Source organism: Trichosurus vulpecula, chromosome 2 (genome assembly GCF_011100635.1).
Source record: "Trichosurus vulpecula isolate mTriVul1 chromosome 2, mTriVul1.pri, whole genome shotgun sequence".
In the NCBI taxonomy this organism is placed as follows: domain Eukaryota; kingdom Metazoa; phylum Chordata; class Mammalia; order Diprotodontia; family Phalangeridae; genus Trichosurus; species Trichosurus vulpecula.
Window position 1 is genome coordinate 335,717,106 of NC_050574.1, and position 72,089 is coordinate 335,789,194.

Sequence of the window (72,089 nt, forward strand, 5' to 3'; positions counted from 1 at the left end):
TCCTGTGCATTGTGGTTGAGAGAGCTTTTCTCCAACACCACTACTCCTACATTCCCAAAGACCAGTGGTTACCAATGTTTTTTGTTCATTTGTTTGTTTCATGAAACCATTTCAAGAACAACAAAAATGTGCTGTGAACTCACAGGTTAATTTAATATACTAAGCGTATTCTTTTAGATTTATTCATTAAGTGCTTACAATAGGTACACCGATGACTTTTACTCTCCTGAACTCCAAATCACTGTAGGAACAAACCTACACTATTTCAAACATGCATGTGTTTGTTGTCAAAGAGGAAAAGTATACTTGCAACATAATTGGGCAATTAATTACTGCTTAAAGAGCCGTTAAGAATTTTTTAGCACGAGCCTGTTGGATGATCATTATAAACTCAGAACCACTAAAGAGCAACCACTGCCATAGACCATGCTGCCTTCCTGAGTTTCTCTCCATCTGCATTCCCAACCCCCTAAGAGAAAACCAGACTCTGTGTCTGGGACTTGGCTTCTTTCTCTTACCTGATGCATTCCACTGACTCAGGCCTTGACTTTAGATCCTGATCTTTAGCAGCTACTCCAAAGTGAATTGGAAAGAGTCCCCCAAGAATAATATCTCCCTTCTTCTGTGCTCTCTGGTCAGGGCCATAGGCAGAAGTGTTCCAGGTGAATGCCAAGAGGATCAAGCAACATCTATAACAGGTCATTGTTTCTCTTTTCTCCAGGAGGGAGAAAAAAGGGTACAAGGATGTAAAGGGTGTCCTGAGAGCTTTTCACTCTCTGCTTTGAGGGCACATGTCTACAGTGAAATTAACAACAGAGCAGTGGTCTCCATGTTGGTACTTGGCACACTGTCTTCTCCATTACAGATTGGTTTGGTCAGGAACTCTCAATTCTTCAGAATCAAATTCATGTAGAGAGCATCCGTCATACTTCTGAAAAATAAAAATAAAAAAGTAACAATCTGAAGCAAAAATTTCATTTGTCATATCTATTTTTAGTCTTTTCTCCTTTTCTTTGTCCTTCCTTTCATCCAGCCTTAAAGCTATCTCTTTTTCCCATAGTTCATTGTTTTGTAATGAAAATAGACATCAGGATTCTATTGAGATTAGAAGGTAAAAAAGCTTTTAAAAAACCATATTCACTCATTCATTCAAACATTTTTTTCCAAGCATATACTATGCACAATACATTGTAGTAGGCACTGAGGGAAAATACAAATATCAATAAAATGTGGTCAAGGCTCTCAAGGAGGATACTAGATAGTAGAATATAATTTGTCAGTAAGAATTTATGAGGTGCCTACTATGTTCCAGTCATTATTTTAGATTCTGAGTATTTACAAAGAAAAAAAAAATGGTTCCTGCCTTCAAGAAGTTTACAGTCTGCTGGGGAAAACAGTATGCACACATACAAGAAGATACAGGATACATACAAAATACAAGGTAATTAGTATTTTGTAGGAGGCAAACGCTTGCTAGTGGGGAAATTAAGAAAAGCCTCATGTAGGAAATGGTGCTAGAACTGATCTTTGAAAGAAGCTAGGGATTCTTAGAGGTGAAGGTCAGAAGGAAGAGTATTCTTTGTGTATAAGTAAGTATAATGAAATAGGATAAATGAGTAACAGGAATATGAAGTGCTGTACTAGCTACCAAGTCTCACTTTCATCCCTCATCACAGTACAGAAATGACCCTAGATTTTCAAGGGCTACAGTTGACTACTATCCATGCTGGAAAAAATTTGAATATAGACCTGGCTATAGATTGCCTGTGTAACTCAAGGAAGGCTTGGCAGGGGAAGTGGCATTTGAGCTAGGTCTTAAAATACAGGTAGGATTTTGATAGGCAGCAATGATTTAGGCAGGGCATTCCAGACATGGGAAATGATGTGAACAAAGGGTCAGAAGCAAGAAAGCCTGGAATGTGTTTGGGGGATAGAGACTAGCCAACTTGGCTATAGCATAAGAAAACAGGAGGGGGAAAAGTATGAGAGAAAGCCAGGAAGATATGTTATAACCAGATTGTTTAAGGCTTTGAATGCTGTGTTAAGGAACTCAGTCACCACCTGAGAACCAACCATTGAAGGCTTTTGATTAGTAGAGAGTCACAATCAGAGTTATGCCCCTGTGCCACTTAACTGGCACCAGTGTGTGTGATGTATTAGAGGGAAAAGGAACCAGAAATAAGGAATTTATCGCAAGAATTCAGGTAATTTCCCCTGTTGTCTTCTCCCATTCAGTCAATCTGGATTGCCGAGAAAAATATGCCAGGAAGAGGGTTCCTTACTCTTTGTTAGTTATAAAACAAGTTGAGATAAATGTGCTGCCACAGAATCAGAATCAGACTAGGCATGGGGAGCCAGATTATACTTGGGGTTCTGATATTAACTCACTGTGGAACTTTGAGCAAGTACCTTTACCTCTATCGGTCTCAGTTTCCACATCTGTAAAATAAAGGTGTGTGAGAGATGATTGCTAAGCACTCTTTGAGCTCTCAAATTCAATGACAGTTTCTCTGGGGTCTCAATTTCCTTATCTGAAAATGAAGGGGCTAGAGTAGAGGCTTCCTTGTAGCTTCAACATTACATGATTTTAAATTACCTCCAGTAAAAAGAAGTCTCCACCTAAAAGAAAAATGGATAAATGCTGTTTTGACATAGACATTTCTCAACAAACCTATAAAAAACCCTAACCTAACAAAGTACATTCCCCTCCAATGGTTAATTCATTGATCAACAGGAGAGATGTGCCCTTTACCTTTGATAGTATGGAATACTGATCACTTCATAGTTTTGTTGCCTCTCAATGTTAACTTTATTGACTGTTGTATTTTCATAATTTATATTATTTTTTATTCTGTCTTTTTCACTCTTCAGTCTTCCTATATTTCTCTAAATTTTTCATATTTTGCATTCCCTGTGGCACAGTAGTAATCAATTACATTCATATACCATAAATTGTTCAACCATTGCCCAGTTGCAGAAACATGAAAAATAGCAGAAACATATTATGTTTGCAGTTTTTTGTGATGACTTTTTTAGTTTTGTAAACTTCTCCTTGGGGTATGGTCCTAATAGCCTCCTAAGAAAGGAACAAAAAGAAAGAAAGAAAGAAAGAAAGCAGGAAGGAAGGAAAGAAGGAAAGAAGGAAGAAAGGAAGGAACAAAGAAAGAAAGGAAGGAAGAAAGAAAGGAAGGAAGGAAGGAAGGAAGGAAGGAAGGAAGGAAGGAAGGAAAGAAAGAAAGAAAGAAAGAAAGAAAGAAAGAAAGAAAGAAAGAAAGAAAGAAAGAAAGAAAGAAAGAAAAAAAGAAAAGAAGGAAAGCAGGAAAGAAGGAAGAAAGGAAGGAAGGAAGGAAGGAAAGAAGGAAGGAAGGAAGGAAGGAAGGAAGGAAGGAAGGAAGGAAGGAAGGAAGGAAGGAAGGAAGGAAGGAAGGAAAAAGGAAGGAAGGAACAAAGAAAGGAAGGAAGGAAGAAAGGAAGGAAGGAAGAAATCTCATTCTTTCCTTCTACTTCCAAAAAGGTTTGGGCAATATTTCTGTTCTGGGCTTCTAAAGCTTGGGAACATGATTTGGAACATGATGTTATATCAGCCTGTTAAAACATACTTCACAGATTTAGATCTACCATAGGCCAAATAATGTTATCTCAAACATACCCCCCAAATAGTATAATAACTAGCAATAATACTTGTTTATTTTGTACCTGTATTTATTCATTATTGTTGTATATTTTTATTATTATATTTGGAATTTTATTTATTTTGTACATTCACATTGTACTTTAAGTTTGTGAAGTGCTTTCCAAATATCATTTTGTTTGGCTCTCACAGCACCCTGGGAGGTAGGTACTTATTATTAATCCCATTCTACAGATGAGGCAAATGATAGAGACAGAAGTTAAGTGACTTGCTCAGGGCCCTATAGCTAGTAAGCGTCTGAGGTTAGATTTGAACTTTGGTCTTTCTGACTCCAGGTCCAGTGCTCTAACCACTGTGTCACCTAATCTGCCTGTATACTTAAGAATATCTGCTATGACACCTTCAGCCTATAACATATGTGCCAGTTCCCAAATGCCAGGAATAGAGCAGTTTCATGGCATAGGAAGGAAAATGTTGGCCCTTTTCAAAGGGGAAGTTTCCATGGATGCTTCAGGGCTTGGATGCACTTCCCTTCCTCTCTCTTCCCCACCCCCAGGGGTTAAAGAAGGTTATGGACTAGTTGTGTTTTGGTAGCTAATGACCAAGACACTCAAATATACCTTTGCATCCTACCAGCCATGGTGGGTGTGAATGCTGGACTAGAATGGGGACACTGATTACATCTTTCCATCCTCTTACTATCCTTATTCTTCTTAGATTCCATTTTCACTGTTTGTTCTAACACCTCAAATTCTGAGATTCCTTCCCTTTTCCTTTCCCCAACCCTTTCTCTCTCTCTCTCTCTCTCTCTCTCTCTCTCTCTCTCTCTCTCTCTCTCTCTCTCTCTCTCTCTCTCTCTCCCCTCCATCTTTCTTTCTTATCTCTCTTTTCTATGTCTCCTTCTTCATCCTTTTCACACTCCTTTCTCCCTGTTTCCCTCTCATTCTCTATGTACTGGAAAAAGAAGTCAGGGTACCTGATTTCCATTTCCAGTGAGACCACACACTAGTTATATGCCATTGAGAAAATGACTTCATTTATCTGGCCTTCCATTCTATTTATCAATAAGATGAATGGCTTGTTCATTTTTTGTCTGTATTTTCTTTTGCAACATGGCTAATATGGAAATATGTTTTGCATGACTTCGCATGTATTACTGATATAAAATTGCTTGCCTTCTCAAGGAGGGGGAAGGATGGGAGGAAGAGAGAGGACTTGGAACTAAAAAATTTTTTAAATGATTGGTACAGGGGTAGCTAGGTGGTACAGTGGTTAGAGCACTGGCCCTGAAGTCGGGAGGACATGAGTTCAAATCCAGCCTCAGACATTTACTGGCTTTGTGACCCTGGGTAAGTCACTTAACCCTAACTGCCTCAAAAAAAAGATTGGTTTTTTTACATGTAATTGGGAAATGTTTAATGAAATAAATAAAAAGACATTTTTTAAAAAGATGAATGGGTGGTATTATATCAGGTGGAAGAATATTTTCTGCAATTCCATGGTGCTCTTATGTGCTACTATTTTAAAACAGCTAAACATTAGTGAACACACGAGAACCTTTGAGATGTAGTCCAGAGAGACCTGGGGGAAGGGAATGACCTGCTGAATGGATGGCAGCTCAGATTCCCAAGTCCTAATCCAGTGCTTCCTTTGTGATTGGAGGGGCTTGTGAAAAGAAGTCTGGGGTGGAGGGGAAGAGGGGAGGAGAAGGTGAACTACGAAGATTTTTGGTATTCCTTCAGAGAAATCTAACATAATATCAGATATAAAATATAAAACACTTTCCCCCACCATTTTCCCCCAAACACACAACTTCAGATTTCTCAACATCTTACATCTCTAGACAAAGATAATGATTTCCACAGTTCTTTCATTAATTCCCACTTGTGAAACATTTATTAAAAACAATGTATAATGAATGTACTATCCCAGGTTCTGGTAGAGATACAAATATAAGATACGGTCTCTGATTTGAAAGAACTTACATTCTAAGAAGGAAAGAGCAGATGAGTATACAAATAAGTACAACACAAATTATATAGTAAATATATAAGAAGAGTATAAAGTTCTATGAGATCAGGGAACATTTCAGATGTGGAAACTGAGTCACTGAAGTTTCAGTGATTTCTCCATACTATTCATCAATCCCATTGTTCAAGAACAGAAACTATGCTCTCTCTGTTTCTGAGAAATCTGCCCAACAACTGTGGACTTAATATCAAACAAGAATTTATTTAGAGCATAGATTCTGATGGAGTTTGCTGTTTCATTAATTAATAGACAGAACTCAGAAAAGAGAACAAGCTGTCTATAATGAATAGTAGCTGGAGCAGCAGCTCTGTAGAATGTAGACTTTTTTGCTTTTGTTCTGTGCGTGTATGTGTGTATATACATATACATACATGCATATGCTGATATATATGTATATATTTTTGTATGTGTGTTTGTGAAGTCACTCATAAAATCTGATATGAGTGAAAAATGTCATCCACTACCCTACCCAACCTCCATCACCAGGCCTGTACAACTTGCTCTGGCTAAAATTTCGACTATCCTTTTTACTTGTCTGATGACACATTCATGTTTCCATGAATGTTGGGCATATATACATGTGTTCATATACATATATGTACATATATAGGTATATACATGGTATATACATATGTCACTGGCCAAATGATATGTATGTGTGTGTATTTGTTGTTCAGTTGTTTCAGTTGGGTCCAACTCTTTGTGACCCCATTCAGGGTTTTGTTGGCAAAGCTACTGGAGTGGTTTGCCATTTCTTTCTCCAGTTCATTTTACAGATGAGGAACTGAGGCAGACAGGGATAAGTGACTTGCCCAGGGTCACACAGCTAGTAAGTGTGTAAGGCCGGATTTGAATTCAAGTCTTCCTGTTTCCAAGCCTGGTGCTCTATCCACTGTGCCACCTAGCTGCCCAAATACACACACACACACACACACACACACACACACACACACACACACACAAAATATGTATAGCCAAGTGATTATATCATTAGTTGGGTGATATGTGTGTTTATGTGTGCATGTGTATGTATATATATATATATATATGTACAGATATGCACATACATGGACATACACATGCATATATATATATATTATATATATAAATGTGGGTCATACTACATTACTCTATATATGCACATACATATGTCATTAACCTACATAAATAGATATAGATGTGTATATATATGTGAGTGTATGTATATGTGTATATATGTATGTATGTATGTATATGCCAGGTAGGATCCTCTTTAACTGTCCACGATCCAATCCTGTCTCCAATCTAGATCAAAGGCTTTTATTGAAAGGAAGGAATATCTTGCTTTGGTATGAAGGTGATCTTTCAGCATGAGGGAAACACATAAACAGGGGAGAGTCACACTCCACTGGCTCCCTCCATTCCCACTTGCCTGCCAACAACTCAGCCATGTGTGCTCCATCTCCCTGACAACAGGTGTGACTTTCGGAGGCTCCATGCTTCATTTAGTTCTGGTAATGGCTTAATTGAGTTGGAAAAATGCAGGAACAGGAGCCGTGATAAAAACTAGCTTAGCTGTGTTCCTGTTATTCATTGGAAAAAAGCCATCAAGAAAGAGAGAGGAAGGGATGAACAAGAGAGTAAAGCGCGGAGCTCAACATAAAATGGGGGTAAAAAGGAACGGAAAGAGCAAAAAAGAGAAAGGGTATACAGAGAACAAGTAATAAATCTCAATTCTATAGGGCTTTAAAGTTTACAAAGACAGCCATATGGTATATATGTTAGTCATTGCACATAATAAGTGCTTAATAAGTTCTTTTTCATTCATTCATTCACTCATCCATTCACAGAAAGTGCTTTCCCCACAAAAACTTGTGACATAGATCATTGAAACACCCCATTTTACCGAACAGGAACCTGAACTCAGTGAGGTTAAATTATTGATTCCTGTTCACAGAGCTAGCAAATATTGGACCCAGGACTCAAAACTAGGTCTCCCAACTCCAAATTCAGTGCTCTTTGCAGCCCCATGAAGCCACCTTTCTAGGACAATTTGTTCAGTCTTTGCAGTTGTATCTGACTCTTTATGACCCCATTTGGGGTTTTCTTGGCAAAGATACTGAAGTAGTTTGTCATTTCCTTCTCCAGCTCATTTTACAGGTGAGGAAACTGAGGCAAACAGGGTTACGTGACTTGCCCAGGGTCACACAGCTAGTAAATGTCTGAGGCCAGAGTTGAACTGACAAAGATAAGTCTTCCTGACTCCAGGCCTGGTACTCTATCTACTCTGCCACCTAGCTGCCCCATCTAGGACAAAGAAGAAAGCAAAAAAAATAAGAACTAAGCAGGGAGAAGAAAATCCAGAAAGTCCAAGAAAAGTCAAGAAAGAATACACATTCTCATGTTCACCTCAACAATGGGTGAAAATGTCTTCTCACTTTGGGTTCTGACAATTCAAACAGTCCCCATGTTTCAAAACCTGACTGAGAAGAGAACTGGGAACAGAGCTGGTGTCTAGATTGTTCACCAAAACACCAGAAGGTAATCTCTGCTGCGGTATGGCATGGTGACCATAGAGTTAACAGAAGTGTGGTCAGGTGCAAAGAAAAACTATTTAAAGCTCCTTCTAGGTCTAAATTTGGTTGGAGAGGGGAGTGTAGGGTGGGAGTCAGGGGTTTAATACCAAATATAGAATCCTTGGGCTGGGAAGGAGTTGGGGAGATCATCTGGTCAACTGGGCTGCCTTCAGGCAGGTGAATGTTTAAGCCAAGGGTGGATGACCCTGACCAGGGATGTAAACCTGAATTCATTAGCACCACCGAAAGAGAAAACCAATAAACTTTAGGAAAAATAACTGAGAAAAAAGCTTCACTGTTTAGAAAATCCTAAGAATCAGAGGACCTGGGTTGAAAACCAGTCTTTCTTATTTACTACCTGTCTCTTAGTTTGGTCTTCAGTGAATATGAAGAACAAATGATCCTTACTTCTATGACTAAAACCTCTTACAAGTTTGAAGACATAAGAGATCGCCCTTCAATCTTCCTTTCTCTGGGTTCAACAGCCCCAATTCTCTTAACTTTTCTTCACAGGCAGTGTAAAAGTTGGCAAAGAACATTGAACTGGGGATAAGGAGATCTCAGTTCAAATCTCAGTTCTGATGTTGACTAGGTATGTGGCCACAGGAAATTTATTTAACGTTATTGAGCATCAGTTTTCTCATCTCTAGAATAGAGATAATACTTTTTCTATCTATTCAAAGAGGCAGGAGTGACAGGAAGCATTTTATAAGCCTTAAAGTATGATATAAATGTCAGTTATTATTCCATCTTTATTGTTATCTACATTCCTCTTCTAGGAATTTCCCCCATATTCCTTTTTAACTGTGGTGACAGAACCTAGTTATTCATCTAACTGTTGCAACATAATGCAGAGGACATCCTACTACGGTGAAATGGGTATTGGATTTGGAGACCCAGGTTAAAACCCTAGGTTGGCACTCTCTATTTACGTGAATTTGCAAGTCATTTAATCTCTTTGTGCTACAATTTCCTCATTTGTAAAATAATATGACCATATAATTTGCATATTACTTGGATTATAATAGAATATAGAAATAATGATAGAATTTGAATTCAAATGTAGTTTGAAGGCCCTTCAATCTTTAAATCTGGGCTCTTAGCCACCTAGGACCTCCAAGCCTTTTTACCATCCATTTCCCTCCCCACCTGATAGATTCTGAAAAGGTACCAGCTGCATACTTGAGAGAAGGGGGAAAAAAGTTTTACACCTGCCCATAGCTGTGAATTATTGTCTATCCCACCACAACTCCTAGCCATAAAGGAGCTAGCCAAATATTCTCCTGATTCTGATAGTTGGCAGGGGAGGGGGGGGCATATTAGAAAAGTGGCCTCTAGATTTTTCTGTATGTAGTCTAGAACAGAATTTGTGTGTCCCATTAAATGGGAACCACCGGTATAAGGAACTCCCAGGTGAGGAAATTCCCTCTGCCAATGTAGATCAATACCTGTTCTACAACTTAGAGAGTTGCCCAGGGCACTGAGAGGTATAACACATCCAGGATCACAAGCCAGTAGGTGCTAGAAGAGGGACTAGGACCCAGTTTTTCTTGGTTCTGAGGAATGGTTCTCTATTTACTTTGTCACAGTGCCTCTCCAACAATACTCCTTGAGTATTTCAAGGTTCTATAAGTTTGTCTATATAGTTACTCCCTCTACCAATGTACAGCAGACACTCTCTCCCTACCCTTAGTGATCCTATGCCTTAGAAGATTATCTTTGTGATTGGCTATGGTTTAAAAAAATTATCACCATATTTAGATTAAATATATCATTTTCTGATTTGATTGGACCTTCCAGATCCTTGTGCTCTGATGGCATAATTCACGAGTCAGTTGTATCAGTCTGGGACTGTTAGACTCTTTTTACCCTTATTTTCCTATCAGAACCTTCCCAGAGATTTTCATCATCTCAGCTGACTGTTTTCCTGAGTCTGAAACTACTTCCTAGGTATTACTCCATCCATTAACTAAACTGTTGTACTTAGCTTATCTGGTTAAGTGATGGCTTTCTTTGATAAGCCAGGAGTAAGGCTCTTTTCAATGTTTCCTCTGCACTTAGTTCAAACTAGAGTGAATTTAGAAGCTAATTACCAAACATGGTTGTGCCTCTAACTATGGGGATGTATGGAGTGCCTCCCTTCCACTTCCATGTTTGTCTGTGCTTCTGCTGCCTTTTCAGCTTCCTCTGTCTCACAGACACTCATTTAACACAATGGCTCACTCTCAGTGCTTAATAGGGTTGTTTTGTTTTGTTTTGTTAATTACAATAGGCCATCTCAGTAGTCTGCTTTCCATGGTTTAAGCTTTCTAACCTGAGAACTTTTCTAAAATGACATCTCTATTCTTTAAACATAATATATCCAAAAATAGGCTTATAAACTACACAAAAAAATTAAGATGAAAAATTAAAGCAGGTTTCCCAACAAAATCAAGTCAGTCTCATTTTCCTGCATCTCAGGATTTAGAACTAGAAGGTACCTTAGAAGTTATCTAGTCCAACTCCCTCATTTTATAGCAGAGGAAAGTGAGGCCCAGAAGAATTAAATGAATTGAATTGCTGTGCAAACCAGGTCTAATATTCTTTTCACTTCCACATTCCAGTATTTAGAACAGTGCCTAGAGCATAGTAGGGGCTTAATAAGTGCTAGATGATGTTCTAGAACAGAGATCTCCAAAGTGGGGGGTCGTAGAAATACACACCCCAAGGATACCCTGGCTTGACCACAAGGGCTGACCATGTAAATTGAGCAGAAGGGAAGAGGGATCAATTCTCCAGTCTCCCAGATAATCATGGGTTTGTCTCCAACACAACTACCCCAACTCCTTCAACATCTCCCCAGTCTGCTCTTTCTCCCTTCCATGTGCAGTCCTCCCATGAAGCAGTCTTGGATGTGGGCTGCTCAGGGAATTTATAACCTAGGTATCGGTAGCAGTGGGCAGCTAAGGTGGTACAGTGGATAGAGAGCCAGGCCTGGAGTCAGGAAGACCAATCATGAATTCAAATCCGACCTCAGACACTTAACTAGCTGTGTGACCTTGCGCAAGTCACTTAACCCTGTTTGCCTCAGTTTCCTCATCTATAAAATGAACTGGAGAAGGAAATGGCACACCGCTCCAGTATCTTTGCCAAGAAAACCCCAAAATGTGGTCATGAAGAGTCGGATATGACTGAAAAATGACTAAACAACAACAAATCTGTAGCAACAACAGCAGCAATTCCCTACACCCCTCCCCATGAAGAACCCTCTCCTGGACCCAGAACCACAGCAGCAGATTTTGTGCTCTGAGTCAATGACCAGTGAGTAAGCTCTCCCCTCCCCCCCTTTTCATTTTGGGGTGGGAGTGAGTAATGTAGTGGTTTCCTTTATGTTACCTTTCCCCCAAAACCCACTCCTCTTCTGAACTTCTTTTTTTCCTTTGAGGGCACAACCAACCTTGCTGTCTCCCATGCTCTCAGCCTCCTCTTTATTCTTGCCTCCTCACTTAAATGAAAATGTTCTGTTCTCTTCAATTTCCAGAGATCTCTTTATTGCCATATCTGATGACCTTTTGTGAACGCTCATCCTTGACTTCTCTGTAACATTTGACACTATGAGCCACCCTCTCCTCCTGGATACTTACTCTCTTCTCTTTGGGTTGCCATGATACTTCTCTCTCTTGGATCTTCCCCTATCTGGCTGATCACTGTTTCTCATTCTCCTTTGTCAGATCCTCATCCATATGAAGCCCCCTAACAGTGGGTGTACCCCAAGGCTCTATCCAGGGCTCTCTTCCCTCTCTTCCCTCTGTGACTTCCTCAGCTCCCCTCAGTTTAATTATTATCTCTATGCAGATGACTCCCAGAGCCATAGATCCAGCCCTTATCTTTCTACTAGATTCCAGGCTTGGATCACCAGCTATTATTGGATATTTTGAATTTGATGTTCCAGAGTTATCTTAAAGTCAACCTGTTTATAATAGAATTCATAACTTTTTCCCCAAACCTACTCCTCTTCCACACTTTCCTATTTCTGATGAGGTTACTTCCATGTCATAAGAAGAAATCCGAGCAGAGGACTGGTGGGGAAATTTAAATAGCTCCCACTTGCCTCTCTGTTGACCTGTTGCCAACTACTGCTCTCTCCCGTGTCTCTTTAACTGCCCATGGCGTCTGTCTGGACAACTCCTGAAAAGCTGGTTAGGTTCATTCCACCTCATTAATTCCACAAAATTAGACATGATTACTTTAAGCTGTTAGTGAGACTACTTGCCACTGATTCTTCTCACAAACAGACTTTTTCCTCCCCTACTTTCTCTTTACTCTTTCTCTCTACTCTTTCTTTTTCTCTTGCCAATTGCCTCTAAAAGGGCTCACTTCACCTTCTTTCTCCAGTAAAAAATAAAACTTCTTTTCATATTACACATAAAAGCCTCTCCCTTTTCCCTACCAGTAAGCAGTTCACTAGGTTCTGAGGCTCATTCACATAAGATAATTTAGGTAAAGCAATCTGCAAACCTTAAAGCACTATATAAAATCAATTAATTAATAAATAAAGACAATTATTGCAAAAACTAGAATAGAGAAAAACAAATTCCCTTTTCCCCCCATTGATTTCTCTCTGGAAAGGGAGAGCAAAATTAAACCTTGCCAGTAGTAGTAAAAATAATAATAGTAGTAATAAAATTAAAATAACAACAGATAATATTTATATAGCATTTTAAAACTGCTTTGTATGTCTTATGTCATTTGACCCTTGAAAGAGCCTTGTAAATCGCAAGAGATGCTATTGGTATCTTTTTCGTCAGATGAAGAAATTGAAATCCTCCATCAAATGAATTTGCTCCAGGTCTCGGAATGCCTCGTTGTTACCATGGATGATGATGAAAGGTGGGTCTATAATTGGAAGTGAGGAAAAGTAAGGAGGAAGGAAAGAGATTATTAGCACCTCTAATTCTACTGTCTGCTGTTAAGTGGTTAACAAGCTGTTCTGAGACATCTTTCCTGTCTTTTTCATCACGTATTTTTCTACTCCAATTCTCAAAGCAAACAAGGAGGAAGCTATGATTATGATAGGTGGGACATGGTTAGGGTATAGGTACTGGTTAGGGTTGACAGGAAAAGAAATTCTCCTTCCCTTTAAGTCCCAGAAGCACAAAACCTAAAGGAGGGCCCCTAGAGATTACCTAGTCCAAGTCCTCATTTTACAAATTAAGACCCTGAGACCCAGAGAGATAAAACATTTAGTCAATGGCAGAACTGGGACTGGAAGCCAGGTCTCCTCACTCTTATTTCAGTTCCATTTCTTGTAGTCCTTTGTTAAATCCAGAAAAAAAGCTCCTTTCCATGACATAAATGTGATTGGAGACTGGTTTATTCTCCAATTAATAAAGGAAAAATTTGAATATTTGCTGGATATGAAATGAAATCTCAGGATGTTTTCCTACCATGCATGATTTGTAGCAATCTTTGATATAGTTGAAATTTATCCTACTGGGCCCCAAATCAGAATTTCGGAATTGAAAGGGCAATTGTAATCCAACTCATACTTGAAAAGGAACTCCCAATAAAATATGCCTGATAAGTTGTTATCCAGCCTCTGCTTAAAGACCTCTACTGAAGAACTCACTTCTTCCTGAGGCAGCAATTTGGGGTTGCTCTGATGACTTTTCATGACCTTAAGCCTAAATTTACCTCTCTGAAAATTCTGCCCATTGCTACTGGTTCTGACCTACAGGGTCAAAGAGCACAAACCTAATTTTGCCCGAAATCAAAAGCAAGCTCATTGGCCTAGGCTCTAGAGTCTGCAGACTCTTTTCCCATGTCTCATCCATCCATAAAAAAACCAATGACCACTTAATCATACCATCCCTGCTAGCTAATGTTCTATATCTTTCCTATCCTTCATGGCTAAACACCTAGAGAAAGTCATTGACAATCCATGCCTCCATTTTCTTTTTTCTCATTCTCTTTTAAACTTTTTATAATCTGGCCTCTTACCTCATCATTCAATTGAAACTGCCTACCTCCAAAGTTACCAGTGATCCCCTAATGATCTGATGGTCTTTTCTCAATCCTGATCCTTCTTGACTTTTCTGCCACATTGGACATCACTGATCACCCTCTCCTCCTGGATACTCTATTCTCTCTAGTCTAGGTTTTCCATGACACTGCCCTCACCTAGTTTTCCTCCTATCTGTTCAAAGGACTCTTATTACTTAATCTCCTTTTCTGGTTCCTCTTCCATGTCTGAGCCCTCTTCCCTTTTCTCTCTATGTGCTCACATGGGTTTGATTATCCTCTCTATGCAGTTGAATCATAGTTCTATATATACATCCCTAGTCTCTCTCCTGAGCTCCAGTGCCAGATCTCCAACTGCCTCTTTGACATCTTGAACAGGATGTCCCATAGGTCTCTCAAACTCAACAGGTTCAAAACAGAACTCACCTTTCCTCCAAACCCTCCCCAATCATTCAATGTTAGAAAAAAAAATAAAGGAAATAAGCATTTATTGAATGCCTGCTGTGTACCAGACATTCTGCTAAGCATGATACAAATATTATCTCACTACAACTCTGTGAGGTAGGTGCTAACATGATCCTCATTTTATAGTTGAGGAAAATGAGGCAGACAAAAATTGGGTCTTGCCCAGCATGATACATCCATTAAGTATCTAATGTTGGATTTGAATTCCAATCTTTCTGACTCCAGACCAGTATTTCCATTGTGACAAGATTCCTGGTGGAATTCAAAGAATTGGTTATTTCTGGAGACTGGCCAAGAAGAACATTTTGCTGGATGTACTCAATACTGTCACTCTGATCCTTCTGCTAGCCTTCTCCCTATTACTTCTACTTTACTACTTCCCTATAACTATTGAGGGAACTGCCATCTTCCCAGTCACTCACACACTCAACCTCTGCATCATTCTCACTCTCATTTACTCCACATAACCAATAACATCTCTTGCATTTATCCTTTCTTCCCACTCATGTAGCCACAACTCCAGTTTGAGTTTTCATCACCTTTTGCTTGGAGTACTAGAATAACCTTCAAATTGGTCTGCCTGCTTCAAATCTCTCCCATTTCCAATCTATCTTTCACATAGCCGCCAAGATGATTTTTCTAAAGCATAGTTCTGACCACAACACTCCCTTGCTCAGTGAGCTCCAGTGGTTCACTCTTTCTTCTACGATAAAAAATAAAGTACTCTGACTTTGAAAGCTTTTCATAACTTGGTCCCTTCCTAATTTTCCAGTCTTTTCATGCTGGAACCCTTGCTGATGAACTTTGTGGTCCCTAAACCTACACTGTTTATGGACCACCTTTGTAGTCCATAAACCTACACTGGTTTACTTGCTTCCTTGAACACTATACTCCATCTCTCATCTTTGTACCTCTTCACTGAGTATCCCCCATGCCTGGAATGCTCTTCCTCCTCACCCCAACTCCTTGACTTACCCGGCTTCCTTCAAGATTTAACTTGAATCTTATCTTCTGAAGGAAGTCCTTCTTGATCCCTCTCCTCATCCCTGTTCCACCCCCAGCTTTTAATCAGATTATCTTTCATCTTACCCTTTCAGACTATCTTCCATCTACTCCATATATATGTATATGCATGTATATATCTGTATAGTACCTAATTATTTGCTTTTCTCTTTTTAAAAAAATTTTGTTTATTTAATTTATGGAATAAAACAAGCATTTCCATAACATAATATAATAAAAAGATGATTGCACATAAAACTGCAAATCTATTGTGTACAACTTGCTATTCATTTTAAACATATAATAAAATTATCACGTACATTTCTTTTTTCTTTTTGGCATACTTTCTACCTTGTTAGAATGTAAGCTCCTTCATGACAGAGACTGGTTTTTGCCTTTCTTTGTATCCCAAAAGCTTAGCAAATATGTGCCTGGCCAATAATAAGCACTTAATAAATTCTTGTTAACTGGCTGACTAACTAGCTGGCTCTATTCCCTTACTATTTTTTGAAAACAGGGTAACAGTAGCATTTCTCTATACCTGTTTGTCTTTCCCATTCTCCATGATGTTTTAAATATAACAAGCAGCTACTGCTACAAACAGCTACTCCTTCTTTCTCTCTTTTAAAATTATTTTGATTATTAACCTTTGTTTCTGCATCACCTCCCTTTCCAAATATAGTCCTTTCCTTCCTAGAGAGACAACCCTCATAAGAATTTTTAAAAACTTTTCAATAAATCTAGCCAACAAATCAACCAAATCTCACATTATATAAAGTGTTCCATGCCCGTAATCCCCCACCTCAGAAATGAAAGGAGGGAGATGAATTCTCATATCACCTGTTTGGGGCTAATCTTGGTCATTATAGCATTCCATCCTTTCTATTTATATTGTTGTTACTGTATATGTTGTTTTCCTAGTTCTGCATACTTTATTTTGTATCAGTTCATATATCTTCTCTATATCTTTCATATTCATCATTTTTTACAGAGCAGTAACATACAATTTTATTCATGTGCCACAATGTGTTTAGCCATTCCTCAATCAGGTATTTATTTAGTTTCCAATCCTTTGCTACTACAAAAAAAAATGCTGCTATAAATATTTTGGTATATATGGAAATATTCTTTTTATCATCAATCTTTTTGAGATATGTACATAGCAGTGGAATCTCTGGGTCCAGAAGTATGGAATATTTTATTCATTTCTTTAGTATAGTTCCCATTTGCTTTATTTTTTCCAATTTGCTTTCTAGGCTGGTTGCACCAATTCACAGCTTCACCAACAGTGCATTATTGAGAGCATCCTTTCACAATGTTTTTCAGCATTGATTACTGCTCTTTTGGTTATCTTTGTCAATTTGTTTATCATGAAACTTCAGTGTTTTCACTTGCATTTCTCATATTATTAATGCTTTGGAGCAATCTTTCATATGGTTGTTAATCAGCTTTGATTCTTCTTTTGAGCACTTTATATCTTCTGATCACTTATCTGTTGGAGAATGAACTTTGATCATATGTTTGTGTTAACTTCCTATATATAATCTTGAATATCATATCCCTATCAGAGATATTGGATATAAAGATTTTTTCCCCAACCAACCACTTCCTTTCTTATCCTAGTTCCATTAGTTTTGTTAGTGCAAGAGCTTTTCAATTTTATATAATGAAAATTATCTATTGAATATTTTGTGTTTGTCATTGTCCTTAATTTGGTTAAAAATTCTCTTGTTAACCATACCTGACAAATGTATCTGATGTTGTTCTCTTCTATTTTTTTAAATGGCCTGACCTTTAAATACTCAGGTCACATATTTAGTTTGAGCTTATAACAAATTTATGAACAAGATGCTAGTCTATACCTAATTTCTGCCAAATCGATTTCCACTATTTCCAGCAATTATTGTGAAGTGGGGGTTTTCCACAAGTAATTTATCTTCTTAAGTTCTTCAGATACTGGATTGTTGAGTTCAGTTATTTCTGATTCTTCCTTTTCTAATCTGTTCTACAGAACTACTTTTCTATTTTTTAACCAATGCTAAATATTGCCAGTTCTTTCAGTATCTGAAGTTGCAGTTCATGAGGTCCAGTTTATATGAATTAATCAAGCCCCTTCTCTGTCTCCTTACTTATCTTGGGTATCAGCTCCCTTTTAGTCATTTTTATTCTGTCCTTTCCCATGCAAAGGTCATCCTCCTTTGGCAGAGAAAAAAGGAAGCAAAATAAGAATTGAGCCTCTTTGTCTTTTCCCTCTTATCAGTCATCCTGAGTAGCCATTCTATCCCTTTTGCAATCCACTTCTTCACACACACATACACGGCCCCCATATAGTAAACAAACCCTTTGAATTGTTTTTAGCCCTTCATAAGGACAATTTATAATCTGGTTGCAAGCGATGGCTAAGCAGACCAAAATGCTGAGGTACTTTAAGCAGGTTGAATAAAGATTGAATTAGATGATCATATTTCTCTATCATCTTTCCTGTGATTACTATCTGTATTAAAGATGTGGTTGAAAAGACCCGGGTATGACATACTTTGTAGTTATAGAAACCACCCAGTGGTTTGAAACTTTAATAAACACAGCCCATGTCACTAATGAGACTATGCCAAAAGGAGAGTGTCAGAGGCAGAAGAGTCCTTATAGACCCCACCCACAAGGAAACTGATCTCCAGACAATTGTAATGATCCATCCAAGGTTCCACCCTTGCCTGAATCCCAAAGCCAATGTCAACACATCCTCTATAGTTTACCATCTGTTATATATAGTATACTTATTGAACTCCGGAATCACAACTGTACCCTCCCTAACAGTCTCTGATTCATATTTTCTAGTAATAGAATATAGTTATATATAATACCATTATCTGAACTCAGGAACCCAAAATCTCCTCTCTTCAATAGTTTTTTATTCCCATTTTCTAGGCATCTATTTATCACCGTGATTTCTGTGCCATAATATCTGATTAGTGCTGTGTGTATCTTTATGTCTCTTGAAAAAGGTCAAACTTTTTGTGATAATATCTTACAGATTCTTAATATCTACATTTCAATATATAGTTGGATAGTCAGTTCATTGAGCTGGCATATCAGTACATATATTTGGAAAGGGAACTACAGATGGATAATGAGTTGTACACAGGATTGAATGGGGAGAAGAGAATGAGATGGATACCCAAATGCTTTTGTGTAATTACCATTACGCTCATTTTATACATGAGGAAGCTGAAATTCAAAGATGTGAACTGACTTCTCCAAAATCCAATAGCTAGTTGGGGAAGGGGGAAGGTAACAAGCATTTATTAAGCACCTGATTATGTGCTAGGTACTTTAAAAATATTAACTTACTTGATTCTCACAATAATCCTGCAAGATAAGTACTGCTATTATCCCCATTTTATAGTTAAGGAAGTTGAGGCAGACTTTAAGTGACTTGCACAGGGTCACACAGCTAGTAACCATCCGAGGTTGGATTTGAACTCAGAATAGGCCCAGAACCCTTCTCTCTATACTACCTAGCTGCCTCAAGAGTCAGAAACAAAATTCAGACCCAGGTCTTCCAACTCCCAAGTTCAGAATTCTTTCTTTTCACACTATAGCAGCCAAAACCAAAGAAAATACTCTCAATTAATGCAAATCTCCTTGTAGAAAGGCTTAGTTATCTGGAAGTCATCTACCCTATGGTGTGCTCTAGAGAGAATTTGTAATATGTTTTAGAGAGAGCAACCGACTTGAGCCAAGTAACTAGGATTATATTCTTGGCTATGTCACTTACTAGCTATAAGACTTTGGCCAAGTCATATCATCTTTCCAGAACTCAGTCTCTTCACCTGTAAAATATGTGGATTGACCTAGAATCTAGGCACTACCCAATGGTCCAGCTCTAACATTCTAATATTCTACTCACATTTACCCAATGAGAGCAACTTTTAGTTTCACCCATAAATTCCTTTCCCAAAGCTTAGGGGTAGGAATAGAGACAGTGTGCTCTGGGATCAGGAGCTATTATTCAGTTAGACATGATGTCTTTCTCCCATTAACTAATATCTTTGTCTCACTGTATCCCCTTCTTGCCTCAGAGTTCGTGGTTGGCAATGCTTCCTCTGAATGGGATTTTCTGAACAACTTAGAAATATAGTTACTGTTAATAATGCTTTATAAGGAAGCATCTTCCAAGGGGTTTAAAAATAAAAAGATATGAAGGGCTCTCTCTCCCCTAAACCCTTTTGATGCTTCCTAAAGGATTTAAAAAGAAAAAGATATGAAGGGCTCTCTCTCCCCTAAACCCTTTTCATGTTTCCTAAACATTGAAGTAATATTCTAATTTATAATATAGTATTACTAGATACCTTCAAAAACGGCACTGTCACAGATAAAAGTGAGGCAGCCAAGGAGTGGAGTGGATAGACTACTGGACTTGGCATAAGGAGACCTGAGTTCAAAAGCTGCCTGCAGACACTTACTGGCTGTGTGATTCTGGGCAAGTCACTTAACTTCTCTGTTTCCCTCAGTGTCCTCATGTGTAAAACAGGACTAATAATGGCACCTATGTCACAGAGTTGCGGTAAGGATGAAATGAGATAATTTATAATTTATGGAAAATGGCAAATCTTAAAACACTGTGTGTACTGGGGGTGAGGGAAAGGAGGGGTCACCAATTATTAAAAGCAGTTGCTTAGCTGTCCTCGCCACCAGAGTGAAACAACAGCACCCTCCTTTCCAGGACCACTTCCCCTCTGCCTGTGCACCTTTGGCCTTCAGGTTTGAGCACCTGGATGGGCTGAACTCTAACTAGGAGAAGGCAGGAGTTACTCTGTTCCCACCCTCCTCTTTTCCTTTTCTGATGTGCTTTACTGAACCCAATCCCAGGAGGGCAAAGGATCTAAAATCCTAATCTTAGCCTGGCATTAATCCCTTTCGCTCACCCAATAGGGAAATTAATAAGGAAATGAAACAACAGGAATCTGGGGAAAGGAAAGTGTTATTAAAGGGGAAAAAAGGTTGGGAGAGATAGCATTCATCAAGAGGTATTTCATCCTGCACGTGTATAATCATATCAAATTGCTTGCCTTCTCAAGTTGGGGGTAGGGAAGGGAGGGAGAGAATTTGGGACTCAAAAGTAAGAAAAAAAACAAATGTTGAAAATTTTGATTTACATGTGATTTTAAAAATAAAATAAAAATTAAATGTTTACCCTCCCCAAATATATTTCATCCCCAGAGTCAGTTTGGCTACCCCAAGTCTCTGCTTCTTACAATTAGTTAGCCTGAGTGACGAAAGAAGGGAGAGATGATTCCCCTTGCTTAAGGCTCCTCACTCTTTCTGCAGCAGCAGCAGCAGCAGAGATAACGTCCAGGAGAGGGCCACACAGGAAAGGGTGTCAATCAATGGACAAACCTTTACTAAGCTTTGCCCACTATGTGACAAGCATTGTGCTAAGAGCTAAGAACATAAAAGAGGAAGCGAAACAGACCCTGCCCTCAAGGAACTTTCTAACAGGGAAGAATGGCACTTAATAAACACACAAATTGGTTCCTGCATGATAAATGCAGGCTAGATGGAAGGTAAGCCTATGAGGGAAAGACTCTATTGTGAGAAGAATGGGAAAGGCTTCCTGCTTGAGCTGAGTCTTAAAAGAACCTTGGTGTTCTACAAGTTGGAGGTTAGAGAGAGCACCCCTGACCTGTGGGAGGGCAGTGATACAGGCACAGAGAATGGGGAAAGAGAAAGGGGGCAGAGGGGGATGGTGAGAAGTAGGGAGGGAGGGGGAGAGAGACAGAGAAACAGACAGAGAGAGAGAGAGAGAGAGAGAGAGAGAGAGAAAGCAGAATATCTGGAGGTGGTATCTCTAACAAGGGCTATGAAGTGGAGTCCTGAAGGGGCAGTCTGAAGTAAGAACACAATGGATGCTGAAAGGTAGGGATTCTGGAGAGGCTTCAAGATTATAAACTGGGAGTGGAGAAGATTGAGATTGAAACAGGAGAGTAAAGTCATGTTTGGATAATCATTCGTGGGGAGGGACACTACAAACAGATGGAGAGACTGAGTCAGGTTACAAAAGCATCTGATGTGACTTCCTTCAGGTGCAGAGAAAGGGTGGGTGATGATTTAAGGAAGGTATACTGTATGTGATGACAGATCATATATTTTGAGCTAGAAGTGGGTTTAGAAGTGAGAGATTCCAACCTTCTCCTTTTACAGATAAGGGAATCAAGGTCCAGAGAAGTTGTAAGTTTCCCAGAGTTACAGAGTTAATCAATGTTTGAAGCAGGATTTCAACCCAGGTTTTCCTTACTCTACCATCCAACATGCTGTCTCTCTACTATCCAATGCAGCCATGTTCTTAGGGGGCTTGAACTTCTTGAAAGCAGTTTGGTTCCAAGGGCGGAATACACTAATTCTCAATATTTTCATGTAAGTAGAGGCACAGGGTTGGAAGGGACTTTAGATACTATCTAATCTAATCCCTTCGTTTTACAAATGAGGAAATTGAGCCTTGGGGTGGTTAAGTGACTTACCTAAGATCACACAGGACTGGAATTCAAATCCCAGTCCTTTCAAAACAAAACCAGCACTCCTGCAACTGCATCTCACTGCTTCTCCTGTCCCACTTCCAACTCTCCTTCCCCACCCTCCCGTGTACATGGATGGACACAATAACACTATGATGGCCTATCTCCTAGGAAAACAAATTAAAAAGAAAAATCAAAAACTCCTACAAAATAAGAACTGATTGTAAGTCCCTTCCTTGAGGGTATAGCCCTAGAAGCAAATGCCCACTTCCACCTTGTGCGGGTCAGTGTTTCCATTGTCTGCCTGTTCCTATAGGTGAGTCTGCCCCCCTTGAACTTCCAGAGCCTGCTTCTACTTGGGGGGGAAGGGGAAGGAAAGTGAGGGTGGGCCCCTTACACCACAATAAATTGAAAAAAATAAATGCCTCTCAGGAGGCTCATTGAGCCCGGGGAGCATGGGGCACCCGTGTTCTTTCCACAGAAGCAGGTTTTTCCTTCTCTGTCAGCAGCCTGGAGAGGGTGAGGAGCAGATTGTCCCCTGTTCTGCCTCACCCACTATCAACAAACCCCTATCTGGTCAGGCTCTGGAGGTGCTGCTTTGTGGGCAAGGCTGTACTGAAGCAGAAAGATTTCAGATTGATTTTCTGCACCCGGCAAAGCCTGTGTGTGGTGTCAGCAGGGGTAGAAATCTTGTTTTGACTTCTAAGTGTAGTGAGGCTGACAGGCCAAGAGGAAAGCAATGAAGAGAGGCCACAGGCTGGTCAGATAGGATACTGCATTTTGAAGGGAAGAAGCCTCTAGGATCAAATACAAGCCAAAAATAAACATTTAAAAGTTCTACAGAATAAGGAGAACTAGTTATGAGAAATACCTTTTTTATGGGTGTAATCCATGAACACTCGTGTACCTAGAAGCAATAATGTGCAAAGGTTCAGCTTAGCTCTAAGGAATGGTCAACTCTTTTTTTTAGACAGTATGTGTATATCTGCGTGCTCATTCTTTATTCACTTAATTTTATTTTCAATTAAGCATTTAGTTTCTCTCCTACCTGCCTCTTCCCTAAAAAAAAAATTGAAAAAGAAAAAGAAAAACAAAACCCTTGTAACAAATATGCCTAGTTAAACAAAGTCCCACACTGGACATGTCCCAAAATGTTTGTCTCAGTCCAACCCTCTCATTTTAGAGATGGGGAGACTGAGGCCCAGAGAAGTTAAATGCCTTGCCACGGATGAACAGGTAGTAAGTGGAAGAGTGGTATTTGTTGGTACCACCAATAGAAACAGGGAAGTCAGAAGAATCCAACTTATCCATAATGCTGATGACCTATAATCTTATGTTTCTTGACTTCAGTGACTTCTCAGACCTACATTCTCTAATAGCCACACACTAGTATGGTCACTTTCCAGACTTTCCTATTAACATCTATTATTCCAAATGGAGGTATAGCCAGGGTCTGATTAGAGCAAATAGTAAGCCCCTCTAAAGTAGTCACATAATTCAAATTCATATTTCCATTGGGCTAGAACCAATGACCATATTTTACATAATTACAACTTCAAATAGTTTGAATCAAAATTATGCAGCCACTTCAGGAGACTAATTATTTGCACTAATCGAGATCTCACTATATACAATATGATGACCCTTTAATTCCCTCTTTAACTGAAAACTTCTTACTTGACACCTCTTTCATTTGTTCACCCACACATCAAACTGGCTTCTTCTTGTTGTCCAGTCATGTCTGACTCTTCATGTCCCCATTTGGGGTTTTCTTGGCAAAGATACTGGAGTAGTTTGGCATTTCTCTCCAGGGCTTCTTCATACTCATGAGAATTTCTGCTAACTTTAGCATGTTCAATTCACTTCTTTCTTCCACTCCCTTCTGTCTGTGCCTTACTCCTTACCCAACCTATACTTTATGGTCAGTCACTTTAACTCTGCCCTAAATCTCTGCCGTCTGGCTTGTCCCCCTAGCACTTCACAGAAACTATTGCTCCAAAAGTGGTTGGACTGATGCTTACTACCTGTGTGGCTTTGGACAAGAGTCTTTTGGGGCTTCAGTTTTCTTTTATCTGTAGAATGACAAGATGATCTCAAAGATTCCTTATAGCTCTAGATCCTATGACCTCCCAAGTACTACAACTTATGTACTTTTCTTAGGCCTTATTCTTAGCCTCATTCTTCTTGACATCTCTGCAGCAGCTGACATGACATGCTAACTCCTCTTCATTGAAATCTTTTCTTCTCTTGCTTCTATGATGTTTAACTACATTCATTCTCATTCTACTTTTACCTCTCTGGTTCTCTGTCTCTTTGAATCCTTCTCTTTCTCATTATGAGTACTCCCCAAAGCTCAGTCGTGGACCCAGTGCTCTTCTCTATGACCCAAACCACAGCTAGCATTGATGAGCTATGGGTGACAAATGTTTGCCATAAAAGAATGCTATCTTTGCTAGAGCAGTTATATGAGACAAAACTCTTCACCTGCTCATGCCTACCATTCCCCTTCTTCTCTGAGATGTGGTTGGGTGGCCAACCCTTTGTGTGGGCACATCACCACATATATCTTGGACAGACATTGTAAATGAACAAGGATCAGGTTCCAAAATTGTATGACAGAAGAAGGCTGGATTACTTTTGAGAAATTGTGTATTAAATAACTTTAAGCTTCTCTATGGAACAAAGACCCATCTTTCTAAAATAAATATTCTTCTGATGATGGTTGTAGACCTGCAATTCCTGGAATGCTTCTGTCTCCAAAGAATTAAAGCTGAGGGTCACACAAAGAGTAATAGAGAGGCACATGGTGGGTGTAAGTGGGATGCAACACATTACAAATACAGAACTGTTTAAATGCAAGCTCCTTGAGGGCAAGGAACTATTTAATTTTGTCTTTACATTCCCAACATCTAGCATAGTGCCTGGCACAGAGTAGATTTTTAATAAATATTTGTTGATTGATTGATTGAAAGGATATTATCAGAGAGTTGTAGGATTAGGGGGAAACTGAGTTATGTGGCAAGGGAAAAGAGATCATTAATGAATAGCCCCTGTATTCTGTTGATTTCTAAACAATATTGACAGATTTAGATACTCTAACCCTAACCCTAACTCTAACATCCTAAGGAGATAAAAAATAATTGTAAAACTTAATATGACACACACACACACAAGGTAGTAATACATACAAATAGTGATAGCATAAATAATACAAACATAAGGTAGTAGTAATAATAAAACTATTATTACTATTAGTATTAGTATTACTAATAATGCTATTACTACTAGTAGTAATAGTAATAGTATTAGTATTAGTAAGTGACTTGTCTGCAATAGGTTTTGTATTTCTGGTTTTCTCAATAAGGGGGAGGGAGAGGTAGAAGGGAGAGAATTCAGACTGGAATTTTTTAAACTATAAAAAAGAAAGAAAAAAGAAAAGAATGTTAGATCTGTAGTTAGATGAACTGGACTTGAATCTCATCTCTTGTCATTAACTATTGTGTGATCTTGGGAAGGTTAATTCATTTCTCTGGGCCTCAATTTTCTCAAATATAAAATAAAAAAGATGGACTATATGGTCTCTGAGACACTTTCTAACTTTAAATCTGTGACCTCCTACTTAATTAGACCAATGTTTGGACAAATGGCATGCAGTTCACCTCCAGGTGTGTCTTAAAGCCTGGCCCTCAAGAACATAGTATCACTAAGACAATGTATAATAAACTATGGAATAACAATAATTCGAAAGACAGTATATGTTAAGTTGATTATATAACACGATGATTGCAAAGGAATTTAAGACAGAATATATCCATATGGGCTGGAGGCATCAGTGAATGCTTGTTAATTAAAAAAAAATTTTAAAGAAATATAACTGAAGAGGTAGGTTGGATTCGATTGTGGAAAACCTTAAATAAGAGGTTGAAAACTATTTGTTTTAATAGAGGCCACGGAATGCCACTGATGGTTTCTGGAGAGAGCTGTGTTTTTCTGAAGACTCATTTTGGCAGCTTCATGTCAGACTGATTGGAAAGGAAGTATATTAGAAACAGGGAGACCATAAGGCAATGATTTCCTATGTTCTTTTTGTCCTGTAAACCCCTTTGAATGACAACAGTAACAAAAACAGCAACAAAGTAAGTGGAGAGGTCTAGCAGGCAGCTGGTAATAGAGAACTGAAGTTCGAAAGAAAGCCAATGCATTTTGTTGCTTGAAATTGCTTGAGATTTTCACTGCCAGGTGGTCTTCTTGCTAGTACTCCCTGAGCTTTGTAGTACTCTTGATGCTAATTCTAATCAAAACCTTTCTCATCTCATGCTGTGATTTCAACTAATAACTATGTAGATGACCCCACAATTTATATTTTCAGCTGTGATTTCTCCTTTAAACTCCAGTTTTGTATTTTATACTGCATAATAAACATTACCATATGGCCATCCTATTATGATCTCAAACTCAATATGATTCCCTCTATGATTTGAAAGCCTAACAACTCTATTCAGGATCGTTGATAATTCGTTTAAGGCTAGAAAGAACTATAATGGGCTTAAACTCTATCCCTGGAAGACATCACATTTTATAGCAATTGTTCTTTACATGATGGTGATGACAATCATGAGTATAGCATGTTTTTAAGACAGAAAAATTTTCCATGTGGATATCAAATACTAGCATTCTCACCCTGCTTGGATCTATTTTATATAGTTACAGTACATGACTAATCCATGAGTGCAGAACTGAGTCAAAGGCTTTGAGCTAATCAGTAAAGGCAGTGTAAATGATAGCATCCTTTTGGATAACTTATTCAAAAATCACTGCTCTTTACACTCCTATGACTTTTTGCTCCTCAGTCAATATATTATTTTCTTGTAAATGCTTATAGGCTCTTAAAAATTTATACAGACAATGAATGTTTTGTAGGAAATCCCTAAACATATAATTGGACAGTTTTGGAGGATCTCATTCTTATTTTTGGTCACAAAATCCTTCACAGTTCCAGGGCACACAAAGATCTTGTTGTATCACCCTGGCTAGACTTTATCATTGTCTGCAAAAACTCATCTTCTTGCAAGATCAAATCAACTTTGAAACTCACACCTCCTTAGCACTCCCTGACCCTCAGAAGCTCTGACTGGAGAAGGTGAAAGCTGGACACTGAAAGCACAGTGTCTGGCACATAGTATTTACTAAATAAATGGTTTTTATTAATTTATGTGCACTTCTGATTACCTCACTTGGCTATATTATTTCTGAATCTGAACCAAAATGATTTGAATCATTTCTTCTGCTAAGTTACCCCAAGCAATATGGACTTAAAGTTGATGATACGTAGAAAATTGTCTCCAGAGAGGAGGGAAAATTGGAAAATGAGTGCTAGGGAAGGACACTCAGAAATGGCAGCCATGGCCGAGGAAAATGGGATAGGTAATTCGATTCAGGGACAACAGATCTCTGGGCTCAAGGTGCCAAGTCACCCAAGGGATCAGGAAGGCCTAAAAGACTAAGGCCCTTAAGGTAGTATTCAGAATGCTTGGAAATTCTAGTAAAGAGTTTAAAACGAAGAAGCCCTGGGACCAAAAGCAAAGTTCCCCCAGATTAGTGAAAGGATTGGTACTTCCTCTTTCTCCTCTCTTTGCAATCTCTAATTTCTTCCTGTCTGCCAATTCCTCCCCTACTTCTTCCAGGTCTCCTCCTAAAAATTAAAAAAAAAAAACTTTCGCTAGAAACTCCTGGTTTTCTATGATTCTATGAAGTAAAGTCACAATTGTGTGTGTATGTGTATGTTTGTGTGTGTGAGAGAGACAGACAGCCAGAAAATGTGTGTGCCCATGTACATGCCTATAGCACTACTGGAGTTGAGAGTAACAAATAGAACATGAATCAAGCTTGTAAACATCATAAAGATCATAGTTTCAGAGCTAGGAAGGATTTCAGAGGCTATTTAATCTATACCCTTTCTTTTACAATTAAAGAAACTGAAGCCCTGGAAGGTATAGTGACTTGCTCAAGGAGATGACTTCCCTCTTCGTTCACTTCTCTTCGTTCACTTCTGTCTCACGTGAAGAGGTGACCCTTATCTTTGCCAAGGCTAACCTCTCTACATGCACAAGTGATAGATATTCCATGCTGTCTTCTCCAGTAGATTGCCCCTCTATTATCTCTACTCTCTCACTAATCTTCAATTCCTCTGTGTCTGCTGGCTATTTCCCTGCTACCTACAAACATGCATGTGTCTCCCTAATCCCTGATCTGGCCATTCCCACTAGGTATCATCTTATATTTCTCCTCACTTCCACAGCTAAACTCATTGAGAAAGCTGCTTACAAATGGTGTCTCTACTTCATATTCTCTTACTGTTTTATTAACTCTTTGTCATCTGGCTTCTGACCTCATAATTCAACTGAAACTGGACTTTTCTCAATTCTCAGTTTTCTTGACTTCTTTAGAGTTTTTAATACTGTCAAACTCCCTCTACTCTTTGATACTCTCTTTTGCAACACTGCTTTCTTCTGGTTCTTCCCCTACCTATCTGAGCACCCCTTCTCAATCTCCTTTGCTGGATCTTCACCCAGGTCATGCCCAGTAGTAACCAAAGGTTATCTTGGATCCTCATCTCTTCATATATAATATTTCTTTTGGTGATCTTATCAACTCCCATAGATTTTATTATCATCTCCATAAAATGGTTATAAGATCTATTTATCTAGCCCTGACCTCTCTCTTGATATCCAGTGTCACATCTCCAAGTGCCTATTGGACATCGCGAACTGGAGGTCCAATAGACATCTTAAACTCAAAACATGTCCCACACTGAACTCATTATCTTTTCCCTAAACCCTCACCCTTCCTATCTTTTCTATTACAGTGGAGAGTGCCACCATCCTAGTCACCCAGGCTCAAAACCCAAGTGTCACCCTCTACTCCTCACTCTTTCTCACTACCCCTCAATACCAATATGTTGCCAAGTCTTGTTGATTCTACCTTTGTAATATCTTTTATACATACCCCCTTCTCTCCTCTGACACTGCCTCAGTTCTGGTACAGGCTGTTTCACCACACAACTTCACTACTACAATAGGCTGGTCTTCCTTCCTCAAGTTTCTTCCCATTCCAGTACATGCTCTCCCCATATATCGAAGTCATATTCCTAAAGTACAGGTTTGATCATGTCATCTACCCTCCTCTACCTCCATCTACCCTCTACACCCACACTCAATTAATTGCACTGTCATCCCATTTTCTCCAAAATCAGGTTTAAAATCTTCTGTTTGGCTTTTAAAACCCTTCATAACTTGGCCCCTGCCTACCTCTCCAGGCTTTTTACAGTTTGCTTCCCTCTGCATACTTGGGTATCCAATGATACTGGCCTCAAACACTCCCTCTCCCAGTTCCATACAATTTCACTGGCTGTGCCCATACCTAGAATTCTTCCCATCCTTACTTTTGCCTTCTGGTTTCCCTGGTTTCATTCAAGACTCAGCTAAAATCTCATCTTCTGCAAGAAACCTTTCTTGAACACCCTTAATACTGACATTTTCTCTCTGAGAGTCCTTAATCCTATCTATCTCTCTTTTGCACATAATTGTTTGCATTTTGTTTCCCCCATTAGACTGTGAACTCTTTGAGGGCAGTGACTATTTTTACCTTTATTTGTATCTTTGTGCGCAGTGTTTGGCAGTAGTAAGTACTTAATAAATTCCTGTTGACTTGACACAAGTGAATGTCAGAGGTGGGATTTGAACTCAAGGCCTCTGAGCACAGATCCAGTGCTCTTTCCACTGAGCCAAACTATCTTCATATAAACCTGTCAAATCAAAGATTTATTAAACAGTACATGCAAGGCACTGCCAGGTGCTCTGAATACAGACATAATAAAAAAATAGTCCTTTCTCTTAAGGTTGTTGTAGTTGAGTTGTTTCAGTTGTGTCTGACTCTGTGATACTATTTGGGATTTATCAGTAAAGATACTCAAGTGGTTTGCCATTTCCTTCTCCAGCTCGTTTTGTAGATAGGGAACTGAGGCAAACAGTGTTAAGTGACTTGCCCAGGGTCACACAGCTAGATTTTAACTCAGAAAGATGAGTCTTCTTGATTCCAGATTCAGCATGTTATCCATTGTACCACCTAGCTGCCCATTCTTCCCTTAAGAAGAATGTATTAAATTGTTAATTCAATCGAATTCTCTTTCATTATTACATTCTAATTAAATTCATATGAGAATGTTGCAGAAGAGAGGAAGACTGATGTTGAGCCAATAAAGTTCTCAGATGTTCTCTTTTGTTTGAGATAGTTGACTCACAACCTGCGTAATTGGAAAAATACAGGGGCAAAGTAGCTATGAATCAGCAGTGTCTGCCTTCATTTAGTCAAACATACATACTTGGGAGCCTGATCCTGTCACCTGGACCTTACCATACCTTGATGATAAAAAGCAATTGAGTGCTGACTCAAATCAGATACAAGACAACTTGTATGTTCATCAAAGCAGGTCATGGTCAGACAAATAAATACAAACTTGGCTAAGTGAGTTTGCTATGTGCACACATAAAGTTTGACTCCAATATAGAGAGTCTGGCTCGTTATAGCTTGCTTGTATCAATTATTTTATAGTCAGATCTCATAGATATACACAGACATAAATTGAAAGGCCTGGAAGATGGTAGAGGAGAAAGGCTAGATACTAGGTACGATAGATGCCAGGATGGGAATAATGAGGGAATGGGAGTAGATCAAGTGAATGTGAAAGAAAGTATCTTTGGGAGATAATGGAGTAGTACTTGACAAGAGAAAGAATGAGTGTGTGGTAGAAAAGTTAAATCCCAGCACTTCTTTCTCTGCCTTAACCCAGCTTATGATTACCCACTTGGGGGGTCTGAGACCAAATACTCACAGCATGAAGTATATTAAACAAGCAAATACCAGTGATCCCCTTCCCCCCATCCTGGGACCAATGTTCATGTGTCATGTGTCAGTGTTTTTGCTAGCCATAACAATAGTTTTTTTTTTCAGACCTGTAATTTGATTGGTATAGGGAGCCACTCTTTCTACCAAGGCAGATCTGAAACAGTTCTGAAACTCATTGTCTTAAAGAGCTTCCTGGGGGTACTGAGAGGTTAAGAGACTTGCCTGGGAACACACTGCCAGAATGTTTAGAGGTAACATTCACAGCTTAGGTTATTCTGACTCCAAGTTGTTTAGTGGTTTTCAGTCATTTCCTACTCTTCATGACCCCATTTGGGGTTTTCTTAGCAAAGATGCTGGAGTGGTTTGCCATATCCTTCTCCAGCTCATTTTACAGATGAGGAAACTAAGGCAAATAGGTTTAAGTGACTTGCCCAGGGTCATACAGCTAGGAAGTATACAAGGCCAGATTAGAATGCAGGAAGATGAGTTTTTCAGATTCCAGGCCTGGCATTCTCTGCACTGTGCCACCTAGCTGCTCCAATCCTGGCTTGGCTTTCTGTCCACTGTGCCATGCTAGCCCTCTAAAAATTGATGTTAGCCATAAAAGCCAGTATCTTAAAGTTGTAAGGCAGCTTAAGTTATCTAGTCTAAGCTCTCTCTGAATTCACTTTACAAAATTATGGATAAGTGGTTATTCAGTCTCTATTTGAACATTCCAGTGATGGGGAATCAGCTATTCATTAAGGCAGCTCATTCCTTTGTTTCACAGCACCAGTTTAAAAAAAAGCTCTTCCTCATATTGAACCAACAACTACCTCTCCATAGTAACTTCCCTCCATTGATATGATCTCTTCCCTCAACATGAACTAAATTTTAACTGATCTTCCACGATACAAAACTTTCAAACATTCTAACATAGGTATCATGTCCCCTTCAACCCAAAGATACCACACACAAAAAAACTTCTCTAGACCAGGTCTTCTTAAACTTTTTCCATTCACCATGTTTTTTAAAATAGTTTTCTTTTTAAAAGTATGAATTCAAACAACAACATTCCAATATACAAAGAAAAGATGAGTACATATAAAACTGTGAAATTTTATGTACTTGGTGTAACTGCATATTAAATTTGACATAATATTAACAATATTGCCCTGCTTATCTATCTCCTTCTGTTCCCTTGTGTGAATTTTTAGTGTTTCATTGATGATTTCTTTCTTTCTTGTCTTCTTTCCTCACTATCTCTACTATTATCTACTAATTCCATTTGTCCCTCCTCTGCCCCAGCCAAAGGAAACCCTACCTTGTAACAATTAAGTACAGTCAAGCTAAACCAATCAACATCTTGGCTATGTCTGAATATGTATTTCTCATTCTATACCATTACTTTTCAGCAAAAGGTAGGAACTATAATTAATCATCAGTCTTCTGAAATAATAATTGCTCACTACATTGATCAGAGTTCTGAAATCTTTTAAAGTTTCCTTTCATTATTATGGTCATTGTGTAAGTTATTCTCCTAGCCTTGCACGTTTCACTTTGTATCTGTTCATGCAAGTCCTCATTTCTTATGATGTAATAATATTCCATTGCATTGATATACCATAATTTGTTTAGTCATACCCCTTTTGATGGACACCTACTTTGTTTCCCATTTTTTTGCTATAACAAGAAGTATTACTAGAAGTATTTTTGTGTCTAGGAGGCCTTTTCCTCTGTCCTTGATATCATTGAAAGTATATGCATCGTCATGTTATTTCTGGGTCACAGTTCAGGAACTTTTGATTATAGTTCCAAATTGATTTCCAGAATGGTTGGATGAATTCACAGTTCAACCAACAGTGTGTTAGTGTGCCTCTCTTCCTAAAACCTCTCCAACAATTGCCGTTTTTTCTTTTGTCACCTTAATCAATCTGATCAGTGAGGTAGAAACTCAGAGTTGTTTGCATTTTTCTTATTATTGGAGGCATCAAGAACTTCTTTCAATGGTTGTTGATAGCCTTCATTTCTTCTTTTTAAAAGTGCTTAGTTATATCCATTGATCTTCATCTATTGGGGGAATGACTCTTGTTCATACATATCAATTCCCTACGTGTCTTAGATGTTATATCTTTATTTGACAATTTTGCTGAAATATTTTTCCAGTTATCTATTCCTCTTCTAGTTCTAAGCACACGGATAGTACTTGTACAAAGCTCTTTTGATTGTACATAACTGAATTGTTCATTTTACCTTCTATGATTGTCTCTTTTTTAAGTTGAAAATTCTACCCCATCTTTAGATTGTGAAAGGTAGCTCCTTCTGTTGGCCTCTAATTTGTTCATGAAATGACCTTTCATAATTAGGTTATTTATCCATTTTCAGATTATTATGGTATATAATAAGAGAACTTGGTCTAAGCCTAGTTTCTGCCCAGACTGCTTTCCTCTCTCCCCAGCAGTTTTGGTTGAATAGGGAGTCATTTTCAGTTTCTCCAACCATTCCTAATGACATGGTTCCAGACTCTTCATTATCCTGGTTAACATCTTCTACATATACTACAATGACTCAATGTCTTCATTCACTGATTCATGCAACATATGTCTATTGGGTACCAACTGCAAATAAGCACTGAACTTATACTTCAAGTGTCTGTAATTTTGTCAGTGTGAGTACTCCTTCCAATGAAACAGATTAAAACCCTTCTGTATTTTAGAAGATCATCTTTGAGAGCCGCTGTGGCTGAAAAATTCATTAGTCTATGACCAACTCAGTGATGAGACGCTTGATACTTAACTAGGCTGGTCTTTGGACAACAGAAATAGAGTCTGTCCTCAGACCTATCCTTGATACCTTTCTAGCTTATCAAAACCTGCTATAACTTGCACCCTGTTGGCATAGTCTTTGAGAACCTGGGGTCACCTCTATTACATGCTAAGGCATTAGGTTAAGTCTCTACTAAGCATAATTCTTCACTAAATCCACCTCAGATTTAATGACTTTAAATTTGTCTTCTATAAAATCTTCCCATCAATCCTAGTACTTCTTTCTCTTCCTTCAGTTAGAGTCAAGATGTACCCCTTTCCTATAATTAAATATATTGTACATACATATACATAATCTGGGCCCAAAGTTGCCCTCCTGTAGCAGGAAGTATAAAAGAAAGTTGAGAGAAAGGAGCAGCTGACCTGGGACCAATACCAATGTCAGTATTTTTGCTAACTAGTGTTACTGCCTTGAACTCTCTGATCTGCCAGACTTGGTACCATTGTACTCTCATATATGCATTCATGCACAGCTGCACAAAACTGTAAATAGCTCAGCAAACAGCTTTTATTTGTCTGTTCATTCTTAAGGGTAATGTAGGCAGCCCTAGACAAACTGGAAAGTAGGTAATTCATTGTCCCCAGCTGTTTCTTTCTGTACTTTTTCTCCTATTGGGGGCCATCTCATTTTCCTAGAGATGAAAGTAAGTCTTTATTTTATGATATTCAGGGGGAAATGGCTGGTATTTTAAGCATTGGATCCATTGACTTTGGGTCATACTGACAATGGGCAGGGGAAGGGCTAGGATTATAAGGGAAAAATCCTAGAGAGACTGTGGAACTGGAATGGGTTCATATCAGGCCAAGAGGGCTCCCAGTCCTCTTTCCTGAACAGCAGGAAAATAGAGAGAAGCCCCAAGAAGTAAGTAGAGACATTTACTCAGCACATACCTTGGGCAAAGGATGGTTGGGAGTTAGGGAGGTAGTGGCTAGAAAACTAGATTCCTGACCCAGGAAAGTTGGTGAAGAAACTGTGGCATAGAAGTAATTCCATCTCACTATTCTCATCATTAGGGTGCCTTGGTCCAGAAAGAAAATTTTATCTAGCTATGGGCCTTCTCCAGCCTGGTCTCTGGGCAACCTGGGGAAAATGCCCTACCCTAATTTGTCCTTGTCTTTGTCTTCTTGAAGAGCAAGGGTCTATGGAAACAGCACAAGGGCTCTTCAAGTGACATGTGAACCCCAGAATAGAAATGTTAAGGGTATAGTGATCTGATTATACCAGTAAGCTTTTTCCTCTTTCCCCTTCATGGAAACTAAAGCCTTTGTGCTCCCTCTCTGTTATCACACCAAGACTGACTTGATATAGTTTTCTTAAATTAATGTTAGATTGGTTTAGATTTCTTCTTAGATCCTTTCCAGAACTAAGATTATGTGATTCAATCATTTATAATTTGGTAAGAGAGAGCCTGAGTTGGGTCCAGCCCAGACAGAGTTGCTAAAGACCAATATCAACGAACTGTTGGGGTGGAAGGTGGTGGGTTTAAATATGTCAGTGAAGAAGTTCCAATAACAACAGAGACAAATAGATCCAGTTGTAATGTGAATTGGGTGGGGGGGAAGAGTATACTAGCATTTCTGGGTGTCAAATGGAATAATGGATTTTAGGATAAGTCAAAAGACTAAACATTTTAGGCTTTGGCTAGTCATATGCATATATGAAAAGAAAAGAATATGGCCAGACAGTTAAGGAAGAAAATGACCTTGCTTTGTGGGTTTAACTGAATCTCAATACCCTTTCCCCCACCAACTCATTTAGACAGTGGTAGAGGGGGTTTTGGAACTGAATGACTGGGGGACCCCAACTCCAGAGCTTTTCAGACATTCTTAGGTGATTAGCCCCTACATGGGTGAATGAATGGATGAAAAGCATCTGTGTGATACTTATTACATGTGAGGCACTGTGCTAAGCGGTAGGGATACAAATACGAAAGTGAAGCAATCATTCATTTTCTAATAGGGAGAGATCACACATAAAAGGGAGTGGTGGCCAGAAATGAGAATTTTCATCTGAGAAGTCAGGCTAACGGTATGAGTAGAATCAAAGGGCAGCACATTGTCATATCCTTTCCAGAAGAAATAGCAACATAGATTGTATTACTGTTTTCAGAACAAAAACAGGAAACAGAAAGTGTGTGTTGTGGTATTATACATGTAGTAGCAAAGCACATGGCAAGATGAATAGAGCAGACAGATGTGAATCACGGACTGGGGTTAGCTGATGTCTAGTCATCAGAAGTTCAAATTTGCAGGTATAAGGAATGTTTACCATAAGATAGGGCAAGGTCTCCAATGAGAGATCAAAGTCACAGACTAGGAAGATTAAATCTGAGGGCACTAACTAGCTGGGAAGATCCTTCTCTGTGTCCTACTCTGGTAAGCCTGGAGAAATGAATCTCTTTTTAGAAATGCAAGATCGTCTAATCAAGATTTTGGAAAAGAACAGATACCCCTCATTGGAGTGGCAGCTGTTGGAGAGCAACAGAACAACAGAGATCAATGGGAGAAGGCATTCTAACAACTGGAGCAGCATTCTAACAATAAAAGAAGACCTCAGTAGCCCAGCAAATGTTGCACATGTGAGTTGCTTCTCCAAGTGTGTATTGTGGCCATACATGCTCCCTATGTACATCTACTCTTTCCCCCTTATACTGTATTTGTGAGACAGTATGATTCAGCTTTAGGGAAAATGATTTGCTGATATTTTTGTTAACATACTATTCCACTAAAGCAATGCTTTGAATAAAGTATGTCCTCTGGCTAATTACTAATAGCAAACACATTGGTGAGGGCTTATAAGTTATGGTTTTGCAGTGGATATAGAACTACTGAGTATCTTAAACATGGGATGGGAACCCATGCTGCAAGTTAGAGTGCTCCTAAGTTATTACACTAAATTTAGTTTTTTTTAAAAAATTAAATAAACTGATGCCTAAATTTGGCAATATTAATTATGCAATGGAATTCTGAATAAAGATGTTGGCTCTTAATCCTCATTGAATAGCTTTTATCTCTTTTAAAAAAAACAAAATAACTTTTATGAAATCACAGAATATGGGGGTTGAAAAGGACCTTGGAAGCATCTAGCCCAACACATAGCTAACAATAATCCCTTTTACAATGTACCCAACAAGTCATCATCTAGACCCTCATCTAAGACCTCTACTGAGGTTCACCTCCATGATATCCTAGGAAGACCACTCCATTTTTGTATAACTCTTCAAGTTCAAGTTCAGTCATTTCAGTCATGTCTGACTCATTACGAACCCATTTGAGGTTTTCTTGACAAAGATACTGTAATGATTTGCCATTTCCTTCTTCAGCTCATTTTACAGATGAGGAAACTGAGGCAAACAGGATTAAGTGACTTGCCCAGGGTAACAAACTAGTAAGTGTCTGAGGCCAGATTTGAGCTCAGGAAGATGAGTTTTCCTGACTTCAGGCTCGATGCTCTATCCACTGTGCCACCTAGCTGCCCTCTTGTATAGCTCTAGTTATCAGCAATTTTTTCCTTGAATTGAGATGAAATCTTTCTTTCTACTACTTTCACAGGTCAGAAGACCCAGGTATCTTAGTTCTAAAAACTACTAATTGTGTGACTATGGGCAAGGCATTTAACATCTCTAAGAATCGGGGGTTTTAATATGTAAAACAAGGGTAATAATCTTTACTTAACCTAAGAAATTCCTTTTGTCCTTTTGTAAGCCTTCAGAAATTATTTCACCTGTAACTCCATTCCATAGCATGAAGACTCAGGGCAAAAACATTGAGGAAAAAAAGGAAAAATTGCAAATGTCAGAAAGGTTTCAAGAAAATATGTTAGTTAACTTTTGGTGGAGCTATGAATTGGTCAGGATATTTTGTAAAGCAATTTGTAACTGTGCCCCCAAAGTCATTAAACAATGTATATACCCTTTGACCCAGTAATACCATGACTAAGCTGGAAGGTACCTCGAAGGCAATCTAGGACTCATTTTGTAGATGAGGAAACTGAGGCTCAAAGAGATTAAGTGATTTGTCCATAGCTACGCTGGCAGTAAGAGGCAGAGGTAGGATTCACAAATAAGTCCTCTGGCAGGTAGGTGGCACAGTAGATTGAGAGCTGGGCCAAGAGTCAGGAAGACCTGAGTTCAAATTTGACCTCAGACAACTTATTAGCTGTGTGACCCTTGGCAATTCACTTAACTCTGTTTACCTCAGGTTCCTATCTATAAAACGTACTGGAGAAGGAATGGCAAACCACTTCAGTATCTTTGCCAAGAAAACCCCAAATGGGGTCATGTAGAGTCGGACATGACTGAACAGCAACAACCACCTCTGACTCTAGAGTCAATGGTCTTTCCACTCTCTTCTTTAATATATCTTCTTATATTAAGACCTCAAAGATAATTCTTTAATGGTAATTAAAACTCTCCCTCAGTGTTGGGATTCTGGAGCAGAGCATACAGGCTCAGGCAACCTCAACAACTTGATAACCAACAATGGCAGGACCTAGGACAGCTACTTGTATCTGCTTTCCTGCTTTCTAGCATTCAAAACTTGTAACCAATCCTATCCTGTGGAGCAGCAGTTGAAGGTGGGGGGAAGAGGAAGTAGTTCTATAATTTCTACTCTGTGATCAAAGGAAAACTAGGAAGGATACATAAAAAATAGTTCCTTTTGGATACCCTGTGTGAAAGAAAGGGATCTGGCTCACACCATCACAGCTTCAGTTCCTAGAGAAATCTCTTTTTTAGGAGGAAGGACTGGCTAACCTAGATGAAATTATATTTTAGAGCATGACGGAGGTTCACAAAACTAGAGTGTCCACAGGAGAAAGCAATCATGCAAACAAAACTAACACAGTTAAAAATTAGAAAGGAAGCAGATAACTGAGGGGAAAAACAACTTTGAAGTAAGCTTCTCTTACAAAGTTCCCATTTCTAAGTTACATAAGGAATTGATTCAAGTTTAGAAGAATAAGAGCCATTCCCCAAATGACAAATGGTCAAAAGATATAAACACCAGTTCTCGAAGGAAGCAATCCAAACTATCATCAGCCATATTTTAAAGATGCTTCAGATCACTAATAATTTGAGAAACACAAATTAAATTATTCACACCAATCACATTAGCAAAGATAACCAAAAAAAGAAAAAATTGCAAATACTGGAAAGATTTCAAGAAAACATATTAGCGAACTCTTGGTGGAGCTAGGAATTGGTCAGGATATTTTGTAAGGCAATTTGCAACTGTGCCCCCAAAGTGGCTAACCTATCATTATCCTATGACCCTTAATACCATGACTAAGCCTATATTTAGGCTTAGTCTAAGAATCAAAGAATCAAAAGAATCAAAAAGGAGGAAAATAATTTATGTGTTTAAAAAAAGTTTTATTGCAGTTCTTTTGCAGCATAAAAGACATGGAAACTAAAAGGATGTCCAACAACTGGGAAATGGCCAGATAAATATGGTAACTGATGTAATGGAATAGTATTGTGCTCTAAGGAATGGCAAAAGAGACATTTTCAGAGGAATCTAGGAAGAGTTGTATGATGCAGAGTGAAGTGATGAGAACCAACAGAAAATAGCAAGATTGTAAAGAGAAACAATTTTGAAAGACTTAAGAACTTTGATCATGGCAACGACCAACTACAATTCTGGAGGACTGATGATAAACCATTCTTCCCATTGACTGACAGAAAGGTGTTGGACTCAAGATACAGGAGACATTTTTAGACATGGCCACTGTGGGAATTTGTTTGCTTGACAATGCATTCTTGTTTTAAGGGCTTTGTTTTTCTTTTTTCTTTGTTTCACTTGTAGGAAGGGGAAGTGGAAGGGAGAAAAGATAAATTTTTGTTAATTAAAAAAAAGAACAAAATGTGTAAATGTCAAAAAAAACATGTTACTATTATAGTAAGTAGTCTAGACACCATCTCTCTCAAGCAATAGTTTGAAGGAACTAAATGCTCTGATAGCCCTGCCAAATTTAGGTCATCATTATAGAAGGAGAATTAAATATTGGAAGTTGTCCTGTAGGGAGGGGTATTCCCACAGAAAAGAAATCTCTGGTTGTACTTCAGCCCTGACATCTAGATCTATCTAATACTATTTCTATATGCAGCTAGGTGATGCAACAGATAGAAAGCTAGGCCTGGAGTCAGGAAGACCTAAATTCAATTCCTGCCTCAGACACTTACTAGCTGTGAGTCTCTGAGCAAGTCACTTAAGCCCTATGTTCCTCAATTCCCTCAACTGTAAAATGAGGATAAAAATAGCACCTACCTCCCAGGGTTGTTGTGAGGATGAAATGAGATATTTGTAAAGTCTTAGCACAGTGCCTGGAACATAATAAGCACCTAAAAATGCTTATTTCCTCCTCCTTCCTTTTTCTTCTCCCTATGCTGCTAAAAGGAAAATGATTCTGGTACAGCTAGCAACTTTCAAAAGGGTACCCTCGGTGGAAAGAGTGGGACTGAAAACTGCCTATCTTCTTGTAGTGAGTTATTCCTTCAATGACAACTGAACCAAAGCCCAAGAGTGAAGACTTGATTTCCATAAATTATCAAATCCAGACCTGGTAGAGATATTGAATGTCATAGTTGTATATAGTTTCAGAATCTTTAATGATTGATTTGGGGGGGAGGGGGAGTGTAGGGATGTAGTCTCACTCTTTCTGTGACAATGTTTGGCATCAGAGGAATGAACCTTCCCAGGAACATACGTGCATATATGTATATGTATTTGTGTGTATACATACATATCCAATCTGTTGCAGAATCTTGTCAATTTTACCTTCCTAACATGTCTTGTACAGGCTCCCTTCTCTCCTCTGCCACCATCTGGTGCAGTCCATAATCCCCCAAGGCCCAGACAACTGCAATAACTTGCTATTGCTCTCCCTGACACAAGTCCCCCCATCACCTGTCAGGGCTCTTCCTAAAACAAAGGTCTGACTATGTCAGCCCCCTACTCAATAAACTCTAGTGGCTCCCTATCAACTCCAGGATCAAATATAAAATCCTCTGGCCTTCAAAACCCCTCATAACTTACTCCTCCCCATCTTTCCAGTCCTATTACACCCCTCTACTTACTCTTCAATCCAGTGACACTGGCCTCTGCTATTTCTCAAACAAAACATTCCATCTAGGGCATTTTCACTGGCTGTCCCCCATACTGGGAATGTTCTTCCTCCTCATTTCTGCTTCCTGGAGGCTGCTTTGGCTTCCTTCAAATTCTAGATTAAAGTCCCACCTTCTGCAAGAAGCCTTTTTAAATATCCCTTTCATTTAAGTGCTTTCCCTCTGTTGACTAATTTCAATTTATCATATCTATATCTTGTTTTAATGTTGTCTTTCCCATTAGATCATAAATCCTTGAAAGCAGGGACTGTCTTTTCCTTTTCTTTGTATCTCCAGTGCTTAGCACCATGTCTGGCACATGATAGGTACCTAATAAATATTTAATAACTTATATATATATATATATATACATATATATATGTATATATATATATATGTATATATATATATATATGAACTTACCATTGAGGATACTGGAACTTAGGAACAGACCATCAATAAAGCTTTTAAAATATCTATCCTTGAAGTCAAGAATAGGAGAGAAGGGGGAAAGGGAAGAAAGAGGAATGGAGGGAGGGAGAGAGGAAAGAAGGGAGGAAGGAAGGAAGGAGGGAGGGAAAGAGGAAGAGAGAGAGGGAGAGAAGGAAGGAAGGAAGGAAGGAGAGAGCGAGGAGTTAAAAATTTACACAAATACCTATAATAGGGACTAAACCTGTGATTTTGTTGACATTAGGAATTCTCTGATGAGGAAACTCGCTCTATTAATGCAAATCAATACCTTCTCTGCAACTTATAGTCTTGTTGATTTGCCTAAAGTCTAGACCATGGCAAAATCTTCCTGGATCCAAATCCAGTTCTCTATTCAGCACTCCATGCTACCTCTCCAACAATAAACACTGGCTAGAACATAAGTGCATAGAGTCTCAACAGACATTGACAAAAGATTTGGAGGAGGAGTCATTTCATGAGATGATCAGGAGAGTCTTATGAAGAAAGTAGCATTTGAGTTTGGCCCTAAAGGAAGAGAAGCATTTTCAAAGAGGAGGGGCAATCTACTTAGCTCATTAGGGAAAGCGTTAGCAAATATAGAGGCATGAGAAGGCAGGATGAGATCAGTCCAGTTACACAGAACGCATTCATTATAAGATGATTATTTAAAAATTGGTCACATTATTGTATGGCTACCTCTCATATCCAGCATACAGATTTCTTAAATGATCCATGTTTTAGCCTGTGTTGTTCTTACGAAAACAGGGGGTTTTGCAACCTGGCCTTTTCCTATGTTACTATGATTTCAAGAGTACCTTATCCATTGATCAAAAAAAATATGGTGTGGATATCAATGGCAGATAGGCCTTAAATAAAAGCAATGGCAATGAATGATAAACCTACAGATACCTTTCTTTTCCCTCTCAGTCACTCTACATGCCAGTGAATATCCTTTCAAGGCCTGGTACAAATTAGCATAGGTAATGTATTCCATGCTCTAGAAGTTAATAAATGACCCTGAGGAGTAAATTAACTAGTTTGGTAGAGCTTATTTGTGACCCCCCAATGCATCCAATGAAAAAAAGATGAGGAACCTGGGCTCAGCTAACACAATGGAATTAATTGGTATTAATTCCATGTGCTAGGTACACTATCTAAGGGACATAGGGTGTTCTTAGTTGCTTTTATCTAAAGGCATCACTAGGCTGCTAAGGAAGATTTTGGTTGTCTCCAGTGCTTCAGTGGATCTGTGATCTCATTATGGTAATCCCTCCAATGTTGTGGTCATGCCTGTCAATCCTGTATGACTCTCATCCATATCTTCCCATAAATCCTCCATGGAGGGCCTACTCAATGTGATAAGGAGGTATGGGGATGGGGGGAGTCTTTGAGTTCTTTTGCAATCAGTAGGATACTAACAGAATAGCTATCCATTGGCTATTTCTTGCTCTTCAAATAACTGATTCATCTTAGTGATTGAAGCTTTTTTAAAAAAGCCAAATACTTAGAAGGTGGTGTGCAACACAAATGCATAGTGACTGATGGTGAAATCCATTTGCGTTTGGGGCTTTTCCCATTGCTAGAAGAAACCACATGGATAGAATTAGAAATAGAAGTCCAGTATCTTCAGCAAAGATCAAGCAGCAATACACATCCTTTTGTGCAATTATTATCTTAAAAATAAGGCTGTTATGATTCCCTGATTTTCAGACACATCCTTTTATGTCACAGAATCACGGAATGTTAGAGTTGGAAGAGACCTATGAGATCTTTTAGTCCAATGCTTCATTATCTGATCAAAAAAACTAATACGTGGAGAAGGGAAGGTATTTGCTTGATGATACGTGATAAGTTAGTGGCAAAGTGAAGTCTTACAAATCCCAATAAAGTACTCTTTGATCTACAATACACTGTTCCTTCTTAACCCTGGCAGGTTTCCTGTATTGGCCTTCCTGTATTGACCTATATTGATACATTGAGGTATTCTGAACTAAGGGGAGAGAGGGACAGAGACAGAGAGAGAATTATTAATAATAGCATTTCTATAGCGCTTTAAGGTTTGCAAAGCACTTTACAAATGTCATCTCATTTTGTCCTCACAACAACCCTGGGAAGTGGGTGCTATTATTATTATCTCCATTTTACAGATAAGGAAACTGAAGCAGACAAGGCTTAAGTGACTTGCTCAGAGACACACCATACTGAGAAGCGTCTGAAGTTGGATTTAGGTTCAGGTCTTTCTGATTTGAGGTGTTCTATCCATTGTGCCATCTAGCTGACTTTAGAAGATAGTTCCATAGTCTTCTGTTATTGTTGGAATGTTAGGCATCAGGAAAGTGTGCCCTCCCAGGGCCATACACCTGGAGGAGTACACTACTCCGGGTACTCTGGGAATAGGGGAAAGGAAAGGGTCAAGGGAAAGGGATAAATATTTGTATTGTGCCTACAAAGCGCCCAGCACTGTATTATGCACCTTTACAATTGCTGTCTCATTTGAACAGCAAAAGCCAATGTGGTAAGTGGGGTGTTGACACCAGTGCTAAGAGCATGTGAAGGATTGCTGGGATGGGGAGAGAGTAGAGGAATCAAGACCTATTAGGAAGCTATTGCAATAATTCATCTTGCTGGGAGTGAGGACTATCTTAAAGTGGCACCAATGGAAATAGAAAGGAGGGGCCAGGTGTGAGAGTCATTGAAAAATTAGAATCAACAAGACTTGGGAACTGATTGGATATGAGAAATGAGAGAGGGAAGTGCATGTCAAAGATGCCTGTCAAAAGTGAAGCAAATTCCTGAACATGGGATATTGGTTGGCTGGGTCATAGGATCATAGATACAGAGCTAGAAGAGACTTAGCTAATCTTCTCATTTTACAGATGAGAAAACTGAGGCCAAGATGACTTGCCCAAGGTCACAGAGGTAGTAAAGAACAGAGCTAGGATTTGGTGGTACCTTGAATAAAAACAAAATAAAAATAAAAACAAATATAAAACAAAAATATAACAAGAAATAAAAAACAAAATAAAAAGGAGGAGGAGTAGTTTTTCCACTATGCTCATGACCCACTGACCTTATGTTTCCTACCTCTGTTGACTTTACAGGCCTCCATCTCCATATTACCTCAGTCACATACCAGCAAGGACCCTTGCCTGGACTTTATCATCCCAGATAATCATTGAAATCTGAGATTTGAAATAGAGTGACTCACTGATCCTCTTAAAGCACAACCTTCTTCCCTGACATTTCTTCATCTTGACCATACACACTAATTGGTTTCCTCATTCTTATCAGTACTTTTGTTAACTAGAGCATCCCCAATTTACTCTGTTTTTTATTTCTTCTGTCTGTACCTGACATTCTACACAGGATCCAGGTCAGTCATTTCAATCCTGCCTTAAATCTTTAGAGTCCTTATCTGATCCCCAACATTCCATCAAAACTACTCTTTCAAAAAACTGGCTTACTTACTACTACAAGTCATTTAACCCCTCTTTTGTAAAATGAGAGGAGTTGACCAGATTATCTCTAAGGTCCCTCCTAGAACTACATTCTAAGATCTCCTGTGATTAAGTCCAATGGACTATTCTCAGATCTTATTGACCTTGATCTTTCTCCCAGACTTTACAGTCCCACCTTGAAACTCTCATCTCTCTCACTTCCTTGATGCTAAAATATCTTGGCTTTCCTTTAACTTTTCTGATTACTCCTTTTGTTTTCTTTACTGGTTCTATATTCTGTTCTTCAATGTGTCTATTTCCCAGTGTGTCTATACAGCTCTTCTCTATGTCCAGAACCAGAATAAACATGGTAGGGGCAGGTTTGAGCTGATGGTATTTTAAAAGAATATGGTCTTAGATAGATTGTTGCAATGTAAGACATCATTTGCCAATGCCTCCCATTCCATTTCTTTTCCTTGAATTCGCATTGACTTCCCTGCCTTTTGATTATTGTTCAGGTCTCCTACTTCCTGACTAAATCTTGTTACTCCAGGTTATTTTAGCACAGCAACCAGCTTACTTGGCATGGCACCCAGTTTGCTTGTTCAGATAATTACCTAGACCATGCCATCTTCCCTAGGAGGGTCTTTCCTCAGGACCTGCTGATGGACACCCAATCATCAGCACTTGTTAATAAAATCGTTTCCTTAAGGCACAGTAATTCAACACTCCATTCTCTCTTCTTTCGAAATCACATCATTCCTAGAGCCCAAACTATCAACCAGCAAACACTTATTAAGCAATGACTATAGTGCCAGACACTATATGAGACAATGCATAGACAAAGACAAAAAATGAAACAGTTTCTGCCCTCAGAGAGATTACACTCTGCTGGGGCAAACAGTATGTGCCTACATAAGTAGGTATGCATAATAGAAAAACCAAAATATCATATTTTTTAGAGGAAGGCACTAGCAGCTAGGTGGAACAACGAAAGTCTCATGTAGGATATGATGCTTGAGTTGTATTTTGAAGGCAGCTAGAAATTCTAGGAGGTGGACATAAGGAAAGGTTGACTTCAAGGCATGGAGGACAGTCTGTCATATGTGAGGAAGACCAAGTAGGTCAATTTGACTGGACCATAGAATACATGAAGGAAGTAACGTTAGCAATATGCCTGAAAATGTGGGCTGGCGTTCATATGTTATCCAAAAGGCAATAGGGAGCTATTGCCAGGGAATGACATGGATACACCTGTGCTATTAAGAGTTGCACATTGGCAGCTATGTAAAGGATGAATTGGGAAGAGAAAGATGAGGTGTGGAGACCAATTAGGAGGCTATTACAGTAGCACAAATGAGAGGTGATGAAGGCTTGAACTAGGGGGATGGCTGTGCCAGAGGAAAGAAAGAAACAGGAGTGGGAGATGTGAAAGTAAAACCCATAATATTCAGTAACTGATTGGACGTGGAGAATAAGTGAGTGAAGATTCAAGGATAACTCCAAGGTCCAAACCTGGGAGACAGGAAATGCCCTTGGTAGAAATAGGGAAATTAAGAAAATGGATGGGTTGTGTGGTAAGAGTAATGAGTTCAGTTTTAGGACATATTGAGTTTGAGATATTCCTCTACTACTAGAATAGCTATTAAAATCTCCCAGTATGGGCCAAAAAAAAAAACCTAGAACTTAGGAAAGAATGGCATGAAGTTTAAAGAAAATTTTAGACCTGCACAACCTCAAACAAACCTCAACCAAACTGAAACTAAAATCCTACCTTTGATAGATTGGGGCCTAATTTTGCTATATGAATGTGGTCATCTCCTTTTAAATTCCTACTGCCTCCCCTAACCGGAACTAGTAATTTCATACAATAAGGGTGGGGACCACCACACATTATATCTATTAGATATTGGCTCACAAGTGATCATAAAACCAGATATAGTGAGAGGAAAAGAGACAGAGGAAATGAAAAGAAATCCCGCAACTAGGCCTAAATAAATAGCTTCAGAGATTCTGAAATCCCAGACTGGGAAGTACACAGAAAATTAAAAATCTCAAATTGGCCCAAGGAGGTCTATAGAGTTATTGCTATCCAAGGTTCAGATGAAGCAATAATTGGAATACATGTATCAAGTAAAAGTTTTGCCTTATTGTAGAATACAAAAAATTAATGTCTTGTTATTAATAGAAAAGGCTCTGTGGGATCTAATAGTATTGCCTGTGCCAAAGCAAGTTGTAAACACCCTCCCCCACCTCAGTATAGAATCAAAGGAGATAAGGAAATTACTACAATGTTGGAAGGACTTGGAACAGGAAGGCATAATTAGGAAAACAATTAATGAATAGAACTCTCCAGTTTGGCTGGTAAAAAAGTCAAACAGTGAGTGGAAATTTACAGTGAATTGTGTAAAATTTCACACTGAGACTGAACCTATTAAAGGAGCCCTTCTAAACATTTCATTAAAGATCAAGCAATTTGTTGTGATGTATTAGCAAATTAAATTAAAGAGCAAGCAATGAATGATGAATTATAGCACATGATTGACCTCGGTTTTTGGTTATTGATTTAATTAATATGTTCTTTGCAATTTTAGTGACCAAAGAAAGTCTTCAGATGGCATGTACATCCTAGAGATCATCACCGGGATATAATAGCCCAGTGCTATACTATAATCTGTGTAGACAAGACTTAGACATAATTGATGCAGGTACCTGCCTGATTCAAAATTATGTAGATAATGTTAGTCAGGGCACATGATAAACAGGAAGTAGAAGATATTACAAATGGCTATTGCAGGATTAACAGACAGAGAATGAACAGCTGCTCCATAAAAAGTGCAGAGAGGACAGTCATCAGTCAAATTTCTAGAGATGATTTGAACATCAGAAAGAATGTCAATCCTTCAACCATCTCAAGGAATAAGAAAGAAGCAAAGAAACTAAACAGGATTATTTGGTTTCTATAGGAACCATATTCCCTATTTGGGGGTGATGCTAGCATAATATAAAAAATTAAAGGAAATCTAGAAATTTTAAATGGGGACTAAAATAGCAACATGATTTAGAGTAGGTTGAGGAAGATGTGCAATGTCTATGTTTCTGAGCTTGATTTCCCTGGATCCTTCCTTTAGGCCAGAAGTCAGCTACACAGGAGATTTTATTACTTGATCCTTGTGAATCAAGCCAAAGGAAGATCATGAGAAAAGCTTATATGCCAGCAGGATTTTGGACTAAAAAGACACAAATCTGAGTGAGAATAAGAGAAGAGAAAAAGAGAAATAATGTCACCTTAAGAGTATAGCCCATACTATTGACATGTAAACTAAGGCATGCTACCATAATAGGCAAACCCTTTGCTGAATATTATCCCCCACCTGGCAAATCAAAAGCAATGCACATTTTATGGATGAGACCACTATTCTCACCCCATAGTGTGAAGTGGTGAGTGATCACCCTCAGGTGGTCCACTGGCAGCCAAATGGTCAAAGAAGGGGATGGAAAATCAGTCCAATGTGCTGAATTAAGAATAGTGTGGTTAGTTGTCACCAACGTACTAGGGAAAACCTCTGTGATGTATTGAAATATATTGACTCTTGGGCAGTAGCTAATAGACTAGTCTTATGATCAGCTCCATGGAGTAATAAGAATTGGACAATAAACAACAGTGAGGTTTGGGCAAGGAACTGTGGGAAAACATTGCTAGTTAAGAGTGAAGTTGGATATGTCTCAGCACACACTAAGGGAGGAGGCAAAATGAAATGAGAAGGTGGATCATATTAACAAGTTAAGAAAGACAGAAGTGAAGGAAAATAGTGAAAATTGGACATTTGGGCATTCAGTCCTCCTAGTCTTGAATCAAAGATAAAATAGGACTAGAGATAGAAGAAGCAGTCATTCAATCCACAGTACTACTCTGTCCCATTTGCCAGGAAACTAGATCATTATTGAAACTGCTACCTGAATCCATCATCAAAGGATGAGCTTCTAGGGGAAAGTCTGGCAGATAGATTACATTGTCCCACCCAATGATAAACTTAACAAAAACTATTCCTTAACTGCAATTTGCACATTCATGGGACTAGATTTTCTTCATCCCTGTAAATGAGCAAACACAACTCCATTATCAGAGGGTTATCAGTGTCAACTGATATTTATGACCACCCAGTAATGATTGAGAATGATCAAAGATCTCATTTCACAGTTCATAAGGTCAAAGGACTGGGTGGAGGCCCAGGGAATTATACAAAACTTCCACCTAGTTTATAACCCACAGGCTGAAGAGATGATAAAAAGATTTCATGGAATGCTTAAGACCCAAGTCAAGAAAATCTCAAGGGGAAAAAAAAGTCACTAAGTGGAAAGAAGTCTTTAGAACATCCATAAGTCTTAGAGTAAAAGGCTGTCCTATGCCAGAGGATGAGTTTAAATTATAGTTCCACCTCTCACTGACTTGGAAAAGAAGGAACAAATTCTCACAGAAGGAGCCAAAATGTGATAGAGTAGACCTCCAAATCACAGGCTAGTCCCAGTAGAGACCATTGGTGTAGGGAAATTGAAGAGGGTTTGGTTCATAAATAGATCTAGAACAGGGCTGTCCAAAATCCTGCTCACAGGCCGCATGTGGAACCATAGTGCGATTTATGCAGCCACCTACAAGCATAGAAATTTACATAAATGCTTTAGTAAATAAGCTACCACAGAGCTCTCACTGAAATGGTAAATCAAAATATATTCTCTGTTGTTTCAATAAAAACCTAAGGTTGGACAGCCCTGATCTAGAAAACTGTTTCAGGTCCCCTGAAGACAATTTATATACAGAGATCTGCTGAGTTCTTTTTCTTTTTAACAGATGTGCACATGTCTTGATTTGAGCATCATTTTACATTTTTCTGGCATGGATGTGACTGTGCTTAAAACAGATTATGGAGAAACAACTAAGATGCTGATAGAATTAATAGAAAACTTCCTGACCTTACTGTTACTTATAGGTGCATATCTTCACTGTTGAAGAAAGGAAAACAAGGCCAAAAACAGTAGAATTTGTTGTATGTTAATTCATTTGGTTCTGCCTTAAAATTATCTAAGGATTTGGATTAGGGGCATATCTACTGTTTAATATCTCAGATTTTTCTTGGTGGTTAAGTTTATAATACATTTTCCTAAAAATATGTATGGAAATCCACAAGTTTTAGGGAGGATAAGAGAAGACGAAAAGATAAATAATGTCACTGTAAGAGTATATATCACTCAAGAGACAAATGGATAATGTATTACTAATGCAAATCACAAAAATGGCACAGAGGTTATATCTATATCTACATCATATATATACTTGTGCATATATACATATTCATATGCATGTGTGTATATATGTACATACATGATAATAACAAACATGTATGTAGCACTTATTATGTGCCAAGCACTGTGCTAAGTGCTTGACAAACATCTTATCTGATTCTCACAACAACCCTGGGAGGTAAGTGCTATTATTATCCCCAGTTGAGAAAACTGAAGGTAAGTGACTTGTCTAATGTCATGAAGCTAGTAAGTGGCTAAGTTTGGATTTGAACTCAAGTCTTCCTGACTCTAGGCCTCCAGCACTTTATCCATTGAACCACCTAGCTGCCATACACACATACACACACACACACACACACACACACACACACACATACACACACACCCTATACACATAAGTTGTATGCATGTGCGGAGAGAGAGAGAAAGAGCGAGAGACAGAGAGTATTATACTTGGATATGTGCTAGCATTCTTATTTTGCTTTTAAAAAAGAGCTAATCCTTGATTTGCCTTGCTGGTGATTTTTACTTTTTAGAAGTTTGAGGAAGCAGAAGTCCCTTGTGTTCCCCCACCCCCAATTCCCATAATGAATTGTTTTCCTTGTATGTTCTCATGGTTGCTTGGAGGCTCCTGGAAGTCTGCCCCTAAGCTGTTCCTTATTGGCTCTTTGTTAGAGTCTGTTAATGTATTCTGGTGTTAATAATTAATACTTGTTTGCTTTGCTAGGTATCTACTAAACCTCCTTAAGCAATGACCAAACATGAAGAGGCCCTTACCTGGAATATTCCAAAATCTTTCCCTCTTCCTACTTCTTTTGATGCTTCTATTAAGGTTCCTAGTCTAGTATTCTTTCCCTATGGTGCTTATTCTTTGGTACCCTCCCACACATTAGCAGTAACTAGTATATGCAGTCTTGCACTGTTATTTAAATATTTCATGTTTGGATTTATCGACTAAATTCTTTTTACAAACTTTCATTCCTATAAGCACTTTCAGGGAAGAGACAGTGTTTTATATTTCAGTCCTTCATCTCCCCCCTGCTTATTAGACATCTTAAACTCAACATATCCAAAACCAAACTCATTATCTTTCCTCCCAAATCCTCCCCTCTTCAAAACTTCCTTATTGCCACTGATTTTCTTAGTCCCTCAACTTCAGTGTCATACTCAACTCTTCACTCTCTCATCCCCTACTCTGCTTATATCCAATCCATTGCCAATACCATTTTTACCTTGGTAATATCTCTCTCAAATATGCCCCCTTCTCTCTTCTAATGCTGCCACTAACCTGGTGCAGGTCCTTGACACCTCACACCTGGGTTATTACAATAACTTGATGGTTGGTCAGCTTTCCCCAGGTCTCTCTCCATTACAATCCCTCAATAGTTGTCAAAGTGATTTTCCTAAAACCCATGTCTGACCATTTCACCCTCTACTCAATAAATTCTGATAGTTCCCTGTCACTTGTAGGACCAAATATAAAATCCTCTGTATAAAGCTCTTCATAACCTAGCCTTCCCACTCACCCCTTTCCAGCTTTCTTATACCTGACACTCCACTACATGCTTTTTAATCCTTGAACAAGATACTCTGACTCCAGGTGCAGGGCATTTTCACTGACTATCCCCCATGCCTGGAAAGCTCTCTCCTCATCTCTGCCTCCTGGCTTCCTTCAAATCCCAGCTAAAATCCTACCTTCTAGAGAAAGCCTTTCCCAAATGCTCTTAATTCTAGTTTCTTCCCTCATTATTTTCCATTTATCCTGCATATTATCTTGTTTGTACATATTTGTTTCTTTGTTGTCTGCCCTGTTAGATTGTAAATTCCTCAAGGGCAGCGACTTTCTTTGTATTCCCAGAGTGCCTGGTACATAGTAGCCACTTAATAAATGTTTATTGAATTACTATATTTCTTTGTATCCCCCAAAGATCTCACAGTACTATGTAAACAGTATATACTAAAAATATCTAATGAATGAATGGATGCATGAATGAATGAAATGCATTCAAAGCTACACCTGGTAACCTATGAGTGACCCTCCCTCATCTCCACCTGGCTGCTCAATGGAAAAATATCTTTTACCCAACAAAAGGGAATGAAGAAATAGAGATATGATAATTCTGATCAGAAATATTGCCAATCTCTTATAGAGGAGATTTAAGGTTTAATAGACAACCAGCAAGCATTTATTAATGACTTACTGTATGCTAAGGATGAGCAAAGCAAAACAGAACCTGTCAGCTTACATTCTAACAGAAGAGATGACATACACATATGTAAGTATGTACAAAACACCTACAAGACAGGGTCAAGGTAATCTTGGAGAAAAACACATTTGCACTTGAGAAGACCATAAAAGGCCTCAAGTATAAAGCTTAAGCTGAGTCCTGAAGGAAACCCAAGGATTTCAAGAGGTGGAAGGTATGAGGAAATACATTGCAGATATGTGAGGAAGAGCAAGAAGGCCACTTTGGATGGACCATGGAAGGGGTGAGGAGAATAATGTGTAATGAGGCTGGGAAATTAGATTGCCACCATAACTAGGCATATACCCCAAAGAGGTCAAGGACTCAGAGAACAGATCCATTTTTACAAAAATATTTGCAGCAAGACTTTTTGTTGTAGCTTAGAATTAGAAACAAAATGGCTATCCATCAATTGGGGAATGGCTAAACAAATTATGGTATATGAATGTAATAGAATATTATTGAGTTGTAAGAAATAATGAATATGGTGAATTTAGAGAAACATTGGAAGATGTATGAACTGATTTGGCGTTAAGTCAGCAGAACCAGAAGAATAATTTACACATTGATCACAATAATGTAATGGAAAACAACTTTGAAGGACAATAAAATTCTGACCGGTACAGTGAACAAGCTTGACTTAAAAAGACTAATGAGAAAGTGTATCAGCCACCTCTTGACTGAAGAATGATGGAGAAGACATGTAGAACAAGATAGAAATTTTGAGTTGTTTTTACCTGATTGTACTTATTTGTTATCAGGGAGGGCTTGTATGGGGCAGGAAAACTGGGGAGGAAGGGACTTGGTGTAAGGGACAGGGAAAGAAGGGGGAATAGTATGAATTAGTGTGTAGTGATAGATAAAAAAAGAAAGAAAAGAGCATCAATGAAAGATTAAAAAGGTACTTAGAAAAAAATAATTCAGTAAGGGATATAAAAGGGCAATTGAATCACTATTCATAATAGGTTCATATTTTCATATATAATCCTTTTTTGTTCTTTATATATTGAAATGTTCATGTTTGTTGAAGATTGTTAAGTTCATGATAAAAAAGAACATTTAAGTGTTTTTTAAAGAAAGGTAGGATGGGGCCAGGCTGTGAAAAGTTTTATGCCAATTAAAGATTTTTATACTTCATCTCAAAGGCTATGGAAAATCACTAGAGTTTATTGAATGTGAGGATGGTAACAAGGTCAGGCATATGACTTAGGAAAAGCAATCAAAACAATGAATTTAAGTCACATAGCCCATATATCCCTGAGTACTAAAAGTGATGGCAGATGTGATTGTTTAGCCACTGCCAGTCATAGTTTTTTTTTTAAAGTGGAAAACAGATGGTCTATGAAGGAAAAATGTCTCAATTTTCCAAAAGACAAAGGAGAACAGTCTTCAAACTGTGGACCAATAAACTTGGGTTGAGAGATATAGCATTGTGTATAAGGAACAGTAGTTAAGCTAGAATGGCTGGGACTCTAGTAGTGAGTGTGGAGTATTATGTAAAAAAGGATGAAAAGACAGGAGAGGGGCAGATGATGAAGAACTTTAAATACTAAAAAGAGAAGTTCGCATTCTATCTTAGAGGTAAAAAGGAGTCGCTGGAACTTAGTGAGCTGGGGGTGGGGCAAGGTGACATGGGATTCAGTGCTTCCTGCACTCGAGGAAAATCCCTTTGGCAGACAACTGATGCTGAGACAGGGAGACCAATCAAGAGCCTATTACAATATTCCAGGTGAGAAGTGATTAGGGCCTGACCCAAGGTGATAGCTGTGTGAGTAGAGGTGCAAATGAAGTAGTGGTGGGAATAGAAACAATAAGGTTTGGCAGCTGGTTGCATTTGTGAAATGAAGGAGAATTAGGAGTTGAGAATGATATGGAGGTTGTGTAGCTGAGTGACTAGAAGGTAGTGGTACTTTTGACAGAAATAGGAAAGTTTGAAAGAGGAGGGGTTTGGAGGAAAAGATAATCAGTTCTGTTGGCTGATAAAAGGACAGAAAGCTAAAGGGAAATAGCTTCTGGGGGATTGTAGGATCTAATTTCTTTAAGAATGGAGGGACTCCAGTTTGTAGTTATCAGTAATGCAACTAGAAGATAGGGAGAAATTAATGGTCAGAACGAGAAAGTGGATGATAGTGAGGGCAGTTTTCTTCTGAAGATGGAAGGGAATGGAATGAAAGAGACATATGGAGAAGTTGACCTTCGTGATAAAGACCACCTCTTCATCAATAGACTAGAATAAAGAAAGAAATAGTGGGAGACTTTGAGATGAGGAGTAAGAGAAAAGAAGGAGCTCCTCAATTTTCTCAGTAAAGTATGAGGCATAGTCCTCTGCTGAGAGGTTGGGAAGATACTGTGGAAGGCTTAAGGAAAGAGGAGAAGGTTTAGAAAAGACACTGTGGTGAGTTAGAGAATCAACTACGAAGGAGTAAAATCAATTAATTTAAACCAATTAATCAATAGCTATTTATTAAATGTTTACTATCAGGCACTGTGTTGAGTGCTGAAGATACAAAAAGAGGGAAAAGATAGTGCCTGCCCTTAAGGAACTTACAATCTAATGGCAGAGACAACATGCAGACAAATATATACAAGGCAAGCTATATGCAGGATAAATAGGAAATAACTAACCGAGGGAGGGCACTAGAATTAAGAGAGAATGTAGAAAGCTTTCAGTAAAAGAAGAGATTTTAGTTTGGACTTCAGCTGGGAATATAGAGAGGTCAGTAGATACAGTGGAGGAAGAAGAACATTCTAGGCACAGGGACAACCAGAAAAAATTCCAGAGCTGAGAAGGCTTGTCTTGTTGCAACAAGGGCCTACGTCCTGAATACTGTCTTTGAAAAAAGAATTGGAAGCTAATGGACATGGAGAACATCAAATAATACAAAAAATATTCCATTTTGACAAACAGGAAAGTACTTGTTATTGATTTGGGAGTAATTCCTGAGTCAGCAGTGTACAGTTAGGCATAAGCGAAATTCTGCTTTCTATTATATTGTTTAGGCTTTCATTTTATATGGTACTTTATAGCTTATATAGTTAATCAATCAGTACACAAGCATTCATTAAGTGCCTACCATGTGCCAGGCACTGTGCTAAGTTCTGGGAATACAAAGAAAAAACTCTCAAGGAGCTTACAGTCTAATGGGGAAGACAATGTGCAAACAACTATATACAAACAAAATATATACAAGTTAAACTGGAGATAACCAACAGATGAAAGGCACTCACATGGTTAGCTAATACTGTGTTGTTCTTGCTACTAGATTGTACACACGTTGAAGGCAGAGATTGTCTTTTATTTATCTTTGTATGCCCCTCAGAACCTTGCACATAGTAGTCACTCAATAAATGTTTATTACATTAAATTGAAATCTTTTGGTTAGAGTATCCTTGTGTGTCTATATTATAATGTCTTAGGTCACTCAAAGGAGATTATTTTTACCTTTTTTGTTTTGTTGGTTTTTTCTCTTTTATTTTTCAATTAATGAGCATTTATTTTCCCTCCCTCCCATCCCTCCACTGGAAAAAAAGAAAAACAATGCTTTAGATATAAAAGGGAATATCATAAATGAATTAGAGAGACAAGGAAGACATTTTCTTTCAGGTCTACATAAAGGAGAAGAATTCATGCCTAAATAAGAGATAAAAAGATAGAAGATAAAATGGACAATTATGATTACATAAAATTTTTAAAACTTTTGTACAAGCAAAACTAATTCAACTAAAATTAAAAGGAAAACAGTTAATTGGGTAAAAAAAAATCTTTGCAGGAAATTCTTTGATAAAAGTTCCAGGATATATAGGAACAAATTCAAATACATAAGAATAAGAGCCATTCTCCAATTGTTATGAAGTAAAAGCATATGAATTAGCTAATCTTAGCCATATAAAAATATTCCAATTACTAATAAGAGAACTGCCCATCAAAGCAACTCTGAGGTTCCACCTCATACCCATCAAATTGGCAAAAATGACATAAAAAGAAAATCACATGACTTTGAATCACACATTAGTATAATACCTAATGGCGATTTTCCTTTGTTCAAGGACCATGCGTGAAATTTCAAAGACTAGCATGTATTGCTAGAGCCAAGGATTTGTCATCCCTGTGCTATGAGGATATATTATGGCCTGATCTGTAATGTTTCTCAGAAATTGTCACCCAATGAGTTCGGACTATGCTTTTTATACTTGTGCACAGTGGAGCTGATCTGCCGTAGCCTGAAGAGAACTTCCTTCAGTTTATTCCTATCAACTTGACATATCCTAGGGTTTGGTGTCATTGGAGATTTTAGTGTATGTTCCCATTTCTGGATCACTCACGAAAATGTTAAATAAGACTGGTTACAGCACCCACCTTAGCAGACCCCGTTGTTTACCCTTCTCCATCCAGGGAAGTAGCTTTTTAATCCCTACCCTGTTTCTAAGTTACCCTTTCTCTATGAGAAAACATTCCCCCTGATCCCATGGTAACTCAATTTTTAAAATAGCTTTTGATATCAAATGCTGTCAAGGCTGTTGAGAGTCTAAATAAACCATATCTACTGGTTCTTCCTTGTCCATATGCTTTTCTACCCCCTCAAAGAACCCTATTAGATTAATTGGGCATGATTTCCCCTTCCAGACACCATTTTGCCTTATCAAAGGGCATTATTATACATTCTACCAGCTCATTGACATGAAAGCAAGACTTGCCAGTTCTTGGTTCCTAGGGTCTCTTTCTAGGTTCTTTCTATAGATGGAATGTACAATATTTTCGTGTTTTTCTTTGTTCTTTTGTTCTTTGTCCTCCAAAACTCTTGGGTAGGTTGCAGTGCAGAAATTGGAGTCATAAGACTTGGGTTCAAATTATGTACTATCACTTAATACCTATGTGACCTTGGGCAAATTACTTCATCCCTGTGGGCCTCAGTTTCCTCTTCTGTACAATAAAGGACTTGGAATCAGAAAGTTCTGTGTTCAAATTGGGCTCAGATACTAGCTATGTGACCCTGGGCAAGTTGACAACCTCTCTGCACTCCCTTAAAGTGGAGATAATAATAGAACATTCCTTCCAGGGTTATTGTGAGAATCACATAAGATATTTGTAAAGTGCTTTGCAAACCTTAAAATTATATACAAATGCTATACATATGCCAGCTGTGATGAGGATGACAATGACGATGATGATGGCAGGCTGCTGAGATCTTACAGAATGATGAAGTTATCCCAGTAATAAGCTTCCTGGAACATGGTGGAAAAGTCAATCAGAGGAGTCCTAAAGTAGTGTAGTCAGGTGAGAAATGAATCTTCTAACGACACTCAGCATTGCAATTATGCCTCCAACACCCTTCTCATTGTAAGAGCTGGGAATAGGTTGTCATTATACCTGTAAGGATTCAGGCATTTTTTAAAACCACCCCCCACCAAAAAGAAAACCTATATAAAGCTGAAGATAGAGAGGGAAGAAAATTCCTTCTATCAACAAAGGTCAGCACTCTGCAACTTGCAATCTTAGTGAGTTGCCTAGAATACAGACACGTTTAAATGACCTGCCCAGGATAACACATCAGAAGTGGAATTTCAATCCTGGTTCTCCTGGCTCCAAGGCCATTCCCTAGTCACTGTTCCACACTATGTCTAAAGGAATTTACAAATGGAGGTAAGAATCACAGGGTCATTCTCTCCAATCTAATGTGAGGAAGTCTGATTTGATTCACTTTTGAATATGAAAAGTTTGATTCTATCACCCTGAGGGGAAAGTGGCACAATTTATGGGGCTTTGTTAATTCCAAGTTAGCCACTGCTTTTGTAGGGTTAGTTTTTAATAGTAATTGGTCTGATTTTTTTAAACCAAGGTTAGTACGTGGAGAAAAAAGATTAAAGTTGCAGAAGTTATAGAAAAGAATCACATGGAGGTATTTTATTGCTGTGGATTTTTTCCTTTAACATTTAAAGAAAAAAAGGTTCTAAGACAAAAAAAGAAATTTACCTGACAACTTTATTATATGCTTAAAATATTCTAAAAACAAAAAATTTACCTTATAACTTTATTATGTATTTAAATTATATATTAATTTTTAAAATTATGTATTTTAATATATTTAGTAAATATGTATTTATTATATATTTACAATATTACATGCTTAAAACTTTAAAGCAAGTTGTACATAACAGATCTGCAGTTTCATGTGCGATCATTTTTAATTATACTATATTATGGAAATGCTTGTTTTATTCCTTAAATTAAAAATAAAATAAAGAAAAAAATTTTAAAGGAAAAGATTTTAAAGTTTCTGCATCTCTGGTTCCTATTTTCTATCTCTTAATCCACTAGATATATTTGTTTCCTTTTCTTTGCCTCTCTCAAGTTTATCTAAATTTAATAAAAAGAGATGTAATTGCTTTTATGTGTTATGAATGCCTAGCATCTGAGTAAGAAGACTCTTATTCTCATAGTCCTTTGGTAACATCCTGAACCTCAGTTTCTTCATGTGTATAATGATGGGTTATATGAGCTCTAAATTTTTTTAGGCTATCAGTCCTTTTAACCTACACATCCCAGTCAAAAAGCTGGCAAATCAGGGGGCGATTATTGTAAGAAGAAACTGCCACCTGCTGCAGCATATTAATCTGTCCAATTATACATCATCTTTACTACATATTATATCCTCGTGTCTCTCAAATTGATTGTAAACTCCTTGAGGGAAGGGGTCATGTCCCCTATTTCTTTTTATTGCCCCACAGGGCCTAGAATTTAGATGGCAAGTAGGGTTCAGAAGAGTTGTTCTGAAGTCAGAGGTCATGGGTTCAAACCCCACTTCTGACAATTTTTCTCTGTGTGGCTTTGGTAATATAACCACCCTGGGGCACAGTCACCTCATCTGTAAAATGAGAGGCCTCTGGGGGCCCTTCCAGCTCTAGATCTAGGATCCTCTAAGTACTTCCCTATGAATAAATTACAGTATATGAAAGTAATCAGTAATAGATCCAGGATCCTCTAAGTACTTCCCTTTGAATAAATTACGGTATATAAAAGTAATCAGAGCTCTAACTAGGAATTATGGCACTTGGGTCAAATTTGGTTCAGGAAGAGAGGGTGAGGGCAGTTGGGGGAGGGGGGAGGAGGTAATCTAAGTTATGACTATTCCGGTACATGGTTGAAGGAGACAGAAGTCTTGGGAGTTGAGAAGGTCAAGGAGCTGGGAGGGCAGTGTTTAAAGAAGGCAGAAATCAGGGTGGAGGTATTAAACCAGATACTGAACTTATTAAGAAAGCTACCTGGGTGGGTGTCCATAAACAGGAGGAACAAAGATCCGAAAAGGATGGAGTGAGCGATAAAGAAGGAAAATGATCTCTGAGCAATGGTAACAGAGGGAGGGTCTGAAAGCAGCAGGGAAGAAAGAGTATGTCATTGCTTCCTCTTGGCCCTGTTAGGGGACATGGGGGGAGGGGGGCAGCCTTCCTTAGAGAAGATGCTAAGAGATAAAATGTCTACAGCGGCAGGAAAAGTTTTCTTGTTTTGGCACCACCAGGACCTCGTGAATTTATGTTCCCTTTACTTCTTTCCTCCCCTCCCCTGATCATGCCTCATGCTGGTCTGATGAATCTGGATCTCTTACCCCAAAATTGTGCTTATTTTCTGTCCATAATTTTATAATGTAATATACTTTTTATAGATTTTTGCCTTCAGATAAAGATTAAGCTCCAAAATGCTTTGGCTGCATTGTGGGAAGGATAAAGGGGAAACTCTGGACAAATGACTAGACTTAACAGTGAATCTCTGTCCGTCTGTCTGTCTGTCTGTCTCTGTCTTTTTCTCTGTCTCTGTCTCTCCCTTCCTGCCTCCTTTCCTCCCCCTCCCTCCCTCTCTCCCTCTTTCTCCTGCCCTCTCCCTTCTCTTCTCTCCACTTTGCCTCTCCCCCTTAATTTCAGCACAAAGAGAAACTTCAAAGGGCTAAAAGAAAAAAAAAGAAAAAAAAAGCAGGTCTTTAAAACTCACCAATGCATCAACTGAGTCTGACAGCATATGAAATGTTCTATATCCATAATCCCCCACTTCTCTAAGGAAAGTAGGAAGTGCAATTTCTCATATCTTTTTCAAGGCCAAGCTTGGTCATAGAAATATATAATTTTGAAAAGAAATTCACTTTAAGTAGCATATATATTGCAAGTTACATTTAAGTGAGTACCAATAAGGAAAATTACTTAAGCTGATGAAAAAATAAAGGCCAGCACTTCCTCACAATGTACCCTAAATTCTACCTCTCCTTGCATCAGTATCGCATCATGGCATGTAGTGACCTTAGGATCTTGGAGGTGGTCCCTACCAAGCTAAAAAGTCTTTTGGAATGAGCCAGGGGATGGGGGTAGGACACTCACCATACATTTGATGTAACTTTGGAGAGGTGCAACTAGCTGGCCTTTAGCTGATGAATTACCATATAACTTTTCTTCCTGACACAAACTCTTTGATCCAGTGACACTGGCCTTCTGGCTGTTCTAGGAACAAGGCATTCCATCTCTCAGTTCTGGGCATTTTTCCTGGCTATCCCTCAAGGCTAGAATGATCTTCCTCTTCCTCTCTGACTACTGACTTCTCTAGCTTCCTTTAAGGACCAACTAAAATCCTATTGTCTACAGGAAGCCTTCCCCAACCCCTCTTAATTCTAGTGCCTTCTCACTGTTAATTATTTAGTCTATATCCTGTATCTAGCTTACTTTGTATATATTTGTTTGTATGTTGCCTCCCTCATTAGATTATAAGTTCCTTGAAGATGGAGACTGTCTTTCGTCTCTTCTTATATCACCATAGCTTAACACAATGCCTGGCACACAGTAAGTGCTTAATAAATGTTTATCAAATTGAACTGAATTCTCAGAGGCTACTACTTTTTCCCCAAAGTCATAGATCTGCCTCGCTGGAGAGAGACAGAAATCACAGGTGTCTGTAAGATTGAAGTAAGGATCAAGAACTAATTGCTATATCCAGAAAGTGAAAGTGACAATTTCTTGAGCCATTGGTTTAAAAAGGCTAGTAATTTTAAAAGAGATTACCCTTCATTTACAACAAAGACTTTAAATATTCAGGGTGGAACTGAGTGTTTCTAACACATTCAACAAGGTGCTTAGGCAGGTTGTGATTACAAAGTAATAGGTCCTATTTGGGGGTGTGGATTATGGACCTAACTCATTCCTTTAACATATCATTTTATGTAGGGTAGGATTATTTCAATTTTTAAATTGTAGTCCAAATTAATGTATTAATTACATTAGGTATGGCATATGTCAGGATATGCAATGCTATTACAAATCAATTTAGGACAGGACAGGAAAGAAGGGGGGTAGCAGTTGTTGCTAACAAAGAAAGTAAAGAGGAAATTCACTACCCTGTGGGACCTAACGGGACGCTACAGAAATGCCTGGCTTTCCTAGTTAATGATCATTTTTGTAATTTCAGAGAGTGCTACTCTGCATCTGCCTTTCTTTCCTTGGATACTTCTCAATATAAAGAGGAAATAAATATCACCACAAAATGGGCCTTCAAGTATTTAAGAAGACAAAAGTTAGCATGGGGTAAGACTTTACTGTGGTATTTTCCTTTATTCAAGTGTAATAGGACATGACTATACCAAACCAAGAGTTTGCTACCAAGATCAAACACTTCAAAGGTAATGCAAAGATAATGGACAAGCGTTGAATGTTAATATGGTTTCTCATATCCTAGGGCAGGGTTAGTGCCCTTTCAGAAATGAGTTAGTTTTTTCATCCCTGTTCTTAAGGGGTTCTTTGCCTGGGATCCATGAACTTGCTTTTTAAAAACAATTTTTGATAATAGAATTTAATACAATTTCTCTTCCTATGTGATACAATGTGTTTTATTTTATTTGTCAAAAAACCTTATGTTGAGAAGGAGTCTATCGGTTTCACCGGACTACCAAAGGGCACCATGACGCACAAAAAGTTATTCTAGAATAAGGAAGAGGATTTGATGGGGTTGGGGAAATGTTGGTGCTTGAAACAATTTCTCCTCAAGAAAGGAAGGAAGCTCTTCCTTCTGAAAACTGTCTCCTCTTTGGGGGAGGAGTGGGTAGGCATTGAAAGTGCTGAAAAAAACTAAGAAAGTCAATGAAACATTTTTTAAAAAACCAGAAGAAAGTAGAAGTTAACAAAATCCTCTTTGACATATAACACCCTCTATGTTGACTGAGCCATTGACACTTTAGTATGATCTATTCCAGCTGGTTGAATGGCTTTCCTCCATAACAGTTAAGAGTAGTCACCCAAGGAATATAAATTTTGATTAAGAAGAAAGAAGGAAGATAGAACCTAGTAATTTTTTGCAAATGAATGAATAACTGAAAAAAGCATTTAATAAGCACTTACAATGTACAAAGAACTATGCTAAACATTGAGTATACAAATAGAAGAGCAAGATAACTCCTGTTCTCAAGAAGCTCACATTCTTTATTACTATTATTATTATGTATTTAATATTTTGTTCTCAGCATTGATTTCCACAAGACTTTGAACTACAAATTTTCTCCCCATTTCTACCCTACCCCGCACTCCAAGATGGCATATATTCTGATTGCCCCGTTCCCTAGTCAAGAAGCTCACATTCTAATGGGGAAGATAACACACAGGGAAAGTTTCAATGTGCAAGTCAGAAGGAAAGGCCCAATGGTCCTTAGGATACAATGTCAATGCAGACGGTAATGCATCTCATTTCATATTATTTCCACTGATAAAAGCACATGTATTTCAGATGCTGAACCATTTGACAGTGCCAAGGACTTTGGTAGTAGAAACTTCCCTTTCAGAAGCAATTGCCAGGTAAGGGTATGCATATTTTTATAGCCCTTCAGGCAGAGTTCCAAATTGCTCTCCAAAATGGCTGATTCTGTTCACAACTCCACCAACAATGTATTAATGTTCCAATTTTTCCACATCCTCTACAACATTTATCATTTTCCTGTTTTGTCATGTTAGCCACTCTGACAGGAGAGATATGGTACCTAAGAGTTGATTTGATTTGCATTTCTCTAATCAATAGAGATTTAGGGCATTTTTTTGATATGACTGTAGATATCTTTAATTTCTTCCTCTGAAAACTGCCTGTTCATATCCTTTGACCATTTCTCATTTGGGGAATGGCTTTTATTCCTATAAATGTGGCTCAGTTCCCTGTATATTTTAGATATGAGGCCTTTATCAGAGACATTGGCTGTAAAGATTTTCTCCCAATTTTCTGCTTCCTTCCTAATCTTTGTTGTGTGGCTTTGTTAATAAAAACTTTTCAGTTTAATATAATCAAAATTATCCATTTTGCATTTTGTAATGCTCTCTATCTCTTGTTGGGTCATGAATTCTTCCCTTTCCATAGATCTGATAAGTAAACTATTCCATGCTCTCCCAAATTGCTTATAGTATCAGCCTTTATTCCTAAATCATGGGTTCCAGAGTTAAGTAATATTCACATGGTGTTTAAAAGTTTACAAAGTTCTCAGTGTAGAATCTTACTGAAGCCTCACAACAACAGGAAAATGAGAAGGCTTAGAAAAGTTGAAGTGGGGTGGAGAGAGGGAGAGAGAGAGAGAGAGAGAGAGAGAGAGAGAGAGAGAGAGAGAGAGAGAGAGACAGAGACAGAGACAGAGACAGAGAGACAGAGACAGAGAGAGGGACAAAAAGACAGAGAGAGATGGGGGGGAGGCAAGTAGATATGGACTATAAAAGCACACATGCCTATTAGTCTTTGATAGGATTTTGAAGAATGACTTCATTTCTATAGAAAGGCGACCAGTAAAAAAATTTTTTTTTGCCTGAATACTATAGAATAGCACCCATGCTATTCTGGCCTCAAGGAAACAGAAGAACTTTCTAAATCAGACCTCCTGTTTCTACTCCTCATCAATCTCTCATTTTCCCGTCCACCCCAACAATTTTCCCCCTTTGCATTTTTCTCTCCCCAGCTAAGTGACACCTTGAGCTTATCTCAACCTATAACAATAAATACTTCTACCTTTCCTGCAAATTCTCAATCAATGAAGCCACTTAGTAGATAAACAAAGTATGTACTTAATACAGGTAGCCCTTGGAATAGCTCCCTGCCATTCAGATAGATCACTCAGCCCACTTCCTTTCTTCTCCTACTGCTGCTCTCTCAATACAGGAAGCATTCCACATTTTTCAAGACCCCTATTGACTCCCACAGAATACAGGAAGGTTTTCTAGAACAGTCACATTCTAACTGACCCACAATCTCAGTCTGGAAAAATAACCCCTTTTTTAATGGTCTTTCCTTATGTCAATCTAACTTAGAAATAATGGAAAACGGCAAATGAAAAACAACAAACCATAAAAATGAGTAATGGGATAAACACAGGATTTATGGGAGAACTCTTTTTTTTAAATGGTCCAGATCCGTGATTTTATCTTTATGGGGAAAGCCCTGTGAGAAAATCCCAATGCAGATGTGTTATTCATCTGCAATTTGTCCTCAGAAGACACAGGACTGAACTGGTTCTGCCATTTACTAGCTATGTGACCCCAGGCAAGTTACTTCCTTCCTCAGGGCTTCAATTGGCTCATCTACAAAATTAAGAAATAAGATCAGGAGTTCTTAGATTTCAGGGGATCTGCAAACTTAGATGGGAAAAATTATGCCCTTATTTTCACTTACCTTTAACTGAAATTTAGAATTTCCTTCAATTGTGAATTTAAAAAAAATTATTCTGAGAAGGGATCCATAAGACACACATACACACAGAGGGAGGTGGACAGAGGGGGGTGGAGGTAGGAAGAGAGAGAGAGAGAGAGAAAGTTGGGGGGGAGACAGAGACAGAGACAAAGAGAGAGAGAGAAATAAAAGACCTTTTAGTTCTAACATTCTGTGACTAGGGAGAACTCAAATTTTGCCAAGTTTTGTACAACTCATACCTGTGAGATAGTTCAGAGGTTCGTAGATTTAGAGCTGGAAAAGACCTCAGGACAACCCTTCTGTTTATAGATGAAGATCCAAAGATATTGGGTAATTTAATAATTGTCTGAGGCAGGATTTGAATTGAGATTTTCATGATTCTAAATCCATGTCATGAAGCCTCTCAATTTCCACATTCTAAAAGAGTAACAATATAATAAAACAAATATACTCTTTGAATCATATGGTGGCCTTTCTTGGAGCTTGAAATTTCAATATTCCTTAAAGCATGTCAGGGACAACCTGCGTGGGTGTGAAATCTCCCCCAGAAGCCCCACCAGCCCAAGGAAAGAAGAGGCTTTCTCTTCCTCTCCGACGAAAGCCAGTTTATTTTGCAATTAGCAAAAAGAAAAGGAGCCCAGGAAAGCAAGAAGCTGCTTATACAATGGAAATCTACTTAATTTTTTAAAGTTAAAGGGAAGAGAAGATACTGGATAGAGACCTGGCATTCTAGCCAGAAAGATCTGGATTCTGGTCCTCTGCTGACACATCTTGATTGTGTAAGCCTGGACAAATCACTTAGTTTCTCAGTGCCCTGGGCCAGACTTTCACTAGAAGAGGTGACAGACAACTTGCTTTCTTAAATAGAATTCCCACATCTAGGAGATCCCTATATCAGTGAAATCGCGGGTTCCGTCCCTATCCTAATCAAGCAATGGGGACAGGGGCCTCTTTCTGACATTTTTTTTTTGCAAGTTTGTCCAAAGGAACATAACTTCATAGCTCAGTTTCTTCATCTATAAAATACAGCGTTAGTTCTGCGACACTTAATAGATCAGCCCCGAGAGTCGCCAGGAAAACCCCTAGTTGTATTTGGTGTCAGTTGTCTTAAGTGATCCCGGTTTGCTTTTACGAACACGTTTCTTGTTTTGTTCTTGACTCCCGATAACCTTAAAATAAAACCCTTTACGCGCGCCTCTTCCCAACCTCCCCGCTTACATCCTACCACCCCCTTCTCGCATCGTGACCAATATTCCTGCCGCTCCTGGCTCATTCACTCACCTGGTGCCCTGTTCCAGGGCTCAACTGCACACACAGGTGGCCGAACCGCGCCAGTTCCTTTGGTTTTCCCGGCCGGGGCGGATCCGAGGAATGGGGGCTGGATGGGAGGTTTCTAGCACTAGGAAGAACTGACCGCAAATACCCCTAGGCAGTGCGTAGGGATGCTCCTCCAGCACTGCCCACCTGGCCTCCTACGCCTTCAAGTTCACTGCCTCTTGGGGAAGGTGTAGGCTCAGCCCTGCCTCCCATTCCATCCTAGCCGTCCACTCCGGGTTGGCAAACAGCATCTCCTGTCGAAGCCTAAGAGTATTCCTCTCACTCGTAGGCAGCAGGAGACAGAGGGAGAAAGAGGCCAGAGAAAAGCCAATCCCCAAGCAGGCTCGCCGCCCTCACTCGGGCTCCTCTTCCCCAGCGCCCCGCAAAACTCCGCCCCGCTTCCTTTCCTGCTCAGTGCGCGCTCTCTCCAATGCATTTCCTTTTCCCAGGCTTTCCTCTAGGTTCCCACACTTTCGCACAGTCTCATTCTCCAAAAATCTACTATCCTGATCCTTAGACTGCTTCCCCAGGTAGTCTCTCTGCCTTATCCAATGTCTTGTCTGTCCGTCTCCTCGAACTTAGTTGGGTCCAGACCACACCCCCACTCACCTGCCTGACTCTCCCTGGCACCACTTACCTTCAAGTCACTTGCACTCTTGAACCCTCGGCCAATGCCAGCACCTCCTTTATAAAGATAAGGATTTCCTTATCTTTTCTGTGGCTTGGGATTAGGCTCACGGGTCTCACCTGAGAAACCCAGAGTTATTGCTTTCCTTGTGGATCTTAGAAGACTGGCTTTGGCCCCAGTCTCTGCCTGCTTCTTGCCTGAAGGCTTGATGCTGGCTGAGCTGGCGGTCTCCAGTAATTCCCGCTGAATTTAGCCGAGATGTGGTACCCAAGGGAGTCCATCCTCTCTCTAGCTTGCTGCATCTTGCATCTGCCTTGGGGAAGGACTCAATTTTGAGCATCAGCAAGAAGAGAAGAGGGACTGGAGCCCTTGCCTTGGGAGTAGTGGCTTTAGCGAGTGGGGAAATGTTTTCTTACAAAGGACGCCAGCGCTTTGCAGGACCACTGCGGGAGGGGATCGGGGGAAATTGGGGGAAATAATAGAACTTGGGGTAGTTGAAACAGCACTGCACCTGAGGGTAAGGAGGGACCTGCCTTGGATTCGGAGCTCTGACTTTTTTGCAACATAAGTAACCGGGTGAGCAATCGCACATCTCTATTTCTGTTCTCTAATGGGCAGCTAGGTAGCGTGGTGGACAGAGTGCCGGGCCTGGAGTCAGGAAGACCAATCATGAATTCAAATCCGACCTCAGACACTTAACTAGCTGTGTGATCTTGTGCAAGTCACTTTACCCTGTTTGCCTCAGTTTCCTCATCTGTAAAATGAGCTGGAGAAGGAACTGGCAAACCACTCCAGTATCTTTGCCAAGCAAACTCCAAACGGGGGTCAAGAAGAGTCGGACACAATTGAAACAACAACGTCTCTAGGATGGAGAAATGATACCTGCACTACCTACACGATGGATATTGTGAGCAACATCATTGCAAACTTTAAAATACTATAGAAACATTAATTATCATATAAGCAAATATGCAACCTTACTTCCAGCAGTCAGAAGTAGCTCTTCTGAAGCTTGCTGTATTCTGTAACAACTCTTTCAACTTAAAACCAAAAATACATGAACAATTCTTAAAACCTTGTCTTTTTAACTAACTCCTCTGTTTAACTAAATACCCCCGGGTGTACTTAGAATACTCAGACAGGTTTTTAGAAAGATTCCAAAATCAGGTAGGAAAAGAATAGTGTGAAGTGATAGTAAGAGAGACGAACTGGGAGTGTCTGGAGATCTGTCTTCCCATCACTGATTTACAGTAAGAACATATCTAAACTACCTGTCCAAGAGCACATCAGTGGAGCTGAAGTTTTCAAACTCTAGAATGACAAGGGAAATGAAATGGAAGAGTAGTAACACCTGCCTAAATAAATTCTGGGGAATTACCATAACAAGAGTGAACAACAAAAAGTCACTTCAGGGACATAAGAAAGGTGGATTTCATGTCATGGTCATGCTGAAGGGAAACAGGTAAAACAGCTGGCAATCGAGTGCAACAAGACTGGTCAGCACCAATGGCTTTGGCCATTGATAAAGCCAAGACCTTGTTTCCCTCTTCGACAGGGCTGCCAAACTGGTCGATCAGGGGAATGCTAGAGGGCTTACCTAAATTGCAGCAAAACATTTGATGACCTAATGTTCTTCGTGGGAAAGATGGAGAAATGTAGACTAAATGGCAAAACAATTCATTGGATGTAGAGTTGATATAATTTTTTTTCTTCTAACAATTAGATCTGTCCAAAAAATGGAATGGGAACACTTGGAAAGAAGTGGGTTCTTCCTCAATGGGGGTCTTCAAAAAGCTGGATAAGTACACCTATGGAGGCTATTCCTTTTCTGTTACAGGTTAGAATGATTGCTGCTTCAGTCTCTTCCAACTTTAAAATGCTATCATTCTGTGAGCAAAGTAGATTTGGAATGGGAATGGAGAGAGGAGAAGAAGGAAGAAGAAGAGGAGGAGGAAGAAGAAGAAGAGGAAGAAGAAGAGAAAGAAGAAGAAGATGATGATGATGATGATGATGATGATGGAGAAGGAGAAGAAGGAGAGAGGAGAGAAGAGAGAAGGGAGGGAGAAAGAGAGAGAGAGAATACTTTGAAATCAATAGAGAAGAAGAAAAGAAAGCATCTAAAGAAATTAATGGAAGGAAGATCAAAGAGAGTAGGGTTAAAAAAAACCCAGTGTGGATAAAACCCAAATCCCAGGAAAAAAAAAGTATAAACTCAAGTGGAGAAAATGACAGATTCTGAAATATGGTATTTTGAAAGTTATGAAAGGGGAAAAGAAAGGAGGGAATTCAAAGGAAGTCTTAAAGGACTACATAAAATCACACAAACACCGTAGAGGGCAAATGTAGCCATTTCAAGATGTATTACTTGGGAGCACTGAGAACACATAAACTAGATTTGGGATGACCCAAAGGTGACTATGAAGTAGAAAGTTGATTGTGCCTGGAGTACATGAGCTTAGAGTTCTTCAAAGTGGTCAATAGGAGAGGAAAATCATTCCAGGTTGGAATATATGTTTAGTGTGAATATTTGAAAAATATGTAGGACTTTGTTAGGAGAAATGTACTCAAGGGTCAGAACTCAAAATGGGAAATTAAGACGTTTGTGTGTGTGAATTCTCCTCAAAAAAACTAGGAAAAGGAAAAAATCTTCTTAAATGATTTTTAAATGAATGTGGGTAGTGTTAACTTTCTTTTAAAAATTATTTTTCAATAAGATTTTTCCCCTTCTACCTCACTTTCCCTTATCATTTGAACTCTCTCTTGTAACAAAGCAAAGCAGCTTAGCTAAAACCATCAATGCCTTGATAGAATCTATGTATCTATCTATACACACACACGCACACACACACACACACATGTTCACACATGCACACAAATACAATATTGTGTCACCTCCACTTCTGAGACCAAGAATGGTTACTACAGCTACTCAGAATTCATTTTCCTTTTTAGTGACATCTTCATTTATATTACTGTAGTCATTGTATTCTGGTTCCAGTGACTTCACTCTCCACTGGTTCATACACATCTTTTCATGTTTCTCTGAATACTGCTATACTAGAGCAGCTAGGGGGCACAATAGATAGAGCTTTGCCCTTGGAGTCAGGAAGACCTGAGTTCAAACCCAGTCTCAGACACTTATCAGCTGGGTGACCCTTTTGCTTTGATTTCTGTTTGCTTCTCTATTTCACTTTCCTCTGTTTGCTTCATTTTCTTCATCTGGAAAGTGGGGATAAGGAATATGGCACCTACCTCCAAGGGGTGTGACTGAGGATCAAATGAGATAATAATTTTTAACTGTTTAGCACAGTGCCCAGCACACTGTAGGTGCTGTGTGTTAGCCGTTATTCCTCATATTTATTATACTATAGTTTGCTTGGCCCTTCCTCAATTGATAGAGAAGGTGAAAACCCACTTAATTTTAAGTTTTTGCTACCATAAATGTGCTTCTATTAATTTTTGTTCTCGTTGATATTTTGTTCTTGTTGATATTTTTACATTTTTGTTATTTGAACCTCAACTGAGCTATATATTATTCGTATATTGTATTTATTAATATTTATATATTATCTATAAGCACTATAATTATTTTACTCCCCCCTAACTAATAATCTGTCCCATTCCCTACAGAGGCTATTCCAAACCTTCTCTTCTCTTTTCTTCATCCTATCATCTGAGAATCTTGCTTCATACTATACTGAGAAAATAGAGACCATTCCCTATGAACTCTATTTTTTTCCCTTCTCAAAAGCATAGGGATTCTTAACCTGGGGTCCATGAACTTGTTTTTTTTTAAATATGTTGATAATTGTATTTTTTTGTAATTGGTTTCTGTTGTAATTCTATGTATCTTATTTTATGCAACTAAAAATTATTTTGAAAAGGGGCTCTTAGGCTTCACCAGACTGCCAAAGGAATCCATGACACAAACAAGGTTAAGAACCTCTGCCTCATGGCAGATCCAATAGTCCAATCTTTTCATTTCATATATGAGGAAAATGAGGCCCAGAAAGGGTAAGTAATTTACCCAAAGTCACAGAGGTAGTAAATGACAGAGAGGCAGGGTGTGAACCCAGGTCTTTCAACTCTAAAGCCAAAGATCTTTTCACTATATGGTACTGCCTCTTGTCCTCATCCCTTATTCTTTCCTTTACTCCAATATCTAATGAAGATGTGATTTTTCTCCTCAACAAGGCCAAGAACTTTACATATACCCTTGATCTCATACTTTCTGGTTTTCTTCCATAGAATATACCTCTAGCCATCTGCCCTTTCTCTATATAATGTTCAGTCTCTTCCTACCTAATGGGTCCTTCTCTGCTGCCTACAAACACAATCAAGTCTTGCCCCCCCCACCAATTCTGAAAAAGCCCTCTCTAGAACCTACCTTCCCCTCAAACTATTGTCCTATTCCTTTTATCCTTTTTTGTTTAAATTCTAGAAAAGTCTTAAAGGGTGGGGAACCTGTGGCCTTGAGGCCACATGTGTCCCTCTAGGTCCTCAAGTGCAGCCCTTTGACTGAATCCAAACTTCACAGAACAAATCCCCTTAATAAAAAGGGCAAATATGTAAAGGCCACGGGTTCCCCACACCTAATACCCATTACCTCTACTTCTTTCCTCTGGCTTATTTCTCAACCTTTTGAATTTGGCTTCTGATCTCATCACTCAATTGAAACTGCTTTCTCCAAAGATAACGAGATCTAATTGGCAAATCTGACTGACTCAGCCAAGTTATGGCATTTGACACTGTTGAATACTTTCTCCTCTTGTGTATTCTCTTTCTTCATTTTTGTGACATTGTTCTCTTCTAGTTCTCTTCCTACCTGTCTTCCCATTTCTTCTTGGTTTCTTTTCATGCTCCCTAATTATGGGTGTTTCTAAAGACACTGTCCTGAGCTGTCTTCTCTCTTTATACACACTCTCTCAGTGACTTCATCCAACCCATGGGTTTAATTATCATCTCTGTGCAGATGACTCAAATCTCTTTATCCAGGTTTAGACTTCCTGAGCTCCAGTTGCATA

The 72,089-nt window shown here is 38.8% G+C and overlaps 1 protein-coding gene across 1 annotated transcript in view; it reads right to left on the reverse strand.

Moving 5' to 3' along the window:
• Positions 1-703, reverse strand: part of CASR (calcium sensing receptor) — a 90,521-nt gene extending 89,818 nt beyond the window's left edge. Inside the window, exon 1 of the mRNA XM_036746616.1 lies at positions 519-703. Coding sequence (XP_036602511.1) covers positions 519-703 — 185 coding nt within the window. The remainder of the gene's footprint in view (positions 1-518) is intronic.
• Positions 704-72,089: the final 71,386 nt, after the last annotated feature.